At 51.9% G+C, this 70,325-nt stretch overlaps 1 protein-coding gene and 1 long non-coding RNA gene across 2 annotated transcripts; one reads left to right on the forward strand and one right to left on the reverse strand.

Moving 5' to 3' along the window:
- Positions 1 to 21,110: 21,110 nt before the first annotated feature.
- LOC135362286 (uncharacterized) lies at positions 21,111 to 22,240 on the reverse strand. Its single transcript, XR_010406804.1, has 2 exons — positions 21,990 to 22,240; positions 21,111 to 21,248 (listed from the first exon to the last, which is right to left on the reverse strand). It is a non-coding gene; the product is annotated as an uncharacterized LOC135362286 (long non-coding RNA).
- Positions 22,241 to 22,476: 236 nt separating this feature from the next.
- Positions 22,477 to 46,162, forward strand: HDAC11 (histone deacetylase 11). The gene is made up of 10 exons (XM_045904257.3): positions 22,477 to 22,600; positions 23,568 to 23,716; positions 26,024 to 26,124; positions 37,824 to 37,940; positions 38,952 to 38,994; positions 40,731 to 40,807; positions 41,874 to 41,936; positions 42,980 to 43,076; positions 43,988 to 44,166; positions 44,303 to 46,162. Coding segments are annotated over exons 1-10 (1,044 nt in total). The 5' UTR covers positions 22,477 to 22,598; the 3' UTR covers positions 44,519 to 46,162.
- Positions 46,163 to 70,325: the final 24,163 nt, after the last annotated feature.

The raw sequence follows: 70,325 nt of genomic DNA on the forward strand, positions 1-70,325 counted from the left end.
GCTGCAGTCACACGGCAGCTCGGCTGGGCTGGCGGGTCTAGCATGGCCACGTGTCCATGCCTGACAGCTGACCAGCTATTGGCTTGGGCGACGGGACTAACTGGGCCACAGGTCTCTCATCCTCCAGCGGGCTAGCCTGGGCTTGTTCACATAGTAGTTGGGTTTCAATGAGCAGAGACGCGGGTCGGGCCTCTTTTGGCCTAGGCTGGCAACTGGCAGCAGCATCCTAACCACCAAAGGCAGGCATAAACCAGCACAGACGCCACCTCTTGAGGGGAGGGTGTGCCCCATCACACTGCAAAAGGCAAAGAGCCACCAAGCACCCCTATCCTTCCTGTTTTGATTTGTATTCCCTGACAGCTAACAGTGTTGAGCATCTGTTGGCCATTTGTACATCTTCTTTGGAAAAATGTCTGTTCAGGTTCTTTGCTCCTGTTTTCACCCTGTCCCTGATCACTCTGCGTGAAGTGCCCCCGCTTCACTCAGTTTTCACATTATCCTATTTCATCTTTTCCAGGGCAGTGATGGTTTACTTACTTACTTACTTGCTTAGTGTCTTTTGTGTGTTTCTCTCATATAGAGAGTTCTATATATAGAACAGATATTCCTGGGGGGCAGGAAGCAGTCTGGGTTTTGTTGTTGTTGCCCATTTCTGTAACTCCAGTAGCTACAAGATGCTCACAAAGTATTTGTGGAATGAAGGAATTTGACCCTCAAAGCCCTGCGAGATAGGGATCATCAGCTTCATTTCAGAGATGAGAAAATTGAGGCTCAGAGAGGTCAAGTAACTTACTGGAATCACATAGCAGGTAAATGAAGACTCTGGGGCTGAAAGGCAGAACATGTGCTACAGTGTGTCACAGCTAGTGTGGTGGAGAAATCTCAAGTTGATTTTTTGTGGCCAGGAGATACATTACCAATGAACCAGTCTCACAAATTCAGATGAGCATGAAGAGTGTGATTCACTTGGAGCAAGAGCAGGGTGAGCATTGCATAGTAACATGCCCTGACTCCGAGAGACCTGTGTGGCTCCTTCTTGTTTCCCCCTCCTGCGCTGTGTTATACCCAGTAAGTCACTTTCCCTCTCTGGGCCTCAGTTCCTCTACCTGTACAACGAGGAGCCAAGAGAAGGAGGGGACAGTGTCTGGTCTGTTTTGGAAGCCCCATTTTCCTTTGCTTTAACCAGTTACCTGCTTCCTCCTTATCTGTGAGTGAGCAATACCTGAGGGGCAAACCACTTCCTGTCTGGAAGCTCACCTCCCTGACTCCAGGGCAAGGCTGCATTCCATGGCTCCCTGGGCCTCACAAAGTAGGAGCAAGATGTGCCCTGATGATCTTGGACAAACTCTACCCTAAAGGGGACTGGTGCCTCACTACTCACTTTTGTAAAGTCTAAAGGAGAGAGTTAGCGGTTTGATTACCCTGACTAGGGGCAGCACAAGAAACTGGTCTTGTGGGGTGTGTGGGGGGAGGTCTGCCCTTGCTGGGACTAGTAAGGCAAAGTGTGCTTCCCACGGACCAGACGCAGATCCCCGGGAAGAGGTGAGACCATGAGCTGTTGTTAGAAACCATCCCCCCCAACCCACCCAAGAGTTCCTGCTGAGGGAGGGCAACCTCAGTAGGAAGGCCTGGAGGGGCATGTGATTATCAGACAGGGCATAGTCTGGAATTTTTAAATCCAGAAAGTGACCCAAAACTATGAGATCTGTCTAAAGGATGGGGAGACACAAGTCCCCAGAGCTGGTTGGAAAAGGGCATTTGTGAGAAAGAATAAAGCTGATTCCTGCTTCTATCCCACCTACTGGGCCCCACAATGTGTTCACAATGTGTGTCAGTCAACCCTGACATTCTTCTGCCAACCCACCTTAGAGGCGCACTGGATTAGAGGCTTTTGGGTTGCAAAGACCAAATACCGACTCTGGCTGACTTAATCCCAAAGGAGATCCCCGAGGTCTGGGAGCCTGGAGGAACAGGCTTGCAAAATGGGCCAGAACCCCGGGTACATGTGGTAGGGGATGGGGCAGTGGGATCTTTAGCAGAGGTCCTGCTGCAGGAGTGGGCCACCCTGCCTGTCCCCATGCTGGGACAGTCAGTATAGCCTCCAGCTGTCCGTAATCGCCGCTTCCTGCTGAAGGATCCAATCCTGGGTGACAGCACTGGGTTAGCCAAACCTAATTCCATGCCCTTCTATGCTCCCCTGGCTGGGCTGGTGGGAAACGGAGGGGCATGTAATGGATGCTGTAGCTCCAGAGCTTCCTCCACCACCTGCTCCCCAATCCTGGCATCCCTTGAGGGTTTTTTGTTTTTTGTTTTTTTTTTGGCAACTGTATGGCAGCTATTTCTCACAACACCCAATGCTGCTTCCTTCAGTCCCTGATGCCCTCCCGGGCGTTGCTCCCCAAGGCACTCCCGAATAAACCTGCACACAAATAGAGATTATTTCCCTGGAAACCCAACCTGCAACAGAGAATGTGGCTCTTCATCTTCATCAGGGGGTGGCTCCATGTACTCTCATCAAAAATCCACTCCCAGGGGTGGTGGGGAGGGCCCTTCATTCTCCAAGATCCTTCTACTCTTCCTGCCTTGGTTGCAGCATCCAGGTATTTCAGCCCCGCTGGCTGGTACCCAGCTAAACACATTTCCCAGAATCGCTTGCAGCTGTGGCCATGTGATTAAGTTCTGGGCAATAATGTGTAAGCAGAGTCATGTGAGCCACTCCTGGCCAATAGTATACCAGTAGTCTGTGAGGCACTTCTGGGCTGTGCGTTTTTCTGTTTCCACAGTGGGGAGGGAAGGCACGCTGAGGGAAGCGGGAGCACCTATTTTAGACCCAAAGAGCCATGCATAGAGGATGGTGGAGCAACAGTTAGAGCCTGGATTATCCCTGAGCTGGGTTACCTCTTCTGGACCCCCACCCCTACCCCCATAGAGATTTTTATGAGAGAGGGAAATAAAATTCTAGCTAGTTTAAGCTTACTGCTACTTCTGGAGTCTCTGTTATAGAGGCCAATTTTTTAATACTAATCAATACAGAGGATTCAGCAAAAGGAAGATTGGGTATTGAAGGGTCAGTAAATAAAAGGGAGTGTTCTGATACCCGAAACAACACAGACACAGCCTTTTGAGGAAGTCACCTCTCTGCCAGCCCCCAATCTCGAGTCTCCCTCATCCTGCACGAAGTTCCAACACAACCAAGTCTTCCTGGGAAACTGAACCGTGATTAAAGGGAATTCAGATGTACTGACAAAGTGATCAACTTGACAGTCCTGGATGGATGCTGAGGCTGGGGGGGGGGGGGGGGGGCGGGGAATTGGAATTAATTACCTTAGATGCGTGCCTGGCCTAGTTTACTGTTTCCATTTCAAGTGGGAGGTAATTAAGCCATATCCCAACAATCAAACACATGATTTTGCAGTCACAGCTGTAGACCTAGGAGCAAACAAGAAAAGGAAAAGAGAAACCTCACGTAGGGACTATGACTAAGAGGGGGGGATATCATTGCAAAGACAATTTAACAACAAAATTAAGGGTAATTTGTGCTTAATACAGCAGTTTGGGAGTACAAATGAGGTTCACCTCTAATTTTTCACATTAAAACAGACTTGAGTCTGCATATACTAGGTAAGTTGTTTCTCTTCCTGAATTGTTGGCAAACTTTGAGGAATCACTCAGTCTAGCAATTCAAAGGAACTTCCCCCTCTAGACCACCCTCAAAGGAACTCTTGAAAAGAGAGCTGGACCAAGCCTGTAGCAGGGCCGTTTTTAGCTGGGATTATTTCTGCCCCTGCCACAGGGTGTTTCCGTTGAACATTGGTTTGGTGCAACCTGATGCCGCGCTGATGTTCTCACTGGTCAGGATCCTTGAACTGGCCACAGCACTGTCCCGCACTGTTCAAGGCTGTGGCGTATACTCTCGTGGTCAGCCATTATCCTCAAATCATGCTCACCATGCCAGGGTTTCTAGTTTTGGTGCAATACAGGGCTTCCCTCCACCCACACAAAACAGACCTGGCATTGAGCATGAGTCACTACTCCCCATGGTGATTTCTTCCTGTTCATTCTTGCAAGGGGTCTTTAGTCAGAACACCCCACTCTGCCAGACAGGTTTACTATAGTGGACTCTCTAAAGAGAATGGGCTAGGATCTTGACTACTATGTGCCCAAGAGGTAATTTGGCCCTAGTGCAAAATTTCCCAACTTTTCCCCAGCCACGAGCTTTGATGAGCTAGTGGGTCCCATTATAATCTCCTCCCAAGGCAATTGGTACCCTCCACACTTGCTTTTTAGGTAAGCTAACTTAGGGAGTTAGGTAAACTAAGAGGAGTCACTTCATTCTTCCGAAAATAAGTTGGACTAGGAAGTGAAGTACAACTTCTAAAAAGCAATTTCTCTTACTTCAAAACAAAACCAAAACTCTAAGATCATCAGCAACACCAAGTTAATGACCAGCTATCATCATGGCAGCCCATCACAACTTACAAATGATGTCTGTGTGTTCCCTCCTTGTCCCTGACCACCATGTGCAGCCTTATCTTTACAGAACCATTCAGGAATCTGGGCCAGGAGAGAGAGACTCACCAAGGCAGAAAACGAGCTTTCCCCAGACTTTGCAGGGCGGGCTGGTGTTCTGCCGTAACACCTAAACCAGCAACTCAGGCAATGAAGCTATAGATGGGACTTGCCAGTGGGTCCTCCCTTTGCCTGGTGTTCACCACCACGACTGAGGACTTTGGACTAGCCCCCAGTGCCCTAGATCCAATGGTGAGGTGGAGGAGGCGGCTGGAGGACATAAAGGAACTTTGCTTTATGTGACGGTTAGGTTCTAAAGCCTGCACATAAGACTCAAAATGCATTGTAGTCAATTTACCCTTGAAAATTCTTGAAATTAACAGAATTTGGGGCCCTCAGAAGTTCCAATCTAATCCTTACATTTTTTTTCTTTTCATTGTGGCCATGGCCTTATTTTCCTTGGGACAGTGAAGGCTGAGGCCTAATTTGAATGGGTGGGGACTAGGGAAGTGGTAAGGAGTTAATAAGAGCTCTCTCTTTCTCTCATGTTTGATTTATTGCAAGTAAAAGTGCACATGGTGTAACTCAAGCATGTAAATGGTAATGTATGGTGGGCTATAGTAGTCATGGAGGGCTTGTGTTAATTTCACAATAACTAGATGAGGTACATAGTATTCTTTCCCATGCACCCTTTGTGGATGTGGGAACTAAAGCTCAGAGAGGGCCCATATGTAGCCTCCAGTCTCGAAAATGGCCACTTGGTGTCTCTTCCTTAGCCCTTTTGCCCTCTGAACCCAGGGCAAGCTCAGCATAGGCTCAGACTGGGGCTCTGATACTCGAGCTATCACAGAATGCTCTTTGCTCCAGGTTCAGAGCAGGGGCTCTTGGAGGCTCTCAAGCTGGGATAAGTGCCAGTTAGGGGGATAGAAATCAGGGACATATCTCTGAGGGGGTGGCAATGTGCTGTGTTTCTGTAGATACTCAACAAATGAAAGATGGGGATGAACAGGGCAGAAAGGCACACCAGGCAGAAGGACTAGGAAGAGGAAAAGCGTAGAGGCTGGGAAGCAGAGCCTGTTTCCTGGGCGTTAGAGTGTGGCTGAAGTCAAATGGGCGGGGAAATGTTCCGGCTAGAGAGCTAGGAGGGGGCCAAATGAGGGTTCGCCTGAGTGCCACCATGAGGGGTGAGCTTGGGGGAGCGGGCATGGGATACAGCTCACATTCCTGAAGTCCTGCTCAGGTTGCCCAGAGTGTGACTGTTGGACTCCAACACTGACGAGAATTGCCTATCTTGAGGTTTGCCTGTTTAAGGCATCAGGGGGAGCAGGCACTCAATGTGTAGGAATTGTGTGTGAATCCGTCAGAAACGGCGGGCTGAGGCACTGGAGGCTTTTGTCTTCATTTGAAACCTGTCTGCATGTCTTAGCAGACTGGAGCAACGCATCCATCAGTGGCAGGTGACAGAAAATCTAGCTCAGACCAGCACAAAGGGAGTTTACAGACTGGGAGAACTGACTTCAGGCATGGCTCGAACAATCTGGGGTCTTGTCTCCCTGGCTCTGCACTTGGCTTTCTGATGAGTTGGTCTCATTCTCAGCTAGACTTCACAATTGGCAGCAAAGCGATCACCAGCAGCTCCCGATGTACGTTCCTTATCCATTGACTTAGCAGCCTCCATGAAGAAGCTGCCTTTTCCAAGAGCTCCAGCAACAGTCCCAGGAAGGACAGTGCTGTGGCCAGTTCAAGGATGCCTGAATGGCTCCAGCTCAAGTCACACACCTGTGCCTGCCCAATCAGGGGCTGTGTGGGAATTAAATGCCCACCCCTGGAGAACCTCATGGACTGAGGGAGAGACTGGGGGGGGGGGGTTGTTCCCCAAAGAGAAGAGATGGGGTCTTTTTAACCTATTTGGGCTGCTTCCTTACCCCTCATTTTATTGTATTGTGGTAAAATACACATATCATAAAAGTTGCCATTTAACCATTTTTAGGTATACACTTCATGGCATTCCTTACCTTCACATTATTGTGCAGCCATCCCCACCATCCACCTCCAGAATTTTTCACCTTCTCATTCTGAAACTCTGTCCCCATTAAACACTGACTCCCCATTCCCCCTTTCCAAGCCCCTGGTAGCCACCATCCTACTTTCTGTCTCTGCACATTTGACTCCTCTAGGGACCTCATATAAGTGCAATTGTACAATATTTGTCCTTTGTGTCTGGCTTATTTCACTTGGTACAAAGTCTGCAAGTTTCATCATTGTTGTAACAGGTGTCGGAATTTCCTTCCCTGTTAATACCGATGGATACAGGGCACCTGGGTGGCTCAGTTGGTTAAACAGCCGACTCGATTTTGGCTTGGGTCATGATCTCAGGGTCCCGGGATCTGGCTCTCCGCTCAGCAAGGAGTCTGCTTGAGATTCTCTCTCCCTGTCTCTCTGTCCCTCCTCCTGCTCGAGTGCTCTCTCTCTAAAATAAATAAATAAAATCCTTAAAAAAAGAAAGACTGAATAATACTTCATTGTATGGATATATCACATTTTGTTTATCAGTTCATCTGTCAACGGACATTTGGGTTATTTCCACCTTTTGGCCATTGTGCATAATGGTATGAACATGAGTGTACAGTCATCTCTTCAAGACCCTACTTTCAACTGTTTTGGGTACATAGCCACGGGTGGAATTGCTGGATCATATAGTAGTTTTGTATTTAATTTTTTGAGGAACTGCCCTACTGTTTTCCATAGAGGCTGCACCATTTTACATTCCCACCAGCAGTGCATGAGGTTCCAAGTTCACCACATTCTCACCGACACCTGTCATTTTCTGGCTTGCTGTTGTTGTTTTAATTATAGCCCTCCTAATGGGTGTGAGGTGGTATTTCACTGTAGTTTGATTTGTATTTCCCAAATGATTAGTGGTGTTGACCATCTTTTCATGTGTTTAGTGACCATCTGTATATCTTCCATGGAGAAATAGCTATTCAAATCCTTTCCCCATTTTGAATTTGTTTTTTGAGTTGTAGGAGTTCCTTATATATTCTGGAAACAAATCCGTTATCAATATATGATTTGCAAATATTTTCTCCCATACTCTGAGTGGCTGGGATAGGTTCTTTTAACAAGAGGCTTTGCTGGGCAGGCAATTCCACGGACATCCACCCCACCAGTCGAGGCTTCTAGAAAGTGGGAGTCAAATGTAGCTAGCAGAGGCATATCCAAAGCCCAAAGACAAGATGGGAAAGATTCCATCCAAACTGATACATGCGATCACCCTGGATTAGTCAGGTCCCCTCCCAAGTGGGAATCTGAAAGCCCAGCTTGTCCAAAGCAGCACTCCAGCTCTTTCTGGAATCAAGCCCAGGCATGATGACTCTTTCCCAGCACTTCACATATTTTTTTCCCTAAAGCATCTAATTCCTTATCAGTTCTTGGCAGGCCGAATTGAGATTCCACATGAAATTTCACTTTATGGAAGAATTCTGAAAAAGAGGCAGTCTCGGGCATGTTGTTTCTTACACAAATGTCTTCCCAATTGCACTGCATCACTATTTCTCATATTTGGTGGCGTGTGTCACATCCAGTAGGTTCTTTTTTTTTTTTTAAAGATTTATTTATTTATTTATTTATTTGAGAGAGAGAGACTGAGAGAGAGAGAGCATGAAAGGGGGGAGGGTTGGAGGGAGAAGCAGACTCCCTGCCGAGCAGGGAGCCCGATGCGGGACTCGATCCAGGGACTCCAGGATCATGACCTGAGCCGAAGGCAGTCGCTTAACCAACTGAGCCACCCAGGCGCCCACATCCAGTAGGTTCTTAATAAATGTTCGACTTTGTAGTACATTTTGCAGCCTATAAGGGGATTCTAATGATGTCTTCATTTGTGCTCACATAGTCTTGAGAGAAAACCAATCAGGGATTAATGCATCCATTTTATCATTTAGGAAACTGAGGCTCAGAGAGGGGAAGTGACTTATCCAGGATCACAAAGGCAGATCGGGGATTCACACCCGGGTCTGCCTTACCCTCAACCTCTGCTCTGAGTGCTGCCTCTGGCTGCTTCTGTAGATAGAGCAGAATGGAATAGAACTGTCCATTTGGGGTAGAGTTGTCAGACAAAATATAAGATGCCCGGTTAAATTTGAATTTCAGTAAAACAACAACAAGACTTTAGGATAAGTATGTCCCATATCACACGAATATACTTACACTAAAAAATTATTTGTTTACTGAAATTCAAATGTAAGTGAGCATTTTGTTTTTATTTGCTACACCTGGTAACCTTAATGTGGAGGAGACTTTTAGTAGTCACTGAGGCTCAGAGAGGGACTGAGATTTACCCAAGATCACACAGGAAGCTAGTGGTAAACCTTGCATTGAGTCCAATCTGCCTGTTCCCCAGTCTTGAGCCTCGCAGGGAGGTTGGGAAGTGTTGGGAAGTCCCTGGAGCAGGGGGTGCTGGTGAGAACAGCTGTGCTCTCTCCAAAGGCAAAGGCAGCTTGCAAGCCCCGTCCCCTCCCCAGGCGTTCTGCTGGGCAAAACCATGAAGCAAATCCCTGTGTGGAGGACATGAGAAGAGCGAGGTCACACCAATTTAGAGATGATGATGTTGATTGAGATTTCCAAACAGGGAGCACAGCCTGCTCAGGAAGCAGCTAATTAAGCAGGAGACTCCAATTAAGAAGCAATTTGAGTGTTTGCGGCAAACCCCAGCAGCAGCCCAGCGTAGCAGAGAGAAGCCCAGGCACGGCTTCTCACCTCCTGCGTGATTAGCTCACTGTGAAATCTCAGACGAGTTATTTAACCTCTCTGGGCTTCTGTTTCCTGGGCTATGAAATGAGGGGATGATGCTGGTTGATAATGTAAGGACCCTGCTGGCCCCCAAACTGGCAATTCCGAGGGAGGAGGCGGCTTCTGTCCTTCCAACACTGCACAGTAGCACTCTATAGTCTTTTACCGCCCTCTCTCCATTCCACCCAAGGCCAATTCTTTTCTCATCTCTTGTGGATTTGAATGCTAGTCTCTAAACTCAGGTGGGTGAGAATTGTACTTTTCTTTATTTTTCGTATCCAAACTTAATTTTTCCTTCCAGATCTCATTCCTCTAGGGTGGTATTCAAGCATTCCCCTCTTCCTATTCCCATGATGTACCTACATTCCAGGAGGATTAAATGCGATGTTGAGTATGTGTTGGGGGCAGGTCAGCAGCCTCCACTGAGATATTGTCTTGGTACCTTCTGGGCCTCAGGAATGGTCCTTGCTGGTTGCTATGGAGATCACATTCCCATCTGCCAAGGATGCAGCTTGTGGTAGATCGATTGTAATAAGGGCCCCAATTTTTCTTGCTTCCTGATATTCACATCCTTTGGTAGAGCCATCCCACGCTGGCCATAGGCTTCACCGCATGTCTTGCTTTGGCAAATGGAATAGAGGGAGACTTAGTACAAGCAGAAGCTTGACAAAGCCCTTGATCACTGTGGCTTTGTCTCTTGGAATCCTGCCACTGCCATGAGGACATACCCGGGCTAGCTGGTTGGAAGGATGTAAGAGATACTTCATGAGTTCATAGCAGACTAACTCAGAAGGTTGAGTCATCCCAGCCAAGGCATCCTAGCTGACCCCAACCAAGATCAGCAAAGCTCAAACCAAATTAGCAGAACCACCAAAGTGATCCATAGGCTCACAAGAGATAATGAATATTTGTTGTTTTAAGCTTTTAAGTTTTGGGGTGATTGTAATGCCACAATAGCTATTGGATGCATGGCTTTCCCCTACACTTCTATGCCTGCACCCAGGAAATGAGCCCTTTTTCCCCAGACCCACTGGGATTGTTGGCATTTTATATCATGTATAGGAGCAGTTCTCTTATCTGTTAAGGACCTTATAATCCAAAGCACAGGTGGTCCCATCCTGTAGTGGTAGGCAAGGTCCTCTTGTGAGGTTCTGGGGAGTTTAAATAGGTTCAGTATTTATAGAATGTAATTTTATCAAGTATACCAAGAACCTTTAAATTGTCCACACCTTTGGTTCAATTTAGCTAAAGAAGTAATCTGAAATTTAGGGGGGGAACCCTATACACAAACATATTTTAATTATAGTGTTATACTAGCAAAAAAACCCCATCTAAATGTCCAACAATATATTACATTCAGGTGATGATATATTATGGATAGCCATTCAAAACCATGTTTACAAGGAATTCATAAACAACATGGAGAAATCGTGTGCTATGTTGTTAGCTAAAAAAGCAGATTATAAAATTATATAGGATACAGTATCACATATTCAAGAAACATGGGGAATGGTAATAGCGTTGAAATTTAAGGAGTAGGATTATGGATGATTTTTATTTTATTTCTATATGTTTCTGGATTTTCCATATTTTGAACAATGAACACATACCATTTTTATGATCTGAAAAAAAAATTATTTTTCTCCATCAGTGTAGGTATCAGCCTAGGTATAGCCAGGAAAACACAAACCACCCAGAGGGAATTTGTTCCTCAGGTGATGGAGGAGTTGGAAGCCAAATAGATGACAGTGAGGTATCCCATCGGTGAGCCCAGAAGGAAGCCAGTATCATTCCTCTGGATAATGAGAGGCATCAGTGTTCTGGGTTACCCAGGAGCTGGGATTGCCTGGCAGGAGCTAGAATCATGGGAGGAGCCTTCCTGATAGGAGCTAGGGCCACAAAAAGTCCAGGGAATGTCGGTGGGGGATGAGAAGGGAGAAGCCACAGAGGAGAACCATCTCCCACATTGCCCGAGATGTCCCAGGGCGTGGAGAAAAGGAGAAATACTCTGGCTTCTTTTTTCTTCCTACCTTCAGTGTTCTTCCACAGCTGACCATTGGCTACATGGGACCCCAGAGGGCAAGAGAAGGGTAAAAATGGATGTGAGCACACATGGGAAGCTGACCAACACGGTATAAGTGGCTTTTATGATGTCAGTGTTTATTTATAAATGGGTTCCACGTAGTTTTGGTTAAGATACACATTTCTATATCTCCCCAGGGGCATCATGGAACGTATTTCCCTTAACTGCAAAGGATCCCACTCATTGGCTTAACTGTTTCCCTATTGTTTGGTATTTGGGCATGTTCCAGTTTTGTGGCTTCTACAGAAAGCAGCACCTTTATATACAATGGTTTAAAATTTCATTTATATTCTTTCTTTCAGTTCAGTTCTTCCAGGATGGATCATTGTATGTGTCACATGATCACATCAGCAATTTAAAAAATAATCATAGAGGAAAACTTCAGGGTAGTGGCACGAGTTCTACAACTAGAATCGTACTCGTGATGTGAAGATACCACTAAGCTTCACTCTTCTCATCTGCAAAAAGAGCATCCCTCCTGTCCTGCCTGCCCAGTAGCCTTTGGGAAGATCGAGGTAACGTGTGCTGCCTGAGTGATGCACACCTGTGTGTGTGAGCTGCTGGCGACATTGTTGATGATGATGGGGATGATGAAGATTTGGCAGTTGTTGGGGCGCCTGGGTGGCTCAGTCGTTAAGCGTCTGCCTTCGGCTCAGGTCATGGTCCCAGGGTCCTGGGATCGAGCCCCACATCGGGCTCCCTGCTCCATGAGAAGCCTGCTTCTCCCTCTCCCACTCCCCCTGCTTGTGTTCCCTCTCTCGCTCTCTCTCTCTCTGTCAAATAAATAAATAAAATCTTTACCAAAAAAAAAAAAAAAGATTTGGCAGTTGTTGAATGAATGTTCCTAAGATGAGGACCAATGGGCATCATCACTGGTACTGGGGAAGGGCCATTTCCCACCAAAGATTTCCCAGCCCTGTGACCCAATGTGCGAACCTCAATTTTCCTGAGGCCCACATACTTCATGGCCATGCAGAGCATGTTTTAATGACAAAAACTCAGACACTAAAATGATGAAAGACCTAGGTGTAAGACCTAAAACCATAAAACTCCTAGAATAAAAGATAGGGAGAATTCTTCATGACACTGGATTTGGCAATGATTTTTTGGATATGACACCAAAAGCACCAGCAGCATAAGCAAAAATAGATAAACGGGACCACAGCAAACTTAAAAACTTCTGCACATCAAAGGACACAATCAACAGAGTAAAAAGGCAGCCTACAGAATGGGAAAAAATATTTTCAAATTGTATAGCCGATAAGGGGCTAATATCCAGAATATATAAAGAACTCCTACAACTCAACAACAACCAATTAAAAAAATGGGCAAAGGACATGATTGACATTTCTCCAGACATATACAGATGGCCAACAAGCACATGACAAGATGCTTAACATCACTCATCATTAGAGAAATGTAAATCGAAACCACAATGAGATACCACTTTGTGTCCATTAGGATGGCCACTATCAAAAACACACAAACTGGCAAATAACAAGTGTTAGCGAGGATGTAGAGAAATTAGAACAATTGTGCACTCTTTTGGGGAATGTAAAATGCTGCAGCCCTTATGGAACTTCCTCAAAATATTAAGCATAGAATTACCATATGACCCAGCAAATTTCACTTCTGGGTATATATCCAAAAGAACTGAAAGCAGGATGTAAAAGAGGTATTTTCTTTTTTTTTTTTTTTAATATTTTATTTATTTATTTGAAAGAGAGAGAATGAGAGAGAGAGAGAGAGAGCACATGAGAGGGGGGAGGGTCAGAGGGAGAAGCAGACTCCCCGCCAAGCAGGGAGCCTGATGCGGGACTCCAGGATCATGACCTGAGCCGAAGGCAGTCGCTTAACCAACTGAGCCACCCAGGCGCCCCAAAAGAGGTATTTTCATAACAGCATTATTTGCAATACCCAAGAGGTGAGCACAACCCAAATGTCCATCAGTGGAAGAATGAATAAAGAAAATAGGGCATATACATAGAATGGAATATTATTGGACTTTTAAAAAGAAGGAAATCCTGGGGTGCCTGGGTGGCTCAGTCGGTTGGGCGGCTGCCTTCGGCTGGGGTCATGATCCCAGAGTCCCAGGATTGAGCCCCCCATCATGCTCCCTGCTCGGTGGGGAGCCGGCTTCTCCCTCTGCTCCTCACCTTCCTCACTCTCTCTCACTCGCTCTCTCGCACTCTCTCAAATAAATAAATAAATCTTTAAAAAAAAAGGAAATCCTATCACATGTTACAACATGGATGAGCCTTGAAGACATTATGCTCAGTGAAGTAAGCCAGTCACTAAAGGACAAATCCCATATTATTCCATTTCCGTCAGTGATCAAATTCATACACACAGAAAGTAGAATGGTGGTTTATCAGGGATATGGGGAGAGGGGGGATGGGAAGTTGTTTTTTGATGGGTAGAGAGTTTTGGATTTGTAAGATAAAAAGTTCTGGAGTTCTGTTGTATGACAATGTGAATATATTTAACACCACTGAACTGTAAACTTCAAAATAGTAATGATTAATTTTGTTATTTTTTTAACCACAATTAAAAGAAAAACTGAGCTGCTGGTGGCCAAACCTTGTTAAATTTTAGAATGCTTCCCCTCCCCTCCTCTGTTGCCAAGTCATTCCTACGTTTTTATTGAATTTGCCATGTCAAGGCATGGACACAGATGGGTTATTTCACCAAGTCTTTGGTGTAGGTTATATCAGTTAAGAATGCTTTTCAGGCAGAAATAACAAAAAGTCCACTTCTTGATGGCTTAAAGACAAGGGTTTATTTTCTTCCTGCTACTAGAGATAAGCAGTTGCTGGCAATGAGTCAGCTCTTCTTATCTTTGAATGCCACTTAATCCTCAGTAATCCTGCAGACTTCAGCGTAGGCCTCCTTGGCCAGAACTGTGTGCAGTAGAGCCTGGGGAAAGGAAGGGGTCACCTAGGCAAGGCTCATTGCTGCCCTGAACAAAGCTCCCCGGGGTGTTGTCAGCAAGGGGCAAGAGAAGGGAATGTTGAGTAGACCACTGCGAGGTCTGCCTCATAGGACCAGAGATATCATATAGGCTAGAGATGACATTTGACCCCACTCACATATTTATTGTCAGTCCCTCCCAATAGTGGTTTAGGTCTTGGAAGGCAGATTCTTATCTGTCTTGTCCACTCTTGTGTCCCCCAGTGCCTGGCATGTAGTAGATGCTCAATAAATATTTGTTGGCTGAAAATAAGATCAGTGTGGCCTAAATTTGAATAACAGGCTTTCTCTCTCTCTCTTTTTTTTTTTTGGAAATGACAAAATGATGATAAAGTTCATCTGGAAAAATATGTATGTGAAAAATAGCCAAGATCATTCTGAAAAAGAAGAGTAATGATGGGGTGAGCTATGTTAAACCAGGGTTTGGGAGAAAATAAGAAATAGCTGGAGAAGTCAGTGGAGTGCTGTAGAGTGGTAGTTCCTGGGCCTGGCTCCACATTAGGACCCCCTAAAGTGCTTCTTAAAAAAAGCAGATGAATAAAACAAAGCAATACTTGGGCCCTACTTCCCTAGAGATTCTGATCCGATGGTTGGGATCTGGATATTGGTGTTTTCTTAAAAGCCTCCCGATGATTCCAGTGTGCAAGGAGGATTGAGAACCACAGTGCTGGAGGGTCCCGAAGCAGGTTCGAAGACATTAGAACATGAAAGTTATGGTAAAGTGGTAAGAGGTGAATTTATGGTAAAGAAATTTCAAATGGGTGGTGTCAAGACAGGTTCTTCAATTAAAGATGTTGAGATGATTACTTGACCATCTAGAAAGAACACTGGATCTTTATTCCTGGCACCAGAATAAGCCCCACAAGGATCCAAGTTTCAAACGTTACAAAACAAGAGGGAGGAAGAGCGAAAACCATGAAGTTATGGATAACTTTATAATTGTGGCGGGAGAGCTGGTTATAAGCTTAAAAAGAAAAGGTTAGTAACTTTGAAAACAAAAAAATTTGATGTCTGAATGTCATAAAATACCATAAATGAAGTCAAAAGACAAGTGACAAACTGGAAAAAATGTTTACAACACGCATGCCAGACAATGGACTACATTTTCCTAACAAATCAATAGTATGATTCTGACACCAGTTCTAATTCTGTTCATCAATTACAGCATGTGGGTGTTTTCCCCACACCACTTAGCAATTCTGAGACACCAGCTGCGGGTCCTACAATTCAACTCAATTCTGACACTCTTTACCCAGAGAGAGCCTCAGATCCCACAGATGAAAGGCTCAGTCCCACAAGACTGCCCCTTCTTCAAATGCCAATTCCAAGTCCAGGCTGTCATCTGTCTTCTGATAGACTGGCTAGAAATCAGAGGTTCCCATGACCCCTCCTTGTGTTTGATTGATTTGCTAGAGCAGCTCACAGAACTCAGGAAAAGTTTCCTTACTAGGTTACTCGGTTATTCTAAGAGGACATAACTCAGGAACAACCAGATGGAAGAGATGCACGGGGCAAGGGATGGGGAAGGGGTGAGGAGCTTCCATATCCTCCTCCCCAGGTGCCACTCTCCCCAGATTTCCATGTGTTCACGTGCCCAGAAACCCTACAAACCTCATCCTTTTGGGCTTTTATGGAGGCTTCATTATCTAGGCATGACTGATTAAATCTGTCCATCGGTGACTGAACACAATCTCTGGCCCCTTTTTCCTCCTTAGAGGTCAGGGGTGGGCCTAAAAGTTCCAACCCTCTAATCACCTGGATCCCTTGGCAACCAGCTCCCACTCATAGGTGCTTTCCCAAAGCACCCTCATTAACATAACAAAAGACATCTTTTATGGTTCTCATTGCTTAGAAATTCCAAGGGTTTCAGGAGCTTGGTGCCAGGAAAGGGATGAAGACCAAATATATATTTTGTATTATAAATCACAACATCACAAATAGAAAACGTTCAAACAACCTAACAGTAAAATAGGCGATGGATTTGAACAGGCAACTCTTGGAAGATGTTCAACCTCACTTGAAATGAAAAGAAACTCCTGTTAAAACAGCAGAGTCCTAGGTATGTGTCCAAGAGAAGTGAAATCGTACACGCTCACAGAAACGTGTACACTCATGTTCACAGCAGCATTATTCCCAAGAGCTAAAAACTGGAAATGACCCCAGTGTCCATCCTCTGATGACGAATGGATAAACAAAATGGGGTCTATCCCAATGGTAGAATATTCTGCCATAAAAAGGAATGAAGTGCTCACAGAGGCTACAACATGGAAAACCCTTGCAAACATTATGCTAAGTGAAGTCAGTCAGACACAGAAGACCATATAGGATATGATTTCATTTTTATGAAATGTATAGGTAAAGCTATTGACACAGAGAGTGGATTGGTGGTTGCTAGGGGCTGGGGGAGGGAGGAAATGGGACAGTGACTATTAATGGGGTTTCTTTCTGGAATGATGAAAATGCTCTCAAATTGATTATGCTGATAGTTGCTTAACCCTAAATACACTAAAAACTATTCAAGTGTACACTTTCAGTGGGTGAATTGTAGAGCATGGGAATATTTCAATAAAGCTGTTGAAAAACACTGAGATAGGACTTTTCACTCCTCCGTTTGACAAAATTAGTAACCGTGTAGGTGGACAGAACTTTCATATATTGTTGATACACGTGTAAATCGATGCCATCCTTTTGAAGAGCATTTTGGCAATTTCTACCAGCATTAAAAATGCATATATCCTTTGACCACATGCTTCCATGTTAACTGGCCCTACGGAGATATTTATAGTGCATCCAGGTACACCAAGGAGCTGCTGGGGCATTGTAGGAACAAAGAAACTAGAAATTGATATACATCAACAGAGAACACACTCAGACAATGCAAAGAAGCATGGCCATTAAAAAGAAGGCAGTAGCTTAGGCCCTGTTGATGCGGAAAGATCTGCAGAGATGTGTTTTAGGTGGGAAACTGGCAAGGCATGAAAACAGTGGGCAGAGTGATTCTCTTTTTATCAGTCAAAGCCAGTCTACCAAAGTATTCAGGAAAGAAATGCAAAGCATGCTCATGTCCAGGGAGAGGGACTGAGATAGAAAAGGAGGTTTTAGTTTTCATTTTGTAATCTTTTGGGACTGTTTGAATTTTCTAAATGTGGGCCTGCATTAACTTTATTTTTGAAACGCCACCGGGCCGGGATTATCTGTGTGGCCGTATTTTGAGTCATTTTCATTTTCTTTATGCTTTACTGTGTTGAAAATCTTTTATAATCTTCGGCATTCCAGAAATGTGTGTGATGGGTGTGTGTGTGTGTGTGTGTGTGTGTGTGTGTGTGTGTGTGAGACACACTGCTGTTCCCCCAAGAGGACCCGCACAGAGCTCACGACCTCCCTCTCCAGGCCTCGGGTTCCCATCTTCAGGGAAAGGCAGTAGGACAGGCTGGGGAGGCATGGCGGGGAGGGGGCACTTCACTGAGCATTGGCCAAGCCTCTCTCCAGAGACAGCTCCCACCTCCTCTTCATCCTGCCCCTGTGGCATGAAGCCAGCTCACAGTGGGTGGGGAGGCTCAGGTGAGGAGGCAGGGACAGAGAATAGAGTCCACTCCTCTGAAACAGCAAAGTGCACGCAGGGGAATGGGTCCAACAGGATGCTCAGTTGATGTGGAAGGAGCGGGGCCAGAGCCTAAATTCTAAATGAGGGCAGCAGGGGCCTCTGAAGGCTGGTGTCCAGAAGGCCCAGCCCGAGAGCCACCGAGGCCTAGAGCCGCACTTGCAAGTGTAGGCATGTGCCTGCGTGTCTGGGAGGGACGGGTTCCGGGGTCTGTGCTCCTATATGCGTTAGTGGGCTTACCCATCTGCGTTTCATGCATGTGGCAGAAGCAGCCTTACTGAGCAGCTCCAGGGCCCTTGCTTACACAGGCCCCCTCCAAGGCTCTGTCTCTAATTTGTATTTAGAGTTTTGGTCTTCCTTTTTTGAAAACCAGTTCCCCTCCCGCACTGTATAAACATCGGGCCCAACAAAATGTGGATCTGCCCTGGCATATTTATATCGTACTGTCCCATGTTTATCATGACTATGTCTCTGTCTCCTTTCCTTTGTCCCCCCTCCTTCCTGCTTTCCCTCTCTCCTTTCTTCCTTCAATATTTGTGTTCTAGGAACTTGCTCTTTTGGGACAGAAGGACAGCGATAAAGGAGCCCATCCATTCCAGAGAGGTTCAGGGGTCCGTGGGAGCATATTGTGGGCCATCTTCCTTCCTCCTGGGACCATCAGGAAAATGGAGAGTGGAAGAATGGAAGAAATAGCAGGGTGGCCAGACGTGGACGGGGCGTGGTGGAAGGCACTGTGAGTCCATGTCTTTCTGTGATCAACTGTGTCTGGACCTGTGTGTGCATTTGTGTGTGATGCCATGGGTGTGCGCCTATGGCTGTGGGCGGTGTATCCCTCCATGTGTGCAGCTGAGGGAGAACCTGGGTGCCTGCGTGCTGTTTGTTGTTGGCCTCACGTGCCTTCGAGGGACAGAATCCAGGCGGCACTACGGGCTAATGAGTTTTCACGGCTATGGAACTCCCTCAGGGCCAGTCCTCCCTGGCAGAGCAAACCACTCTTAGAAGCCCAGAGATGGGAGTAATGACTTTGTCCTTCCCCGGGGTGTCCAAACATCCCTGCCGGTCTCGAGTGGCCCCGCCAACCTGACCTGGCTGAGCCCGAGGCCAGGGGCTCTAACAGATGCAATGATTTTTCAACCTTTGGGCATCACCTGGTCACCTGGTTGGACCAGCTCCTTGACTTGTGGTTTGAATGGCAGGCACAGGTGGCCAAGCCTGAGTATCAGGTTTCCATGGTGACAGTCCCTATAAAGTGCTCAAGATCAACAAGATGCATGGGGGCAGTACTGGCAAGAAGGGCACTTTTTAAGCCCAGCCCATTTCTGTTTCAGAGTTGGCTCAGAGAGGGCTGGAGAAATCTTTAAGGTCACCTAGAACACCTGTGGTTATTCTCTGTCTAGCCTCCACCTCCCGGATCTGTTAGCTGCGGTTTTCACCTGCTCTCTGTCCCCCCAACAATGCTGATCCCCGTGGATGCCATCACGTGAGCGTCCTTGGTCTTTGGCTCCCAGTTGGGTTCGGCCAATGGGAGGCACTGATGGGCATCAGAGGGTGGGAGGAGAGAAAAGTTGGGGTATTTCCCCAACCTACTCCCAGTTTTGGCAGTGACTGTGTCTCTCTAGCCACAGCTTTTCTCAGGGGACCCCCCCACCCATCACTGAGGCTCTTGCTGCTTCCAGGAAACCACTCCTCTCTAGTCACTTCATGTAGGGGGTAAGCAGCCCAGGTACTGCACCATCCCATTGATTTCCTTACAATACCGCCCCGGCCCCCACCACACACCTGGGGTAAACCACCCCTTTGCTAAACTCTTTTCATTAAACCCTATTGAATGGGTCCTCTCTTTCCTGTTGGGACCCTGACTGATACACAGTTTCCCATTGTGGTAGGAATAAAACATATACTACCTTCTCCTGCTCCATGTGGCCTCCAGTCTTTGCACTTGCTGTTTCCTCTGCTCATTTAAGAATCACCTCTTCATCAATAAAACAAAAAAATAACAAAACACATTGCATATGTTTAGCACGCTTGGCACTCTTACCAGTTTAAAAAAACACTAACCAGTATCATTTTTATTGTTGCCAGGTACTGGAATGCAAATAGAGGTGCTGACTTGTTAAAGGGCCTGGTTTTAATACTGTTGTCAATTTAATATGAACTAATATTGAAATACTGGATCTGTGCCATTTATTATTCATCTTTGGTGCATTTCTGCAGTTAATGTAGTCATTGTATGCCTGTATTTTTAAAAAGGAGTGTTAATGTTTTGAGGGTTTCTCATTCATTTGAAGATGAAACATATCCTAAGATTGCACAAAAGGGGGAAATCATAAGTATATAATGTTCAATAAATCAGTGTCTTGTTATATCACAATGACATTTTAAAATAAGATTTACAGGGGGCACCTGGTGGCTCAGTCGTTAAGCGTCTGCCTTCGGCTCAGGTCATGATCCCAGGGTCCTGGGATCGAGCCCCACATCGGGCTCCCTCCTCAGTGGGGGGCCTGCTTCTCCCTCTCCCACTTCCCCTGCTGTGTTCCCTCTCTCGCTGTGTCTCTCTCTGTCAATAAATAAAATCTTTAAACAAAAGATTTACAGGATTGAAAAGTGGAAAACAACAATCTCTTCCAAGGTGCCTTCATGACCACTGTCTAAATCAGGGGGCACCATCACTTTCACAATACTTATATTTTGCAATTTATGATTGCTTCCTACTTTGAGATTTGTGTCTCTCACTTCACTGTGAGCTTGACCAAGTCTCTCAGATCTTGGCTGCTGGGTTCACTCTTGTGTCCCAGTGCAGTGTCTTGGTGAGTGGACATGCTAGGATGCTTTAACAGAGGCCTCCAAACAGTATGAATAACCTAGTTTATTTCTCCCACAGGTGATGGTGGGGGTCAGCGGCCCAGGCTGGCACAGTGGTTTGAAGGTGTTCCCAAGCCCCTGGGGCTCCTCAGACCACCTCGCTCCTCAGCCACACAGGGGACAACTTAAAAAACCCTCTTACCCAGAGCAATCCTACTGTCTTTGGTTGTGGCTTCCCCAGTCCAGCCTGCCCAAGAACCTTGTTCTCCCAACAACAGGCTTATCTTCGTGGCTTTCCAAACCACAGAGCAAGTTCCCTGAGATGAACTTCTCACAATGAAACAGGGTTACTGCACACACGTTCTTGCCTGTTTTATTAAATATTACTTTTTTCCTTCTGTGGCTTTCCACATCCTTGACCTTTGGGCGAGTTATTTCACCATTCTGTGCCTCAGTTTCTTCATCTGTAAAATGGGGATAACCATTGTTCACCTCCTAGGGTTGTTACAAGGATTAAATGATCATAAAGCTCTTAGAATTGAACCCAACAGACAGGAGGTGCTCTTTAAATAATAATCAGCATTACTAACTCTTTTGAAGATCTTAACCTCCCCATGAAGTAGGTGAGAAGGCATCACCTCATTTTCAGATGCATAAATGACGGACTAAAGAGCTAAAGCAACTTGCCCAAGGCCATGGTGCTGACAGGTTGGCCTAGTCTAGGTTTAATCCAGATCTGCACCTCAGCTCACCTCATGAAAAAACTGGGGTGATGACAGCAACCCCTCCTAGGATTTGGTTGCGAGAATCCAATGCCATCATGCAATCAAGTGACAGGCACTTGGAGGGCACTGTTCAAACGTCTGTGCCCTTCCCCTTCACGGTGGCCCACTCTGTCACGCGCACGGGCGCTCTCACGGAGCCACCAGGGATCCCAGCTACCCTGCTCCTGGCAGCCCTCGGGGTCAGCTGCTTGTTTGGCTGCAGGGGACAGCTGGGCCAACAGAGGGGCCCATTGTCTCTGTATTCTGGGGCTCTATTGTTGGAGCTTAGTCCCCGGGTCCAGCCCCAAGGCACTCCCAGCTGTCGCTAGGGCGTGTCTTGATCGGGGTGGGAGGGACAGGGAGCAAGCACGGATACCCGGCTGTACCCCTAAGATTGGATCTCCAGCGCGGCTCACTGACGAGGAAACTGAGGCTCAGAGAGCCCAAATGACGTGTGGGGAGTTTGTCTCACCTTGGGGTCGCCAAAGATGGGGCGGGGAGGGCACGCGTGTGGCCTCAAGTCGGAGAGGTCATGGATTTCTTTAGGTCACAGATTGCAGGGCCAGAGCACCCCCATCCCATTTTACTCGTGGAAACGGAGGCCCCAGAGCGGGGACGCTTGCCCAAGGTCACACAGCGCGTCTGCCGCAGAGTCCGCCGGGAACCCAGGCATCCCTAAGTCCCAGCCTTGGGCGAGAGCAGGAGCGCGGGTCGACTGGGGGCGGGGCGATTCCGCACGTTCCAAACCTCTGTGGCGCGCCTTGATAAAAACTCGCGCGGCCCTCCCCTTAGGGGGCGTGGCTTTCCGAGCCAGGGGATTCCACTGGGCATTTGTCTGCGGAAGGCGGGACTTCGTGCTTGATGGCAGTTGGAGGCGTGGCCTCCTAACCGCGGGCGCGCTCACTGCGGGACTTCATCCCTCTGTGACGCAGGCGCGGGCGCGGGCGGGGCGGAGTCGAGACTGCCGGAGCTCCGCCCCCAGCGGAGGAGGCCGAGGCCGGGGGCGTGTCCTGGGCGGGGCCGTGCCCCGCCCCGCCCGGTCGCGGAGCAGTGGCCAGCGCAGGGAGGGCCCGGCCCCGGGATGTGAGTGAGGCAGGGGTGGGGGCGCGGGGTGGGGCGCCAATCCAAGCCCCCGGGGTTCCCAGGGGTCCCCGTGGGCGGGAGCACTAGTGCGCGGGCTACCCGGCGGGCTCGTCAGGTGCGTGCCCAGGTACCGCGGGCAGGGGCCGCTCAGGCCGAGTGAGCCCAGGCCGGCCCCGCGCCACTTCTCTGCGGTCCGAGGTGCGGTCCACGGGGCTCCGACCTGGGCGAGGGCCGGCGACGTGCGCGGGTCTGACGTCTGTCTTATCCCGGGCTCCACCAGCTGTGCGGAGGCCCCTCACAGTGGCAGCCGCTGAAGCCAGGTTTCTGGTCCCGATGCGGCGGCGGCTGCAGAGGTGTAATGGGGTGGGGAGGGGGCTCAGCTGCGCGGCAAGGCTGAGGTGATCTCCATCCCTGGCTGCGGGTTGGGCCACAGCCTGCGTGAACCCCGACCTGCTGTTTCTGGGAACGGTCACCCCCACCCCCAGCTCTCAGGGATAGGGAGCTTTCTGTGCTCAGCTGTTTGGACGCATTATCTCAAGATAGCCACATATTTTACAGTTAAGGAAACATACAGCTGTTTAGCGTGATTGTTATAATGTGGAAGTGAGATGCTGAGGCCTTGCAGCCAGATGCACCTTGGTGAACATCGGGTGCTGCACAGATCTGCAGTGTGACCTTGGGCAGGCCTGGTTCCCTCTCCAAGCCTCTGTTGGGATGGTGGTGCCTACTTCCAGGGCTCCGGTGAGGTTTGGGTTGGATAGTGCAGGGAAAGGGCCAATGCTCAGTAAGGAGCTGCTTTCACGACTGTTGTTACTGATATTAAGTGGCCCTTTTCCTGCGGCTGAGGGAGCTAGTGGTACTGGGTCGGGATTGTGTGGTCAGTCCAAGTGGGGTGGTAGGGAGGAGGAGGCTGCTTTCCACACTGAGACTGCCCCTCCCTGTGTGTCTGTCCCTGGGCACACGGAAGGCCACACGCAACTCAACTGTACCAGCATGTGCCGGAGACACGCTGGCCCATCGTGTATTCACCACGCTACAACATAACCTTCATGGGCCTGGAGAAACTGCACCCCTTTGACGCGGGAAAATGGGGCAAAGTGATCAGCTTCCTAAAAGGTATGGAAGGCCCTATGAGACCCTACATCTCTTTCTTCCAACCCACCTCCCCGACCCCAGCCCCCGGCCCCTGCCTGTGTCTTCCCTGACACAAGCCACAGTCTCCTACCTCCAGGCTCAGCCCTCAGACTGCCTTCCACCATGCTGGCAAAGGGGCTTTGCAACACAGATTTCTGAGCATGCTATGTCCCTGTCTCAAACCTTCAGTGCTCCCCTTCGCTGTGGGCTTAAGTCCTGGCTCTGTCCATGGAGGCCAGTAGAAGGGGAGCTGATTAAGGATGGACACAGGGAAGCTGAAGTTTAGAGGAATCCAGTATCCGTCCCCCACAAACTCGGAGAGTCCAAGAGGTAGAGAGCCTTTGCTCCAACCCTACTGATTACAGGTGGAGGAAATTGGAGCCCAGAAAGGTTAGGGAATATGCTCAAAGTCACACAGCTACTAAGGGGCAGAGTGGGGTCTGGAACTCAGAGCTCTAGGCTCCCAGCTTTCACAGCTGTTCCGCTGAGAACGGTGGGCTCTGCAGTGTGGTTTCAACTTTGGCTTGTGATCCAGGGGTCTGGTTTAGGTGGGAAATTCAGGCATCACAGTAGGCTAGTGGGAGAATATTCTCCCTTTCCCCTGCATTAGGGGTTCTTTAATTGACAGAAGTAGGGAATATTACCTGGCATAGGATGAGGCATGGTGTATCTTTAAATCACACAATCCTGATGACGCCATGGAGAAAGTTTCACTATGGGGCTAGCCTGTCTTTAATACCGAAGCCCATCTCCCCTTTTAACAAATCTAGAGCAAGCCGCAGGCTCTGCATGTTGCAGAAAATAGAATCAAATTACAGATTAATAACAGTTTGTTTCTATCATATATGTTTTCTATTTTTGGTTAACTTCTATTTGTGGCAACCACTACTGATTTTCCATTTACAATTGTGACCAGAGTGAGTATTGAAAACTATTAAGTAGAAAAGAGTCCAAGCGGGGTGCCAGGACGGTGAGAAACCCAGCGAGGTGGGTGGGGCCAGCCTGCTGGTCACCTTACAGGTCTCTTGCCTTCTTGACTATGGTCCTTCATGCTCTGTTTCCAGCAGACCTGGCCTGAGTCACTCCCCCCCTTGCCCTTTCTTGGGATCCTGTGTTACCCAGCAGCTCAACATAGGGTTCCTTGTCTCCCTCATCTCTGAGCTGACAGTCTTCCTGAGTTCTCTCCTTTCTCCTCTGAGGATGTGGGTGGAAAGGAGGCAGGGACCACTTGGTGAGGGGCCTTGGGTGCTGCCAAGAAAAGAGCTGGCCCTTTGCCCGAAGGCAGTGGGGAGCCATGGAATGTTATTAGGGGGAAAGGGGAGAGTAGAGAGTGCCTTCTGTATGTGGAGCTGTATGTGGGAAATGTATGGGACTTATTGGCTTCTATGGGTTACACATTAACAGTTTTCCTTAGATTCTGACCTTGTCCCTTTGATTTCCCTAGAGCCCAGAGCAGGATGGTCCTATTCTCACTGTGCCCTAGAGCACTTCCTGCTCTTGGCTTCAGTGTCTTTTTTTTGCAAAACAGAGCAAATCTTGTCTGGTGGATGTGAGGGCTGATAAAATACTGCAGTGTTTCCCAAACATCAATTATTTGCAAACTGCTCTTGGGACCTTGCCATACCACCTGCTCCGTTATTTACTTCATATATATTTTTTTAACTGACTTAGCCTCTGCTTTAAAAAAAAACTTAAACTTGTTTTAAAAGGAAACATTATATCATCTAAATGGGAAAAGGCAGTTTCACTTGCCACAAATAGAAGGTCATGGTTAAAAAAATAAATGCAGGAAAACTTAATTCACTTCAGGCTGCTTACTGTTGCCTGGAAGTCTGCGAGCCTGCTACTTTTTGGGTTAAAAAAGGGAGATGAGCAAGGGTTTAGGCAGGCCTTAAAGAGAGGCCACACCGTACTGAGCCTCCCATGGTGTCACCAGAAGGTGCAGGGAGAACCCAGAAGAGCTTTTCTCACTTGAGTCAACATTATTGATCTGTGTGCCACCTGCCTCTGAAAGCCATCCCGTCACACCTGAGCTCACCTCTCGGCTGTCAGTGGTTTGGGAAACACAAGGATCACTGCGTGCCCAATGTCTGACGCCCTCGGGCCCTGGGGCCTGGCATTGTCCACCCTGGCCCAGGAGGCGACCTGTTCTCAGAAGCCAGCGGTTGCCCGCCTCCTACTGGGGCAGGGTTAGCAGAGGCTAAGTCTGCAGCCTACTGGAGGAGTGGTCTGGAGCTGGGTCTGCCTTTGGGTCATCAGGGAAGCAGGGTGCCCACTTTGTGGTTTCAGAAGAGAAGCTTCTATCAGATGGCATGCTGGTGGAGGCGCGGGAGGCTTCGGATGAGGACCTGCTGGTGGTGCACACAAGACGCTATCTCAACGAGCTGAAGGTACAGGGCCTGGGGCCTGGGAGGCTGCTGACCAGGAGGGGTGGCCAGAGCAGGGGCAGCTCAGCCTGAGGAAACACAGCCTAAAGGGGCTCCATTCCTGCCCCTCGTGCGGCTGGGGGGGGGGGCATGAGAGTCTGTGGTCCCCAACAGAAAGAGACAGGTGTCATAAAAAGGCAGATACCAGGGATAGGCTAGGCTGCTCCAGGGGCTAGTGAGCTCCCTGTCCCTGGGTGTATGGAAGCAGGGATGTCCATTTGGTGGGGCTTGAACCTTTCTAGGTGTTTTGGGCCTCTACCTTAGTGCCTTTCAATCTATGTTCTTTATTTTTATTTTTTTAAAAAGATTTTATTTATTCATTTGACAGAGAGGAAGAGAGAGAGAGAGGCAGGCAGAGGGAGAGGGAGAAGAAGACTCCCCACTGAGCAGGGAGCCCGATGCAGGACTCGATCCCAGGACTCCGGGATCATGACCCGAGCCAAAGGCAGACACTTAACTGACTAAGCCACCCAGGTGCCCCTCAATATGTGTTCTATGAACAAGCCTCAGAGACCCTTGCTGACATGCTGCGTGAGGGCCCCCCAGCCCCTTGTCCTAGCCAACCAAAGCTATCCCATTTAGGTCTATTTTTATATTTGGCTGAAGTTTAAGATTCTGTATTAAGAACTTCTACTGCTAAAGATGTGTTGAAAACTGTTGGGCCAAAACTAATTTGAAACTCCCCAGGGCCAAGCAAAGAATATAAACAAGTTGTCAGACAGATGTATGGGGGCCAACTGGGGAGCTTCTGCCCCTTCCCAAGTGGGTGGCTTGCTACTCAGCTCCACCATGGGCCCAGTGTGGCTAGGGACCTGCCTTTCAAAGAGCAGTTTGAAATTCAGATTAGTAAGTGGCAGTCCCTGGTTTCTTAAAGTGGCAACTCATTTCAAGATTTTCAATCCCACCTGCAGACCAAAGCAGGCCTATAGGCCACCTGCTTGTGACTTCTTTCTGGAAGAGCTCACAAACACTCATCTGTGCTTGAGGGTCCGAGACCCCTCTGTGGGGTGCTCCCCTAGAGAGGAAGCTAGGCTGGGGGGGTTGCATCAGAACCTGGTGCTGCCAGCCCACCCTGGTGGGGGCACGGTCATGGATGCCATAGGTTCTCTGCCAACAGTGTGGGAGCCCAGACCGCTGACCCCCAGCTCATCTTAGACTCAGCGCCATGGCAGATGCCAGAGGTCACCAAACCCTCCCCCACCCACTCACCTGTATAGGTGGAAAGCCTAGGCCCAGAAAGAGGCTGCACCTGCTCAAGGTCACCCAGGAAATCCAACAGCCCTCAGGGAGACCCCAGGCTGGACATCCAGTCAGTCTTCCCAGTTCCTGGTCACAGCTACCCGCCCTCCTCCCGACTCTGGCCCGAGCTGTGAGAATTCTAGATGGAGTTGTGGCATTGTCAGCTCATGAAAGATTACCAGGAAGAGGTTGAAACCTGGTTCCTGGGAGAGAGAGGTGTGTGAGGCCTTGGCAGGAAGCCCAGTCCTTGGCTGCCCTGGTTTCCTGGGGCAGACATGCGTGGTCACAGTCCACAGCCCAGGAGCTGGGCCAGGAAGACATGCCTGCCAGAGTCCAGAGGGTGAGGGTGGGGAGCAGGGACAGATGGCAGTGGGGCAGGGCAGGGAGAGACCAGAACAGAGGGAGGCCAGGGTGGATTGCATGTGAATGTGCCAGGATAAGGCTGGGGGTAGGGTGGAATAGGCTCCAGGACCCCACCTATTTGAGGAGCCTTCAGGAGAACCATGCAGGGCTCACTCTGTGCTTGGCCTTGGGCCCTCAAAAGCCTAAAGGCAGCTTACTGTGTGATAAATAATAATAATAAAAAGTGTTAACAGGTAGAGACCCAAGTAGAAAATTGAGGTCAAGGGCAGGAGGAGAATTCAGATATGCCAACTGAGAGGATTAACCAAGATGCTATGATTGAGCTCATGTATTTGGCTTGGAGCTCCCTGGCAGCAAGAGCAAAAGGAGAAACATGATGATTTCCATAGCACCTACTAAGGTGAAGTACTCAGTCATTCAACACATCTATATCAAATACTGACTGTGAACTGGGTACAAAATGAAAAATAAGCAAGTTTCCCTGCTCGCATGGATTTACATTTTGTTGTGGAAGACTGACAGTAAAGAAGTAACCACACGAGCATTTCACAAAGCACAAAGGGCTGTGAAGGAAAGAAAACAGAGGGTAGCTGAGTGAAGGGTGGAGGGTGGCTGGGTGGTCTGGGAGGGCCTCACAGAGGTGAGGTTTGAGCTGAGACAAAAGAATAAGGAGTAGGTGACACTCTTGTGGAGCTTTGAAGGGAGAATGTTCCAGAACCACATGCCAGGAGGGGGAGGGGACTTTGCCTCCTAAAGGGGAGAAGGGTGCTTGAGGTGGCATGATGTGGTCAGGGAGGCTAGCAGCACCAGCCACACTGGGTCTTGCAAGCTGTGGGAGGAGTTTGGATTTTGTACCAGGTACCATGGGAGAGTGTCATGGTGTGAGGTGCCCTTGATGAGCACGTGGGACCCATGCCCATTTCAGGCATTTTGACATTTAGGGGCTGTGGCTCAGGAACATCCCCCTTGCCCGCACTCATCCCCTGCTCTCTCCGCACCCCCCATCTGCAATGTTCCTTTTCTTTTCTCTCTCTGTTGCGGGCACCTGGAACAGTGCCCTGGAGAGTCCCTGCAGGTTTCCTTGGCTGTTGTGTGTGTGCTGTGAGACGTCACCCTCTCCCCTGGCCCGCCTCACTCTGTCCCCCACCCATGTTCCAGGGCTCATGCCTGCCCTGTCCTGGGGCGGCCTTTGATGCTTAATCATTCAAGCATTGACCGAGATGCAGTAGCCTGATGTTTGCCAGGTGATGTCTGTTCAGGGAAAGAAATTTTTATTGAGCACCTACTGTGTGCAAGGCCCAGAGTTGGCCCCATTGAGGGTGGTGGTTGGATTGGGCCAGTGCCAGGTTTGTGCCTTCTGCTAATCCCAGTGATAGTTTGCCTGCGGTGTGGGGTAGCGTGATGCCGATCTGATATCTTGACCTTGTGCAGTGCCTGGGATACGTTTATCCAGCAGGTATTTTTTTTTTTTAATCCAGTAAGTATTTAATGAACACTGTGCTGTGTTCCAGGGAAGACAGGCTAGAACAAAAGAGATGGAGTCCCTCTCCTTAGGGAGCTGGTATTTCGGTCGGCGGAGTCAGCCAATAGACGTGATAATCCAGTCAATGATAGGCTGTGTTACGAGGCACTCAGTGCGGTGGGCAAAAGTACAGGAGGAAAGGGGGTGGTGGGGACTGCGGTTTGAAATAGGGAGGTTAAGGAGGGGCTTACTGACATGTGATCATGGACTGAGGGTAGTGAGGGAGTTAGCTATGTGGGCATGTGGAGGGAGGGCATTCCAAGTAGAAGGATCAGCAAGTGCAAAGGCCCTGGGGCAGGAGTATCTCCAGTGTATTCTGAAACAGTATTTGCCACTGGATCGGAGGAAATGGGGGTGGGGAGGAGACTGGCAAGAGATGGGGTCAGAAGACGATCAGGGGCCAGACCACACAAGGCCCTTTGTACCGCTGTGGCCTTGCTCTGAGGGAGGTGGGAGCCAAGGAATGTTTTAGGCAGAGGGAGATGATCTGATCTAGGTTTTAGCAGGGTTGCTTGGCAGCTGTAATGAGATGAGGCTGTCAAGACAAAAGCAGGGAGATCAGTGAGGAAGGAGGTTGCTACAGTAATCTGGTGAGAGGCCCTGGGCTCTCAGACTAGGCTAGAAGCAGCAGCTATGGATTTTGGTAGGATTTGCAGTTTGTTATGAAGTTGAAACAATAGAATTTTCTGTTGTTCACATTGGGTATGAGGCATGCAAGAGAAAGCAAAGCCAAGGACGCCTGAGCCTCAGAAAGTCTGAGCGCCTCTTGGGCCTAGTCACTGACCTCACAGCACTCAGAGTAGCACTGGGGAGGGAGACAGACCTTTGGGCGGGGGGTGAAGTCTCAGAGAGTGTCTGGAGAAATGGCCCCCACACCCACCCCCTCTGCCTCTCATTTTTCTCTCTCTAATCTCTTCTTCCCTGAGGGGACTCTTGTCTCCTTTTTTTCTTATTTATGGTAAAATTCAGATAGCATAACCAGTAACCATTTTAAAGTGTAAAATTCAGTGGCATTTAGTACATTTGCAATGTGGCGCAAACATCACCTCTATTTAGTTCCAAAACATTTTCCTCACTCCAAAAGGAAACCCTGAACCCACGAAGCAGTTGCTCTCCATTCCGCCCTCTCCTCTGCCCCTGGTGACCAACCACCCGCCTGTGTTCTAACTCTATGGACTTGCCTTTTCTGTGTGTCTCCTATGCATGGAAACATACAGTATGTGACCTTTGGCTTGTGGCTTCTTTCACCAAGCCCAAGCGTGGAGTTTTCAAGAATCATCCATCCTGTGGCATGTACCTGCACTTTATTCCTTATTATGGCTGAATAATATTCCAGGGTGTGGATAGACAACATTTTATTTATTCATTCATCAGTTAATGGGCATTTAAGTTGCTTCTGGCTTTTAGCTTTTGTGTGTAGTGTTGCTATGAATGTGCATATATGAATATTTGTCTGAGTACCTGTTTTCAGTTATTTTGCTTATATATCTAGGCCTGGAATGGCTGGTCATAGGGTAATTCCGGTTAACTTTTTGAGGAAACACTAAAATGATTCCCATAGCAACTGCACATTTTATATATCCCTAACCACTGTGCAAAAGTTCCAATTTCTCTACATTCTCACCTACACTTGTTGTTTTCTGGTTTGTTTTTGTTTTTGATCATGGCTAACTTAGTGGTGTGAAATGGTATCTCATTGTGGTTGTAACTTGCATTTTCCCTAATGGTTAATAACACTGAGCATCTTTCCATCTGCTTATTGGCCATCTTTATATCCTCTTTGACGAGGTATCTGCTCAAGTCACTGGCCCTTGTTAAAAATTTGGGTTGTTTATCTTTTTGTTGTGGAGTTTTAAGAGTTCTTCGTAGGTTCTCAATATTATATGGTTTGCAAATAATATCTCTTCCCATTCTGTAGATCGTATTTTCTTTCTCTTGATACTGTCCTTGGATGCACAAAATTTTTAAATTTTGCTAGACTTCAGTTTGTCTATTTCATCTTTTGTTGCTTGTGCTTTTGGTGTCACATGTAAGACTCAATTGCCAAATCCAAGGTCATGAAGATTGACCCATATGTTTTCTTCTAAGAGTTTCAGTCTGTGTTTAGGTCTTCTGTCCATTTTGAGTTAATTCTTGTATATGGTGTGAGGTAAGGGCTCAACTTCGGTCTTTTGCATGTGGCTCTCCAGTTTTCCTAGCACCATTTATTAAAGATACTGTACTTTCCCCACTGACTAGTCTTTGTAACCTTGTAGAAAATCAACTGACAAGAGATGGATGGGTTTATTTCTGGACTCTCTATCCTATTCAGTTGATGCATATGTCTGTCCTATGCCATTGCCACATTGTTTTGATGACCGAAGATTTGTAGTAACTATTGAATTGGGAATTGCAAGTCCTCCAACTTTGTTCTTCAAGTTTTTTTTTTTAGGTCCCTTGAGATTCCCTATGAATTATAGGATCTGCAAAAAGGCCATTGGGATTTTTTTTTTTTAAGATTTTATTTATTTATTTATTAGAGAGCGAGCGAGAGAGAAACAGTATGAGAGAGGAGAGGGTCAGAGGGAGAAGCAGGCTCCCCGCTGAGCCAGGAGCCCGATGTGGGACTCGATCCCAGGACCCTGGGATCATGACCTGAGCCAAAGGCAGTCGCTTAACCAACTGAGCCACCCAGGCGCCCAGGCCATTGGGATTTTGATAGGGATTGTGTTGGATCTGTAGATGAGTTTAGAGAGTATTGCCATCTTTATAATATTAGGTCTTGCAACTCATGAACATGGATATTTTTTCATTTCTTTAGATCTTTAAGTTCTTTCAGCAGTGTTTTGTAGTTTTTAGGGTAACTGCACCTCCTTAAATTTAAAATTAAATTTATTCCCAAGTATTTTGTTATTTTCGATGCTATTGTAAATGGAATTACTTTTTAAAAAAATACTTTATTTATTTATTTGAGAGGGAGATTGAGCACAAGCAGGGGGAAGGGCAGAGGGACAAGCAGACTCCCTGCTGAGTGAGGAGCATGAAGTGGGGCTTGATCCCAGGACCACAGATCATGACCTGAGCTGAAGTCAGATCCTTAACCAACTGACCCATCCAGGCACCCCTAAATGGAATTACTTTTTAAATTTCATTTTTGGATTATTTATTGCTAAGGTATTGAAATACAACTGATTTTTGTGTGTTGATCTTGTATCCTGCCACTTGGCTGAATTCACTTCTTCAGTTTAATAGGTGTGTGTGTGTTGTCTTTAGGATCTTCTGTAGCTAACATCATGTCATCTGTGAATAGAGATAGTTTTACTTCTTGCTTTCCAATTTTTCTTTCCTAATTGCTCTGGCTGGAACTTCTAGTGTGAGGTTGAATAGAAGTGGCAAAAACAGGCATCCCTGCCTTGTTCCTGATCGTAGGTGGAAGGTTTTCCATTTTTTAGTACTGTGTATCTTGTTAGCTTTGAGATTGTGTGTGTGTGTGTGTGTATGTGCATGTGTGTATGATAAATGCCCTCTACCAGGTTGAGGGAGTTCTTTTCTATTCCTAGTTTGTTGATTGACTTTTCATGAAAGGGTGTTGGATTTTGGCAAAGGCTTCTTCTTCAACAACTGAACTGATCATGTGGATTTTTTCCCTCTTCTCCTTTTGCTCCCACTTTCACTGATGGAAAGTTCTGACCCAAACCAAGCAGTTGGGACTCCAAATGGGGTAGCAACCATCTCTTCCCCTGAGAGCAATTCTTGGTTTGGATTTCTGAGGGTAGAGGGTCCACCTGAGAAAATCAGGCAGCTAGAGAATAGAGTCTTGCAGAGCTGAGAGTATGGGGTGGGAGTGGGTCCCAGAGGTGTCGCCAACCTCAGGTATGTCCTGCTATCTGTGGGGTCCCCAAAAGGCTGGCTGGGCATGGAGGCCCTGATACCGGGCCAGGCTCCGAGATGGGGAAGCTTGCAGGCCATGCCTTTTGGTGGGCAATGGGCATTAGGCTGGGACAAACCTCCCTTGTTCTTGTCATTCATTCATTCATTCATTCATTCATTCATTCATTCATCACTTCAGGGGTCAAGTTCTCTAGAGCAGTGGTTCTGAAACTTGCTTAAGCATTGGAATCCACTGGAGGGCTTGTCATAACATGGATCACTGGGCCCACTCCCAGAGTTTCTGATTCAGGTCTGGGGAGGAGCCTGAGAATCTACATTTTTTTTTTAAAGATTTTATTTATTATTTATTTTAGAGAGAGAAAGTGTGCGCAAGCGGGGGGAGTGGCAGAGGGAGAGAGAGAATCTCAAGCAGACTCCCCGCTGAGCATGGAGTCTGACATGGGGCTCGATCTCATGACCCTGAGATCATGACCCGAGCTGAAATCTGGAGTCAAACACTTAACCCACTGAGCCACCCAGGCGCCCTGAGAATCTACATTCCTGACAAGTTCTTAAGTGCTGGTGCTGCTGGTTTAGGAACTACACTGGGAGACACACCCCCTAAAAGCCGAGCCTGCTGGGGATGGGGATGCAAGGGATTCCTGGAGGGCAAGCTTTGTTGTGAAACCTGTAAGAGAGGGTGGGACGAAGAGGATGGGGGAAGAAGCTGGGCACTCATGAGGGTTCAGCAGGAGCTTGGCCTCGCCTGACCCCAGGAGGGGCCCTACACTTGTGCTGGCTCAGGAACAGAGGGCTGGGCTGTTCTAGCCCCTTATGGGCCAGTCACTGTTTGGGGCTCTCTTGGGTGGCACAGGTGAGGTGGCCTCCTCCAGGGACTGTGCAGGTAGGGATCTGGGAGAGGATGGACAGCATGTGCTGTGAGCACCTACCATGTGCCAGGCGTCGCTCTCAGCATTGTCTGTATGGCAGGGATGAGCGTGGGCCTACCCTCCTAGCTCTGGCATCCTTCTGGAAGAGACTGATAACAACAGAGACATACTGTAATGTCAGGTAGAGATGGGTGCTGTGCGGAAAGATGAGGCAAGGGTGGGGGGTCAGAGGGAGGACCCAGGTGGGGGTACTTCAGATGGGAAGGCGAAGACAGGCCTGGTGGATGGGTCTAAGTCCTCATTTCAGGTCTGGTGGGGAAGACCTCCTGTTTCGTGGATGAGGAGACAGGAGGGAAGTAAAGGGCCGTGCCCAAATTCACCCAGCAGTGGCAGAACCCCGAGTTGGACCAGTTTGACTCTGAGGAGGATTGCTGAGCCCTGTCCCCACCCTACTGGCATCTAGCCCATCCCTCAATGCCCTTGCCTGGGACCAGACTCTCTGAGGGCCTGAGCTGCCAGCAGATCTGGGCGCTCTCATCTCAGCCTGCTGGGCCGCATGTCCCAGATAAAGTATCTGCCCTCCCTCTGTTGCCCTTCCCCACCCACCCCATCCTCCAGGGCCCAGCCACCAGCCTGCCCCGCCCCCTCGTTTGTTTTTCACCCTGGTCGCTGGTGGTTTTTCTAGAGCAGCACTGTCTAGTAGAACTTTCTGACATGCCAGAAATGTTCTAGAAGGGCTCTGTCCAGTAGCCACTAGCTACATGTGGCTATTAAGCACTTGAACTCTGGCGAGACTGAGAAACAAAATTCTAATTTTTTATTGAAGTATGGTTGATTTTTTTTAATTGAATTAACAAAATTCTCATTAAACATTTTTAAAATCAATTTAAAGGTATGCCCAAGTTAGCCACATGTGGCTGGTGGCCATTGGACTGAATGGCATGAGCCTAGATCCTCAGGAGGCGGCCCTGCTGCCCCGCACAGAAATCACTGTTGGGCCGGGAGAAGTCTAGTACCATCTCTCTAGGCCGGAAGTGGAGACACATTGGCAGACATTGCACCTTCTCCCAGGGGAACTGATCCCCTTGGCCAAATCCCAGACGTGCTTCTGGTGACTTTATGCCTGGCGCATGTAAAATTCACCCTCTGGCCTACGAGGTTCCCGGTGTGTCCCGGATGACTGCCGCTCTTCGAAGGTCTGTACGGGTTCTGTAAAAAGTCAAGCCAGCCGACGGAGGTTTGTGGCCAGAAAGTTTGGGAAACGGGGTGAAGCAAAGTTAAACAGGATTCTTCACTGCACAATTTAGAGCTTTTAACATGCCAGAGTGTGTTGTGAATTTCCAAGGGGTGGACAATAGAAGCAATGTTTCTTAAACTTACTCGACATGGAACCCTTTCCTGATGGGAGTGCTGAGCTGGACAGGTGCTGTGGAACGTAGTTTAAAAAATGCCCTTCTCATGGTTTAGTGTCCCTAGCGGACCCCTCAGGAGGCCAGGATAAGGTTTCGTTTTCTTTCCATCCTTATTCCCCGCTAGCTTGCTGAGGGAGAGAGAGGGAGGCAGGGACTTAACGTGTCCCCTCAGTGGCTCATTTGTTTTTATAATGTTTATTCATAGGAAACAGTGGCCCCGTGCCTCCCATGCATCAGGCCTGTGCCGGGCAGTGGGATTGGCACACTCAGCAGGCAGAGCCGGCCACCCTCCGCTCTCTGGGTCTGTCCCCCACCACACACACGCACACGCACACGCACACACACACGCACATACACACGTACATGGAGGGGTCTTGGAGCTTTCCAACCTTCCTGGTCTCAGCTCTAGCACCCCACCCTCTCCCAGGCCCTGAGGTGCCTCGATGTTGCAGCCAGAGGCTTGGGGCTTCAGGAAGGCTGGCTGGGCAGCTCTCCTTTCAGACCGCAAGTGGTCTGGGTTCCATGGGCCATGCTCACCAGCTCCTTCACTTGAGCGAGGCAGCAGAGCGAGCTTCCCCGGCCTTCAACTGTCCTCAGCCTTGGTGGCCTGGGAGGGGTGCCCATACAGCTGGTCAGTGCAGTTCAAGGCAGCCTGGGTGCCCAGCACACCTGGACTCTGACAAAACGTCTTCCCTGTTGGCCGGGGTGGCTGCAGTGGCCCGTAAGGTGGTTGACATGTGTCCTTTCCTGCCCTGACCTCGATGGCCACCCTCTGGCTAAGGGGCCTGCCAGGACCTTCCCAGGCATGTGCCCTTTCTGTCTCACCCCATCCTTGGCCTCTCCTTTTCCCTCTTTGCTGACTCCTCCCCATCACTGAACATGCTCAGGCATCTCCTGCCCTAAATCTCCTCTCCTGGTGGGAGAACCCAGTGGCCATGCTCCCTGTTCTCAACACCTCTCTTTGCTTATTCTTTCCTGAAACTTCTCTGCCTGGCTTCCTGAGCGCCATACCTCTGCCCACCCCCCAACCTGTCCCAGGACAGCCCTCGATTGACCGAGTGGACTATACTTCTGGGCCTGGCCCTTGCATCCTTGCATCCTTGCATCCTTGCATCCTTGCATCCTTGCATCCTTGGCCCCTCCGTCTGCCCATCCCCCTTGTGCTATCTGCTAACTGTTCCCCTCTCCCGGACCTCATTGTCTCTCGCTTCCTCCCTGGGGCAGCTGCTGCTTCTATTCAAGTTCCCCTAATTGGTCCTCCTGCTGCAGCCAGAACGGCTTGAGAAAGCATCATCTGATGACTCCCCGCTGCTCTGACGAGGCTGTCTGAGAACATTCTCTGGCAGCCTAGGCCCTACTCGACAGGCACAGCCCTGTCACAGCCGCACCCAACCTCTCAGGAGCCTGGACTCACTTTCCGTCTGCCAAGCAGTTGTCTTTTCACCTTTATCCTGACATCTGGGCAACTCCTGTTCATCTTCAGTCTCAGCTTCAAGGTCACTGCTTCCAGAAAGCCTCTCTGTTCCCACCTAGGCACAGACCATGTTCTCCTTTGAAGGCTTTGTCGCATATAAGCGCCTCCCCGCTAGGCTGCGCATCCCGTCAGAGAACAGGACTAGCCCCCACCTTGGAGCCTGCTGCCCAGCAGGCACTTAGTAAATCTTTACAGAGTGCCCTGGGCCCCTCTGAGGCTCTGCCTGGGGTCAGTGGAGAGCAGGGAGTGTGGATCCAGGTATATTCTCAGCCAGGCAGGAGATGGTTCAGGATCTGGGTGCATGGACGTTTGCCCAGGGGCCAGGGGAGGGTCATAGGGAAGGCTGTGTCCTGATCTTGGTGCAAATGCCTTTTGGGTACCCTTAGACCCTCCTGCCTCAGTAGCTGAGCTGAGGGCCTGATACCCCTTTTGAAGGTAGGTCTGATTCCCAGTGCGGGAAGAGGTCATGCTGGGCCAGGGGAGCAGGAGACCTGGGCTTCCTGTCCTGGCTCTGCCAGTGACTCACTGTGTGACCTTGGAAAGAAAGATCTTCCCAGGTCAGGGCCTCAGTGTCCCCCCTTTAGTGCAGTGGTTGGGCTGGGCCTGTGCCGGGTCTGCAGCTGGTCACTGGTAGTCCTCTGCAGCTCTTGTTCTGGGCACAAGAGGGCAGCCAAGGGCTTTGGAGCACCGAGGAATGTGGGCCAACCGCTTTAAGGAATCTGCTCTTTACTGAGCCCAGCGCTGGGGGGGCGGGGGAAGGGGGCTCTCATTTCTGACCAAAGGAACTGCGCTAGGCTGGAAGCTCACCCAGGGCACCTTGAAACTGGCATGACAAGGAATCTGATTTCCCAACTGCCGCCTCCGAGCTCTGGGCACGGCAGTGGGAGGCCAATGGCCTGCGTCTCTTTCCACAGTGGTCCTTTGCTGTTGCGACCATCACAGAGATCCCCCCTGTCATCTTCCTCCCCAACTTCCTTGTGCAGAGGAAGGTGCTGAAGCCCCTCCGGACCCAGACGGGAGGAACCATCATGGTAGGTGGGGAGGCAGGCGGAAGCAACTGCTGGGCTCCGGACCCCCGCGCCTCTGGGCTTTTGCTCACCCTGGGCTCTCCATCTGGAATACACTCCGCCCACTTTGTAGTTGAACAAAATCCTGAATGTTCCTCAAGGCACAGCAACAACGACTCTTTCTCCCGAAGGCTTTCCCACGTGCTCCAGGACATTGAATTCCTTGTTCCTCCCCGCCATTGACCTCCTATTAGAGTTACCGTATTTGCTGGTATATAAGATATATCTCCATTCCCCAGAGAGTATATCCTCAAACTATGGCTTCAGTGTACTCAATTCAAAATGGAAAACCAAACCCCCATGACTTCAGTGATGGGCGATGCTCCCCTCACCCTGCATCATGGGTGGGGCAGTAAAGAACACTTGCAGCAAAATTAGGTTGCGTATCCCATATGTAGTTGTCTTTAAAATTAGCCACAGGCTGCCGAGTTAATTGGAGGTAGAGGCATGTTGCAGTTTTAAATGTAGGATGAGCTAATCCAGAGCTGGATCAAGACCTAATGATCCCGATAGTTTTCTTTTTAGCTCTGCAAATTTGTACCTTGTTTTGTTTGTTTGTTTATTGGAATATGACTGCCCACCCCCAAACAATGATTTCCTACAGGATTTTGGTATTCAGTCTGCCATACTTCCATGGGCAAAAAACTGTCTATTTTCCCTTTGAAAGCCCCATTAAGATCATTGTCAGCTCACCTGTGATCATAACTACTTAACTCTGATTTCTTCCAGTTTCTTGGCAAAATTGCAAAGGGGCTTATGCACCGCACATCTCATATGCCAGCCAATCTGGTACTTGCTTCCAAGACTGAGTCTGAGTTTGCTGGAGGATGGGTGCCTCCTGAACCCTACCTCATAGGTCAGCCCTACCTCAGAGCTGGCTGGACGTGGTGTTTATGGAATGAATGAGTGAAGCTGTGAATGAGTGAGTGAGGGAATCGGTTGCCTGTGCCTCTCACCCTGTGCTTGTCTCCAAAGGCAGGGAAGCTGGCCATGGAGCGAGGCTGGGCCATCAATGTGGGTGAGTGCCCTGGCCAGCCTGGCCTGCTGGGTCCTGGGGGCTGGGAGGGCCAGGAGGAACCTGAGGGCAACCTGAAGAGTTGAGAGGCTCTGGTGCCTTATTAAGTGGGATGGGCGAGGGTATGCAGCCATCTGGTGTCTGGAAGGGACCAACCCGTGCCTCCATCTGGGGTGGGATCCTTATCTAAAGGAGTTCCCCAGTTGGCTCTCCAGCTCTGCCTTTGCATACTTCCAGTGACAAGGAGCTCACTCCCTCTGCAAAAGCCTTCACCATCCCCTGGGCAGCCCTGGGTGGGGCTAAAACCTGCAGCATTTCAGAGTCTTTCCTGAAAAACTCCATCAGCCTCCTGGGGCCCAGGACAGTCTACAGGGCCTTGGTCACGTGATGGATAGACAGGCCCGAGGTCAATACCACGGCCTTCTCAGGGACCTGAGGGCCAGCACTCTGCAGTCCCCTGGACTCTCCTGCAAGATTGGCTCATGGGAGGGCTGCACACATCTTCCTTGTCTCGTCCTCATCTGTCCCTCTTTGAGGTGCAGCACTTCACAGTTAGCAAAGCTCTTTATGGTCTGGCCTCTCATTTGAGCTGGGGACTGTTGTTGTCAGTCCCATTGTATCGATGAAGAAATAGGTGTGGGGAGAGGCCTGGTGGCTTGCTCAGAGTCCCAGAGCAGAGAACCCCTACCTTTGGCTGTGAGCTCTGCAAGGCTAGGGGCTGGGGCTCTTCCATCTTGGTATCGCCAGGTAGCCAGCATTAGGCCTGGCATAACCGTGATGTTATGCTATACTGCTAAGTGGATGATTGAAGGAGACATGCCCTGTGTGTCTACAGCAGGGTCCTCACAAAGACCCAGGGAGGCCCTTCCCACATGGAAGATGTTATGACCTGGTAGAGGTTAAGAGCCCTGGTCCTGATCCAGCCTGGATTTGAATCCTGGTTCTGCATGGCAGTCTGCTGTGTGATCCCAGGCAAGGTGCTGGTTTTCTGTGTGCCTTAGTTTCTTCATTTGTAAAATGGAGGTGATGGTAACAGTGTCCCCATTTGGGGCTGTAGGGAGGTTTCAGTGAGCTCTGTGCCCAGTTAGGAGTTCACGATTGGCTATTATCTCATTGTTAAGATCCATTGACAGCCTGTTGGCATGAAAAGAGGCCAGTCCTTTGTAGCGGTGGGCCCTGGATTCGACCTGCTGGGTGGGGCCCTGAAACTCAGGTCCTTGTAGGGGTTGCAGGGCAGTGGGCTCTCAGAGTGGGGGAGAGGTGGGAGCCAGACCCTGGTGTCCAGGGCCTCCCATTGCCACGGGTGGCCATGACCAGCAGAAGGTGCCCTTCCTGACCATTCCTTTCTACCACCTGCAGAATGTGGGTGGTCCTAGCATAAACGGGTCCCCCACAGCCTCACCACCCCTTTCTGGCATGGGAAGTCACATGGAGGCAGGCCTGGGCCCTATAGAGGCAAGGAACAACTTTTTGCCTTGGGAAAGATGAGCTCCTGGCCCCTGGGGGTTGTGATGGGCACTGGGGGCTGACTTGTCAGGACAGCGCGAGAGGTTTCTTGCTCCGGACAGGGATGGCGGTGATGGCAGAGCTGTCTCCTGACTCGGGGATGGCGACGTGCTCAGGTGCTCGGTTCACTTTGCCAACCTGGAGTTCCAGGAGCCTGTCCCTGGGAGCTGAGCAGGCACAGGGTGAGGGCCGGAGCCGGGGGGGGTGACCACACCGCGTCTGCCCTCCCACAGGTGGCGGCTTCCACCACTGCTCCAGTGACCGGGGCGGCGGCTTCTGCGCCTATGCGGACATCACACTGGCCATCAAGGTGCGCCGCGAGCACATGGGTCCTCGCTCCAGGAGCCCTCCCTGGAACACCCCCGCCACCCCCAATTGGGTGTTCTCCTCCACATTACAGAAAAGGGAACTGGATCCCAGGAGGGGAGGAAGCTGGCAGGTCGCACAGCCAGGCTGGGACTCCAACCCAGACCTGACACTTCCTCTTCTGCATTGTCTGTGCTGTGGGGGGGGGGGGGGGGGGACAGTGTGGCCTCAACAATGGTGGGGACTGGAGAGGGGCAGCCCATTTGTCCACAATATAGGGAGCGCATCGCTCTACCGGAGTGAGGAGGAGATGGGCATAATGATGGGGATGGCTGGTTCCGGCAGGCCCAGCCCTGCGCCAGCCTCCATTTGCCCTCCTCACCTCATTTACTCCTCCCCTGTACAGAGGAGGAGACCCCGGCCCAGAGAGGTGAGGGGCAGGGCGGGCACTGGCCTACACCTCTGCTGGGTTGCAGAGTTCCCTTTAAGCACCCTGTGCCTGGCCTGATTCTGGGTGTCAGGGTTGGGCTGGCATGGTCCCTGTTCTCACAGAGCACACAGACTAAATGGGGGCAGCGGGGCAAGCAGGTCAGCAGACCCTGCCATTCAGAGAGGGGGACACACGGGAGACCTTCCGAGAGGGTGAGGGAGGGGAAGGAAGGCTTCCCAGAGGAGGAGACATGAGAACTTGGCCTTGTAGGATAAGGCAGAGAATGCAGGATGAAGTTCCAGGCACAGCCTTGAGGGGAGGTTCCCTCTTTCAACCCCTATATATTCCCCTAGGAATCCTGGGCTGTCTCTGAGGGCTAGCCCGACTACCCTGCTCCTGACCTCCAGCCTGCCAGGGTACAGCACATGCTGCCTCCTCCAGGGAGCCTTCCCTGACCGTGCACACATGCTTCTCTCGAGCTGCACGGGCTTCTCCTGGGTGTGGGAATTCTTCTCCCGGTGGCCTGATTGCCCACAAGTGTGTCCAGCCTCCCACCTGACCCCTCCCCAACTAGGAATCCCCCAGGGGCTATGTCTTCTGGCCTGTGTGGGTCCTCACTGCCCCCTCCCTCCCCTGGCAGTTTCTGTTTGAGCGAGTGGAAGGCATCTCCAGAGCCACCATCGTTGATCTCGATGCCCATCAGGTGAGTACGCTGTGGGGGCTGTGGTCTCATGGCCCTGCCTCCCCAGGCCCCCATCAGCTCTGTCACACGGCCCCCCACTGTGGAGCTCCCTTCCCCCTGGGAACATTGCCAAGCGCCAGGCTGGGCCTCTGCCACCCCCACCCTGATCTGCTTCTCTCCTTGCTGCCCATCTTCTGCACCTTGGGCTGGAAGTGGAGGGTCTGTCTTTGTCCCTCTGCCCCGCTCAGCCCATCCTGGGCACTGGGTCCTCCTCATTGCTTCTGTCAAACCCAAGGGTGCTTCCTCCCTTCTGACTGCCCAACACACCAGGCTGAAGACTCTTCCTAAAGCCCAGTCTGGCCACGCCGCTCTCATGTTCTAAAGCCTGCTGTGGCTCCCCAGTGCTTCCTAGTCAGGTTGGGGTGCCACCCCCTGCAGATAGCTGAAAACTATTGTGGACCTGCCCCTCAGACAAATGCTCGCACGCATGATTTCAGGGTTGCTGGGGCCCGAGGCCACTACTTAAGAACTCACTGCCTGGGGGTGAAGCAGCAGAATGCAGGGCCTCCTCCTCAGGACTCCAAATATAGGGCTGGCTCCTCTGGTCAGACAGGGCGGGACATGCAGTGGGCTCTCGAGGACCCCTCCCACACCCCTGCTGTTGTGTCTTTGTGCTAGTGGGTGCCTTGCTTGGGGGGGGTTCCTGTGACACTGAACTCCGGTACCAAGTCACACCTGCACAACCCTTCCCAGTTTACCTTTCCCATTCCTGACCCCCGCTGATCCTGCCACAGACCAGAGAGGGTGGCAGGGCTAGAATTCCTTTTTCAGTCCGTGGAGAAGATACTCAGAGGGTTGGGCCTCACTCAAGGTCACACCAGAAGACCATGGGGCTGGGATTTGAGGTTGAATTCCAGCTCTGCCACTTAACAGCCAAGAGACCCTCTGCCTCCAAGGGCCAACTGAGCTGCCCAGGCACGTGGGCCATTTCCTGGGGTGTGTGCGGGGGTCCTGTCTTTGCTGAGGGTGCCCGTGTGCAAGCAGCTTTCATGTCCTCCCCACAGGGCAATGGGCATGAACGGGACTTCATGGGTGACAAGCGCGTGTACATCATGGACGTCTACAACCGCCACATCTACCCCGGGGACCGCTTTGCCAAGCGTAAGCTGCCCCCTCTTCCTCAGCCTTAAGTGCACTCATACTTGGATGGAGCTCTCTGTCCTGAGTGTTCCCTACATGCTGGGTTCTGCAGAAGTCACTTCAGTTATCCTCAGCATCCCTGGGAGGTGGGGATTGCTCCCATTTTATAGACATGCAAACTGAGAATTAACTCACTTGACCCATCCAAGATCACATAAACCTGTCCAATAAACAACACGTGTGGGTCCTTACATTAGGGAAATCACCAGAAGAAGAAAAATAGAACCCCTCCTGCGTATGCATTTGTCTGGTAGAAAACAGGGAATGACAAAAAAGAAACGAGAGGAAAAATAGGATAAAGAGAAAATTCAAAATAAGATGGCAGAAACCAAGTCAAATATAATGGTTGTTAAAATAAATGCAAGTGGCTTAAACTTACCAATCAAAAGGCAGAGACTCCCAGATGAATTTTGAAAACACAGCACCCTGGCCACTTTGCAAATAGGGGACATTTATGCAGTAAGGGGACATTTATGCCAATGGATCTACTGAGGGTAATTCAGTCCCAGGTGTGGCTCAGGGGCCCGGTTTCTGAATGGAGACTAGAAGGTGCTGGATTTGGGCCTGAGGGCACAGCAGGTGTCCACATTTCCAGGTGGAGGCTCAAGGAGGCAATGAGATCAGATGTCACCCACATGGGTCTCTAAATCCCTAGGGCAGAGTGTTTTAGCTGCAGTCCTTTCTCTCCCTTGGTCCCCCTTGCAGTTCTTGGTGCTCTTTAGCTTCATTTTGGGTGGAATGAGGCAGAGCAGTGCTGGCATCAGACTGTTTCCAGTCCTGCCTGGGGCACTGACAGGGACCCAGGCAACTTTGACCTTCCTGAGCCTATTTCCCTTCTTTGCACGTCGGGACTCTTCCTGTCTCCCCCACAGAGGCCATCAGGCGGAAGGTGGAGCTGGAGTGGGGCACGGAAGACGATGAGTACCTGGATAAAGTGGGGCGGAACCTCCAGAAGGCCCTCCAGGAGCACCCACCTGACGTGGTGGTGTACAACGCAGGGACCGACATCCTGGAAGGGGACCGCCTTGGGGGGCTGTCCATCAGCCCACAGGTGCGTCCAGCCCCTGGGGGGGGTGTGGGGTCCACGGGCAAGGCAGGCGGCACAGGTGCTTCTCCTGGTGTGGAGGAGGGGCCGGCCAGGACTTCCGAAGCTGCAAGGACCCCGGCCCTCCCCCATCCCTCTACAGGGCATCGTGAAGCGGGACGAACTGGTGTTTCGGATGGTCCGTGGCCGCCAGGTGCCCATCCTCATGGTGACCTCGGGAGGATACCAGAAGCGCACAGCCCGCATCATTGCTGACTCCATCCTTAATTTGTACAGCCTCGGGCTCATCGGGTCCGAGTGCCCCAGTGTCTCGGCACAGAACTCGGACACACCTCTGCTGCCGCCTGAGGTGTCCTGACCACGCCGCTGCCCTTCTGCTCTTCTGTGCGGCCCCCCGCCTGCCTTGGCCCCGCCCGCCCCTCACTGCTTCTCCTTTTCTAACCACAGGGGCGGCGGGGGGCGCAGCTGCCAGGAGGCGCTGAGGGGCAGGGGCCTGTCCCTGACTGGGCCGGCCTTGGGGGCAGCCCCTCCGCTCTCCCCATTGGGTGTCAGGGGGTCTCCAGGCCCCTCTGTGGGTGGGGGCGGAAGGCAGGGCCTGAGTCCCAGAAGACCTCACATGGGGTCACCGTCTGACCAGGCCCTGCAGAGGCAGGCAGTTTCGCAAGGAGGGAGGACGGCAGGTGAGGCTTTGGGGGCACAAGTCATGGGATTTGTTCCACCCTCTCCTCCTGATGTCAGGGAGGGCCCGAGGGGCCATGGGTGCCCATGTGGGTGGGGCTGAGAGCTGGGTGCTGCAGGTAAGCCTCTGCTGGGGTGGGCTCTGGATTCCCAGCCAGCAGGTAGGAGCCCTGGTCCTGGATGTGAGGGGTGGCAGGGAAGGGGTGCGAGTGGGTTTTCCCATCTGGTATTCCCCTTCAATAAAGCAAGGTCTGGACCTGCTTTCCTGAGGCTCCTCAGTGGCAATAAGGGGAGGGGAAGGCCTGAGGAGCCCCCAGTCCATGCTTCAGCCATGGTCTTGCCTGTTATGGAGAGTAGTAGGTTTTGGGGGAAGAATGCTTGGCTCAGTGATGGGCCTCAGCACTGGAGGCTTGAGGGGGCCGCCAACCCCAGTGGGGAGGGGACAGAGGAAGGTGAGGCCCAGAAGGGGACCTTGGGGATGGGGGCAGGTGGCCAAGCTGGGACCTGAGGCCCCAAGTAAGGACCGAGGTGCTGGTGGCCAGGCTGGAGTTCCTAGAGGGAGGGCAGAGGTAGGTTGTATGGGTAGGATCTAGGGTAGGGCCTTGAGTTAGGGGGACTGTAGCCTCCACTGGCCTCACCCAAAGTGCCCAGGCCCTGATTGTGCTTGGAGTCCAAGGTCCCAAGTGGGCCCTGACCTCTGGTCTTTGAAATGCCCCAGACCCTGACCTTGTCCTCAGCTCTAATCTGAAGGGGACTTCTGGGGTCCCCCAGGAGGCTGGGTGGGGGGGAGCATCCACCCCTCATTCCCTGGGTGTGTCTTAGACAGTGATCACAGGTGGGGGGGGTGGGGAGGGAAAGTGGGCCAGCTGAGGCATCCCTGTCCCCAATCAACCCCACCTGGAGGACTCATGTTCATTACCATATGGGGGTACTCTCACATTCTCCCTTGGTGCTCCCTCTGCTGGGGGGCGGGAGGAAGCGTTTCAGAATCATGAACTATCAAAAAGACTGACCTCCTGGACTAGACCTCGAGGCACTAACCACACCCTTGGACTCCCTCACCTGCCCCCCGCCCTTGCCATTGGTTTCTCTGCACCTGACTGAAGGTACCTAACATCCCCTCATTTCCACCTGGGGCCTGTGACCTCTGGGGGCAGGCAGTGGGCTTGCTTCATCACTGTTGAGCTTTTTGTTGAGAACCATAAAGGCTCTTCTTGATTGGACCGGCTGCTGTGTATTCTTGAGATGAAGCATCCTTACCTCCTAAGGATTAAAGGAAGTAAAGATTTAAAATTCACATAGCACGAGGCCTGACCTCAAGAGCTGCCCAATAAATGCTAGTATTTCATTTTGTTCTCAGAGTCCAATGAAGTAGGTCATTGTTCCCATTTTACAGATGAGACGACTGAGACTCAACAAGGCATTTGCCCCAGGCCATGCATGTGGTAGAGCCAGGTTTGAACCTAGCTCTGCCAGATACCTAAGTATATGTTCGCAGATGCCTCAGATTTGGCAAGAGTGAAGGAATGAGGTGGGGGTTGTTGCTCTCCAGACATAGGGGGGTCCAGGGTCTGGGAATGTGTCGGGAGGGGATGCAGGCGAGGCCGGGCTGTGCTGGCGGCTCTGCCCAGGGTGGGAGGGAGCTGGTGGGCCCCGGCAGGGCAGCAGGTGGGGTGGGGGTGGGGGTGGGGTCTTCCAGCCCTGGGCTGTGGTTGGAGCATGTGGATGGAGCACGGGGATGGGCTGGGCTGGGGCAGGGGGGTCCAGGCAGGTGGAGAGTAGAGCCTGTCCTCAGCCTGGTAGAGTGACCAGGGCATCCCCAGTGTTAGTGGCACAGCCTGGGTGGGAAGCAGGGTGGCCCCCAAGTGTTCATGCCAGGGACAAGGACGGCAGGTGAAGATATTGGGCAGGGGTGGGCAGGGGTCCAGTTCAGCCTTGTGCTGGGCGTAAGGAGGGGGATGAAGGCCGACAAGGGCCAGGCCCTGTTCCAGGCTCTCGGCAGGCAGGGATGAACGTCACAGCAGTCTGAGGTAAGAACTATTTTCATCTCCGTCCTATAGATGTAGACACAAGGCATACAGAGGGTTGGTTAGTTGCTTGAGGCCCACAGCTGGTGAGCAGAGGAACAGGATTTGAACCAAGGCTCCAGAATTATAAGCTCTTTCCTCATCTGTAGGATGGGGCCTTTGAGGGTCCTCACCTAAAGGCGGTTCCAGGAATAAATGCCGTAATACATGGAATGCATTTAGGGTGCCATGTGGCATCTTCTTAGCCCCCAGTAAATGTCAGTCATGATGATGACCATTCTCCTATAGGTCAGCTTAAGAATCAAGGACAGTTGAGGTGAAGCGTTCAGGATCTGTTCTTAAGATCTGTGTGGTTTGCTGTTTGCACCTAAGTTATAAAAGCCCAAGGAACATGCCGGGCTCTGTGAGGTGCTGAGGGTCTGGCACAGCAGCCCAGGGTGAGAGTGGGGACAGGCTGGGGACAGACACATGCTACGGGGAGAACTTGGGGAGCAGGCAAGCTTGGGAACACACTGCCCAGTGGGAGCCCACCGTGAGCAGCCCTGATGCCTGGCAGGTGTGAGATTTCTGCAGAAGACTCCATGCAGAGCCTCCTGGAGATCTGGAGCACGAACATCTGACGGGGGGCAGAGCAGCCCTTCCCACCCCGGTGCACAGGGGCGTGGGCAGACCTTGGAGCCTGAGCCCGCTGCATGGGAGCCCTGCTCTACCTGGGCCTCAGTGTGGGGCCTTGGGCCAGTGACTTAGCCTCTCTGAGCCTCCTTCCTCAGCTGTCCTGGTGAGTCACGGTCCTGAGCCCACAGGGCTGGAGCACATGTGTGTGGGGGTGACACTGGCGGCGCCTCAGAGCCTCAGAGCCACCCTCCCCGCTCCTCCCTGGAGACCCTGGTGCCATGCCTGGCTGGTGGGCCAGCTGAGGCCTGGGGAGAAGAGGTTTCATCTGCCCGAGCTACAGCTCTGTTCTCCACCGGGGCTAGCTGGGGGGAGCTCAGACAGGCATCGGAAACAGCAGTGCCCAGCTGCAGCTAACCACCCATGGGGATGCCCGAAGCTAGGCTAACAGAGCCGGTGGGGGAGTGGGGTGGGCAGAGGCAGAAATGAACGTACCAGCCTGCCGTCTTGGGTGTAAACAGAGGTGGGTGCTGGCACAGGGCCCTTCCACCCTAGCGGGACTCCCCAGCAGATTGGAAGGAGACTTAGGACCCTCCCTGGCTCCTCAGCCAAATGCTTGGGGTTTAAGGCCAGGACCTCCTCCAGGGAGACCCACTCTTGAGTTGGTTTTATTTTGCTCAGCCAACACTGGCAGGCGACACCCTGATCTGGGCTCAGGGCCAACATGGGGAGGCTCAGTGCCCTACCCTGGGAGTGATACTGTCCCGGGATTTTTTCTGAGGCTGCAGGGTACAGCGATTAATGCTTGGGCTCCCATCCCTCACCAGCCTGGCTGAGTCTCACCTCCTCCCTTGCTAGCCCGGTGACTTGTCCTTTCTATGCCTCAGCTCATGTATCTGCAAGGTGGGGGCCATAGTACCTACCTCTCGGTTGTCACGAGGATTGAACAAGTTTGTAAGTTGCTTAAAGCAGGGTCCAGCATGGAGTTGTTGATCTTAAAAAGAAATCCGTTATTTTACCAGCCCAAAAAAATGGGTTTATTTGGGAATGGCAGACAATTGCAATGTGGGACAAACAAGCTATGGCAAAACCCATAAGCTGGTCCTTAATAAAGGAGAGGAACATTATTTTATGGAGAAGGGGAGGAAATTGAGAGGGGTTGTTCTGAAGGAAAGCCCAGCTGGAGAAAAGCAAGAGTTGAGGGCGCCGACGGTTTCCCACAGGCTGAGTTGCTGGGGTAGTCAGTCTCTTGTAGGAGATGCAGTGTGCATCTTTTCCTATTGGGAGCTATAAATGACGATTCTTTCCTGTGGAGGGTTCTTCTGTTGGGGTCTGAATGACCGCTTCCTGTAATTGACGTCCAGTGGTGTGATGTGAGGGTTCCCCCTGCTGGCCTCCCGGTGCCATGCTAGTGAAGTTTTCCTTTATTAATTTTCAGAGTAAGCACTCAGTACACATTACCCATCATCATGATCACTTTTAAAAATGAGGAGACAGAGACTCAGAGAAGTGAAGATCACACAGTCAGGCAACGGAAAAGCCAGGGAATGGACCCAAGTCCATCTAACTGCAAAACCGGTGCCCTTTCCCCATAACTTTTGGGCAAAGGGTTGGAATGAGACGATCTTGGGGAGCATTGTGTCCTGCAGGCCACCCAGACCTCTCAGCCCCTCCCTGGCGCACACCCTGGCCAGCAATCCTGGGAGAGGCAGATGTCAGCACCCCAGTGTCCAGATGAGACCGGGAACCTGGAGGGGAAAAAGCAGCCTCCTTGGTCCATGGAGAGTGGTGGCAGGGCCAGGGAGCGGGCAGGGTGGCAGTAAGTGGGTAAGCAGCCATCTGCTCGAGCTGGGGCCTGGAAAGATGAACAGCGTCCGTGTCCTGCCCTTGAGATGCTCTTCAGCCGTAGGACGCACATTGGGCTTTCTGCAGCTTGAATTGTGCAAGCACAAAGTGAATTTTTAAAAATAAAACCAAGCAGGCAGCTGAGAAGTGCTTTATGAATTGGCATGTGTGTAGTCAGAGCTGAGGGTCCCTGGGACGAGCTGTCCCACCTGCTCATTGCGCAGATCGCACACGGAGGCCCAGCCTCGCGCCACTGCAGCTGGATGGGGCGCGCTGGGGTGGAGGAAAGGGAAGGCTGTCCTTCGCCGAGGGCCTGCTCAGATCCTGGCTCAGTGCGGGCAGTCACCACCATTGCTTTGTCTGTAGGAAGCATGAGGCCCACGGAGGGCTGTAAAGGAGCCTAACATCCCCGGTGAGCAAATGAACCAGAACCCAGCCTCCTGGATTCCTCCTGTCAGTCTTCTTATAGGGGGTGGCAGGAGGGAGGGACAGAGGGGCCATGTTGAGCACCGATAGAAAGTGCTTTCAGGAAGAGGACGTGGGGACGCCCTCCCACGACAAGCCACACAGCCTCCGTGCCCCTCTCTTTCCTCTCCCTGTTCATCCTCACAGTGGCCTCCCTGGGTGGGGACCTTGAACCTCATTTAAGGTCTAGGACACCAAAGCTCAGAGAGGCACAGAGCACTTGTCCAAGGCCACACCTGGCCAAGTGGCAGAGGATGGGCTCTGCCACCTCCCGGGTGTTTTTCTCTGCATTCCCTTGTCACTGTTAGGATTAAGACACTGTTGACGGGACAAGTAGGAACCATGAGCTCTGCCGAGGGGGTCTCTAGAGAAAGGACGCAGGCTGTGGAATTGGTAGCCTTGGGTTCGAACCTGCCTCTGCTACTGGCCTGCAGAGTGACCCGGGGCCAGTGGCATCCCTTCTCTGAGGCTCACTTCTCCCTCTCCAAGGACTGTGTGACATTATGGAAGTGGGGCTGGCACAGAGTCTCTGGGGCATTCGAGGACGGAATTAGGATCCAGAGAGTGAGTGTGGGAGGGACCCTCCTGAGTCACCGTCCAACCCCTTGTTGCACAGACAGGAAACTGGAGACCTGGGGACGCGGGGGCCTTGCTCCATGCCGGAGCTGGGCCCCTGGGAGGCAGTGTAACACGGTGGCTAGAGCTGGGATTAGCTTCCCAGCCGGGCCACTCCCTGGCCTGGCTGTGCGGGCTTTCCTTAGACAAATCACTGCCCCGAGCCTGAGTCTTTTCCCTCATAAGCTGTGTTGGCATAGGCAAGTGCTCAATTAATGTTAGCTAATAATACTATTCCGGTGGGAATGAGGCAGGATGGTCTCACAGCCAGACCTTTCCAAAGGCCACGATAATGGTGGCCAACACAGCGCAGTGCTTCTGGTTCACGGCTTAGCCCCAGCACCCGGCCGGCACATCCTCGCACAGCTGTGTTCGCAGATGAGGAAAGGGGCGCAGGGAGGGTCTGTCTCCCAGCTGGGGTGTGCTTCCCGGCTCACCCCAGAGCCTGGCGCTGAGCCACTTCATGTGCTCCACCTTTGGGTGCCCCGTGGGGCATGACCTCCCCCTTCTGGAAGGTGGGGGAGTGGAGGGTTTGCACAGCAGGGGCCTTCTGGCTAGGCTCTTCCTGGGACTTCACGCCCCTTTTCCGACTCTGCGTGTGCCGTGGCCTTGGAGCTCTGGCCAAGGTGTCACACGCAAGGAGGGAGGGGTTCCTGCTGGGCCAGAGGCCCACTGCCTTCTGGGACCCGGGAGCCAGTGCACGCAGCCTGCTGGTCGTCTCGGTAACCGATACCCAGGCGGCTAGACAAAGTTATGGTGTGTGGCTGGGAGGCTATTTTGTCTAATATGCAAAAAGGCCTTTGGAAATTCCTGGAGCCCATCTGGTCCTAGTTACGCCACAATATTGCTGTCTCTTCAACTCACAGACAAGGGAACACTTTTATTTCTCCTTTCGGAGCTCAGGAATGTGCCTTAAATGCAGCCTGCAGCCGCCCGTTTGGTTCCCAGAGTTCCTTGATGGTGTGTCAGACCCATCATTCCTTTAAATGCCCACCGCTCCTTCCCCTCGGCTCCCCCCACCCCAGACAACCCCTCCGAATCCTGAGGGTACCATGGGGAGGGCTGAGGCCTCAGAGGTGGGCCTGCCTGGCTTTGCGATGTGCCCCTGACGTCTGCGCCTTCTTGTCCGTGGAACCAGAGACAGGAACTCCGGAGACGTGAACAAGGGCCTGGCTTGTGCAAGGCACTTGGTAAGTGCAGGTTTTCCAATCAGCTCCATGAATTGGAGACAGTTCCTTGACCGAATACAGGTGCTGCTAGCCTCTGTAAAATGGGGTCTGTAACTCTAAGGGATGGCGATAAGCTTTCCTTTTCTGCCTGGCACCTCTCCACCCACTGAGGCTGCCCCAAGAACCAGAAGGCAAAACGAAGAGAGACTCTGCATCTACAGCAGCTTCGAGGAGTCCAGGCAGGGCTGCCCAGGCGCGTCTCCCTGAGCGGGACTGTGTGTGTGTTTCTTCCCCGGACTTCTGGTCCCCGTGGGTCCCCTGGGGCTCCTGCAGGCTGCAGCGTCCAGAGGCTGGGTGCGGCTGCTCTGTGCACTCTTGCTGACACATGGCCCTCCCACCCTGGGCTGGCTGACCACCGGCTGCTACTCTGGTTTGGGGCAGCCGGCATCCTCCTCCCTTGCTTGGGGAGCTCCCACTCCTCCATCCCAGGCTGTAACAGTCACAGTGCCCTGCCCCAAAGGTGGAATGTGATGAAAATTCAGATCCTCCTCATCCAGCCCCCTCCGTCCAGGCCAGGGCAGGGCTGTATTTCCCCGCCCTCTGAGGTTGGATGTAGCCCTGAACTTGCTTTATGAACTGTGAGCTCAGGGGCTCGTGTGTCTCCTGGGTGGAAGCTTTCTGAGCCAGCGGGTGAGTTTCATGACCCTTTGTCATGGCGATGGTGGGAGCATGTTTTGAGCCATAGCATCTCTTAGTCTGGGTCCCTGAAAGCCCAAGGTAAGTAGAGCCTCCACTCAAACAGGGGGTGGACGTTCGGTGTGAGTGAGAAATAAACCTTTGTTCTTTAAGGTTTTGGGTGGCTTGTTAGGAGCATTAACCTTGCCCACTCTGACTGATACATATCCCCTTTCCATGGTCACAGAGGTGGTTTAGTGATGCAATGATACTCAAACTGGACCAGAATCCTTACCTAGACTTTTTTATTTTGGGGGATGAGTGGGGAAGGGACCTTGTTTCTTGAGTTATAGAGCAGTCATATTTTGACCACAAAGATAGAGCCCATCTAAGGTATGAAGGTGCAAAACGGAGGCAGAAAAAGGTAAAATGCGGTGGAGAAAGAGAATTCTGCCACGAAGAGCTGTACGAGTTGTGCACTACACAATTCTACAGAGTGCTATTTACACAGTTGTCGCGATATATTTGTTTATTCACCAGGACAATTTCCCAGCAGATGGCAGTCAAGTGTCTCGAGGAAATGGAACCTTTCTCTACTTGGCACAAATGTACTATGCAGGCTAAAAGCCATGCTGTGTCGAGACCCCAGTCTCAGTCCTTGAGTCCCCAGAGCTTCCTGAACTTGAGTACTTGGTAGAGTTGATTCTCTTGATAAATTCCCTTTGCTGCTAAACTGTGCTCACAACAGAATCATTGACACTCTAGGCACCAACAAGAGGCATCAAGCTCATTTTCCACTTTTCAGAGCAGACCTTAAGTGCTCTTAGCAATAAGACTCCAACAACGAGAGGACACAGAGCAACCCTTAAAAGCAGGCTCACCGGCACCAACGACGCAGCAGGTGGAGGCCGTTCGTGTAGGTGCAGGTAACCCTTCCCCTCTCAATAAGCACCCGGATTCTTACTCTACCATGCTGCGGCCTGAAAATGGTTTGTAGTGGTAAATTTTTTTTCAGAGACACAGAGAAGACATTGTGTAGACTTCATCTCCTCTTAAATGGTTAAATTATAACTGTGTTGTTGCTTAAAAGGACAGACCAAAATTATCCAGAGAGTTCACATATGTGTGGCTTAAGCTAGATAAATAATGCATCATTGTAAAAGAAAGGATGGTGTCCAGTGAGGTCCAGGCCCCCTGCTATTCCCAGCGCAGGGGGAGGCTGCCCCTCCAGCCGGGGCCCTGATCCCACGCTGCCCTGCGCACGATAGCTCACTCCCACGACCCTAATGCCAGGAGTTTCCAGGACAGGTTTAGGGGAGGCGGTGGGCTCTGGCGTCAGATGATCTGGGGTGGGGTCCTGGCACTCGCTGCCTTTTCTAGCTGGATGACGCTAGATAAGTGCTCTTCCCTGTGGAGCCTCAGTTGCCACTTCTCGAAAATGGGAATGCTGACACCCACCCGAGGGGCTGCTGGGAGGGTCAGGTGGCATGGGAACCACCAGCGTGTAGTGGGTGCTCAGTGCACAGCGACGCGCCGGGTGGCTTTCTTGTCACGGCTCACCCCGTTGTCTGCGGCCCCTGCCAGACGGTGCAGGGGGCAGGGATCAGGTCTGCTCTCCCAGGGCCTGTGGGCACCCAGTAGGTGCTCCATAAACACTCTGTCATTGTTGCAGTTGTGAGGAAAATTGGCCGGTGCCTTTTGGGGCTGTGGTGGAAACAGGCCAGGAACTGTGTTCGACAGGCCAGGCTAGAGACCCGCTTGCTCATCCCACTTCTGGGAGCGGTGGGGCTCCAGTGTCCCCTCTGACTCCGTGGGGGCCCCATCCCACTCCTGCGTGAGTGCCCCTCTTCCCGACTCCTCTCCAGGCCCGTCTCAGGTCTCCCAGTGAGCCCTCGGCAGGACCTAGAGAAGGGAGCCTCCAGGCCTCGCCAGCAGCCCTGGGCCAACACAATCGTTTTTCCGTCCGGAGCTCCAGGGAGCTGCTGACAGCCAGGCTGGGGGGCTCGGGGTGAGGGGCCAGTGAGTGTAGGAGGAGCCAAATTCACTCTCTCCACCCACGGAGTAGCACTGGGGTAAACTGGACGGCACTTCCCTTTGACCTTGGGTGAATGACTTAGCCCTGGTCTCAGTTTCTTCATCTGTAAAATGGAGATCGTATCAGCACCTCTTTCTCAGCCGAGCAGTGAGGAATGAATAAGTGGGCTCATGCAAAGCACTCAGAACAAAGCCTGGCATGTAGCGAACGCTGCAGAAATGAGTTGCCATGATTATTATGATTATAAGTCATTCCTGCCAGACTTCTAGTCTGAACTCTGGCCCTCAGCTGCAATGACAAGGGTCTGTCTGTCATTTCCCATCTCCGAGCCTCAGTGCCCGTGTGTGCTGGAGGCTATGAGCCTGTGTGAGGTCCCCTGTCCGGGAACTGCACCAACCCCCTCCTCCCCCCGCCCTGCAGGGCATGGGTCACCTGATCTCTGGGAGGACCTGCCAACCCCATCAGCCCCAGAAACAGTAGACCTTGGGCCCTGGGCTATTGCCATGTCCGTCCCCCTTTGCATAGGAATGAATATGGAGGCCTGAGAGGGACAGGGCTAGCTGCTGAGCAGATGTCAGGTCCAGCGTAGCTGAGGTGTGGTCAGGCAGGTTCCCTTGGGCCCAGCTACGGGAACAAACCGTCCTAACTCGTCTGGCTGTCGTCCCTTGCAGACAGCAGTCATCAGCCCCAGCCTCACCCGCCCCTTGGCTCCCCTGGCTCCTTGGCCTGCGCAGTCCCTGCTGATGGAGGTCGTGCTAGGTGAGCAGGGGTAGGCCCTGCTGCTCCAAGGCCCTCCATCCCTCACCTCCACCTGAAGACCAGGGGCCGGAGCTCTTGTTCTCTGAGTGCCCTTCCTACCCAAGACCTTGGAGACAGAGGACAGGAGGCGTGGCATCACAAGGGGCCAACACTGGGCACCAGGAGTCACTCAGGACTTCACACCCCTGATGGCATGTGGGAGGCAGAGACGGAATGTACATATCCAGCAGTGGGGGCGTCTCCCCTACCACAGCCCCAGCCTTCCCACCTCCTCCACCGCCCCCCTGCCCTGACTCAGAGTGGGTCTGGGCTGAGGAGAGCCGTTCCTGAGCTGTGTCGATGGACCACATTCCCCAGAACGGGGCAGGGTTGCAGAGCAAGCCACAGGGGCCCCTGGGAAAGGGAGGGAGATTTATAACATTGGCTCGGGATGCCGGTCCTGGCCAGGCAGATCCTGGGGAGGCAGACCCTAGTCCATGTGGGGCCCCATCACGGTCTGCTGGAACCAGGAGGAGCAACAGGGCCCAGCCTTCTAGGCAGCAAGGGAAATTGAGACAGCAGCCCAGTTATAGGGCCTGATGAACATGATCCACCCAGGAGGTGGCTACTGTGTGGACACTCAGGCCCCACGGTCCTTGTGAATGCAGGGCTCAAGGCCATTGACTTCTAACCCTACCTGCTGATGGAAAGGAGACTTCTGCCCTCTCCATCCCTGGTCAGGTCAGGCCCAGACCCCAAACAGGGAAAGGCTGCCTTGAGGGGCATTTGAGATTGGGTCCCGGATTCGAATCCTACCTACCCCACTTCTTGGCTTTGTGACCTTGGGCAAGGCCCTTTTCCTCTCTGAGTTCCCATTTCCTCTTCTGCAGATAAGATAGTAATGCCCCCAAGATATGAAAATTGGCCACCGTGTATACCAGAGATCCAGTATGCAGTTGGGGCTCCGTGCCTCTGTCCTCCTCCACCTTCCCTTCTCAATCTAGGGGGTCTGAGGAAGCAGGCGTGGGTGATGTTTGCTCTGGCATGGGTTCCCAAGTCCCTGGCAACCTCTAGGCCAGGCCTCAGCTGCCTTTCCCAGACGATGCCAGCCCAGGGACAGATTCTCTGCCCATGGGAACTTGGGTCCATCCCAGGAGCATGGGCCAGATGGTGGGAAGGAGAAAGGGCAGGGTGGAGGCTTGGCCAGGGCTCTGCCAAGGTCTCCTGGTCACAGGTTGGAGAACAGACCCTGCCTGCAGAGTCCAGCGCCAGGGGCTGGCAGCCAGGGTCCAGCGCAAACAGTGGTGCTCCCCACCGAGAGCTGGAAATGGGAGCCTGGGGAAGCCTGCAGGCGGTGAACAAATATTTTCCCAAAGGATGCTTGGAACAAAGCTCATTCGGGGAGCTCCCTATGGTGGCTGGACCTGTGGAATGCTGGGTGGGAGGAGGGAGGCAGCATCTGCTGACAGTGAAGAGAGGGTGTCCAGCAGGGGTTGGCAGTCAGACCGCAGAGCCAGGGGGCTGGGACGGGGCATCCGGGCCTAGGGCCAAGGCTCCAGCGGCCCGAGCTCCCTCTCTGGGAGGGCTGGAAAAACTCAGCAGGCCCCAGTGCTACATCTCAGCATGCCTCTGCGCACGCTAGAAGAAAGTGTTCCCTCAGCAGACGCTGCCGGCATGCTCCGGCTTGGGGATCCCGGTATCACTAGACACAGCAGCCCTGGGCCGTCCTCAGGGCTGGTGCGACCCTTCCTGAGGCTGGCCCTGGAGTGGCAGCCTCCTCGGTGGGGGGTGGGGGAGGCTGGATCACAGTGCCCCTGAGGATTTGTGCCCCAAGTCCCTTCCTCCCTCACCAGTAACTTTAGGCCTGGCGGTGGGGGTCAGGTGAACTTTCTCTCTGAAACACCCTGGCCCCAGCCTGCTGGAGGTCCTGCCCTGGGGTCCCATAGCAGCAGGGTTAGACTGTTTACAGAAGCTTGTGGTGACTTAGGACAAGAGGGAAGCGTGCGTGGAGCGTCACCAGAGGGAGACCATGGAGCTCGCTGTGCAATGACCTGTAGCGACCCCGCTGTCCCAGATATCTGCGGGTTCAGGCTGAGGCTGCACCCCTCTTGCAAGCATCTTCACCCCATGCTCCCCAGCCTCCCTCCCTCCTTGTAGATTTCCCTGAGCACTGCAGAGACACCCCCTCCCCTCTTTTCTTCCCCCCCACCTCAGGCTGGGGAGGTCTCTGAGGGGCACCCCCTATCTTTGTAGCTTGAGCTTTGCAGAGATGTGGAGAGTCCCCTGCTCTTCTGGGCCTCTGTTTTCTCAACTCTGGCTCTTTCCAGGCTGTTCCTGGGACTTCTTATTAGATTGTGAGGCGGGCTGCAGGAACAGCTGAGTGGCCCACTGGCCAGGTGGGGACAGAGCTGTGTCCCTCCTCTGGGAGGCCCCTGCCTTCCAAGCATTCCTTCCCACCCATTAAAGAGCTTTGCAAAAATGCAAAATAGTGCTTCTATTCTCATTTGCTTTTTCATTTCAAAAAAGTAGCCGTTTTTCACGAAAATGTGTTGTTTCTTATTTTAAAGAATAAATATCTTAACAATTTTTCCATTTTAGTTTCTAATACAGTAAAGATTGATATTTATAACTCACATAAACTAAAATTCTTTGAATTTCTCAATGATATTTAAGAGTGTAAAGGATAGGGTTGCCAGATAAGTACGTCCTTCATGTATGTGAAGTACGTCCTATCTGATATTTGGGACATACTTATACAAAAGATTATTTGTTATTTATCTGAAATCCAAACTGAACTGGGCATTCTGTATTTTTATCTCTGTACCAAACCTGGCGACTCTATTAAAAGATCCTGAGAATGAAATATTTGAGGACCCCTGGTATAATATACCACTAAGTGTTATACCGGGTCATAATTCCGAGATTGAGGGAGAGCACTAGTTCGGTGTGCCTGGGGACACAGTGACATTGGGTGAGCCGTGGAGGGGAGAGAGCTCAGACAGAAAGGCTCTGTGAGTACCAGGGCCTGGGGCCTGGACCAGGGTTGGGGTGCTGGAGTCACAGCAAAGGAGGGAGGGGGACATGGTCTCCTGTCACCTTCAGATCTGTCCTGGAAGGTAGAACATTTCTAGATCCAAGAAGTGGGGCTCAGGGCAGCTCAGGAACTAGCCCAGATTGGTGCAGTTCGTGTGTGGCCATCAGGAGCAAACCCCCTCGGGCGTGACACCAAAGCCCACGCTTGGCCTTTCTAGCATCTTCCCCAGCTGCAGGACAAGGGCAGGCCAGCACAGGGCCTGCTTGGTGGTAGAGGCAGGGCAGGAAACCTCCCTCCTCCCGGGCTTTGGGGAGGCTGTGATTGGGGCCAGGGTTGCGGGGCCTTGGAACAAAGGCCGTTTGTGAGCGGGGGTGGGGGGGGGGTGGTGCAGATCTCAGGCTGGCCCTGTCTGCAAGTGGGAAGAGGGTCATCAGTCTGGCAGCGCAGGCAGGGGTTAATCCAGGCTGCATGCTGAGCGTGGAATTCCTGCTGGAGTGGGGGCTTGGCTCTGGATAGCATCTCCGCATCTCCGTGGTGGTGTGTTCATGGCCAGCAGGCCCTGGGGGAGTGAGAGAGGGGCTCTGAGGAGTATCTTTCTGGGACCACGGGGGGCAGAGCTGGAAACGTTCTCATCCTCAGACACTTACTTCCCCCTGGGGCCAACAATGCCACTCAGATCAGGGGGCCGGTGGTTGCCCGGGACAGAGTCAGGGGAGGATCCAGTTGATACGATGCCTACCAGGTGGGCTGAGAGAAAGGACCAAGGCTCCAGCCACAGACCTGCCTCGGTGGTCAGAGCGCTAGGTGGGGCCGCAGGGGAAACCCTCCCTCGCAGCTGATGACATGCCAGGGCCATGATGGACCAAGGGCAGGAGATGGGACCAGTTTCTCCTGGGGACAGCCCACAGGGGGTGTATCGGCTGTGCATGATTTAAATCCGTCGTAAACCCCACCAAAAGGCAGTCTGCTTTTTATTAGCACCAGGCTCTGGAAATTCTAAAAAAGGATCAATGATAAAAATACTCCTCCCTGTTGTGAACAATTGCCGTAGATACTGTTAAGTTTTAATAATACAGATGCATGCTTCAAATTAGCATGTTTTGCTGATGTACAAACGCCCACTACGTGGTCACCCAGACACGGGGGGCTCAACGATAAGCATGTTCGGAGGGTGAGTTTGTGATGGTTTGCAAGCCTTCGGGCAATTTAAAATGCAGTTAGCATCTCTGACCGCCTGTAGAACCACCTACTCTCGTGTTGGGAAGTGGATTTGAAATAATCAATAATTGCATAGTGATTATAAAGATGGAAGGAATAGAACTTGACCTACTTCGGTTCTTTCTGCGGGACCACATGGAGTTTTCATGTAGGCTTAAAATTTAATCCAGTGAAAAATATGCAAACTCTGAGTGAAATGCTTTTTGCTTGGAAAGTGCACATTTTTGTTCATTCATAAAATATTACATTTTGTGATTACTACTGGAAATAAGTTTGTCATGGAGAGACAGGGCTCTTGAACACCGATCCTGTCTGAGTGTCCGACACGCTAGGTCAGCCGCTGGGTCAAAGCAACCACAGTAAGAGCTGAATTGGGTCTGAGAAATGAAATCCTGCAGAAGGTGACTTTAAACCCCAGGTCAGAGGAGGAGGTGAGGCTGGGCTGGGGAGGGCTGTCCTGAAGGCACAGCTGAAGTAGGAGTAGGTAAGAGGTCCCAAGCTGAGGCTGTGGATGGCCAGGTTCCAGATGGTGCCCAGATAGAGCTGGGGCAGGTGTGACTGGGACGAGTTTACCAGAAACTACTATACTCCCACTTTCTACACATCATATCTCCATTAATATGACCCTTGGGCGCTTCTGCTTGGTGGACAGCCCTACCACTCTGGGGCTAGCAAATGATGACTGTTCTGCCAAGCCCTAACTCCTTCATTCTTTCTCTGCACTAAATTCTGCTAAGGGCAGAACAGGATGGAAGAGGGGGCCTAAGGGCAGTGAGCAAGCCCCGACTGAATGCCACCCTCCCCTCTGCTACCCTCTGCGGACGGGACTCCTCTGGGGCTTCCTACCCTGCTCTTCTTCAACCCTTTCCCTCTAGTTTCTTCTTGGATGGCTTCACCGTCCTGTCCCCAAGGCTCTGTCTCCATCCTCTCCATTTTCCCACCAAGATCTGGAAATTTCTCTCAATCCTACATGTTCCTTTACCCTCTCTCTCTTAGAAACCCCAAACCTGATTCTGGTCCAGAGCACTCCCCGGAGCTCCAACCCTGCTCCTGGACAGAGCCCTGATGGACAGTTATACTCAGCACGTCCATCCTAGGCTCACTGTTGCTCCCCTCTCTTCTCCTCCTGGATGTCCCCAGTCACCATGCTCAGCCAGTTCTGCCTCTGTCATGGCTGTCCAGTGTCTCACCTCTCCAGCCTCCAGCCCCCGCCCCTGCCCTGGGCCTGGCCACTATTATCATTCCTGCCTGCTCCATGCACTCTACCCACTGGCCCCCATTCCTCACCCTAAGCACCACTTCCAACACAATCCTATTGGCCTCACTGGCGATTTACTGAGTTCTTGCTGCATACTCATCTCTGGGCTGGACTCCATGAAGAATCCACAGGGCAAATAAAAACCCCATCCCCTCCCTGAGGGTCTCACCAACAGTCGAGTAAGGAGAGCCAGCCCAGCCCACCCTCTCTCCACCCATCCCTCCTCCTTCCTTCCCTCCTTCTGTCCCTCCAGCCACCTCTCCCTTGCTCCATCCCCCTTCCCATGCCTTTACCTCCCTCCATCCACCTCCCTCCATCTTTCTACCTATTCTGCTCTCCATCCTCCCTTCCATCCTTCCATCTCTCCTTCCATCTACCCCTCTAGTCACTTTTTTATTCATTTTGCCCCATTTTGTGCCAGGCCCAAAGCTGGTCATGGGGGCTCACACATGACTCAGGTGTGGTCTCAGGGAGAAGGGACAGTAAGAAAACATGGTGGTCAGAGCTTTGAGAAAGGACACACGGGGCCAGGGGACCGATGTCTGAGCTGGGTTCTGGAGGCTGAGTAGGAGTTTACCAGGGAAAAAGGTGAGGGAACGGCATCAAAGCAGAGGAAACAGTATTTGCAAAGGCAAAAGGTATGAATGGTGTGGTGTGCCCCATCTGCACAGTCTAGCCAAAGAGACAGATGTGTAGGGGATGAGGCAGAGGGGTAAGGGGGTTGCTGAGCCAGCTCATGGGGGCCTTGAAGGCCAACCTGATGCAGTCAGACTCCATCCTCAAGGCTGCGGCTGAGTCCAATTTCTAGGCAGGGAAATTCTGCGGGCAGGTGCATGTTTCCAGAAGAGCCTTCTTATGGTCAGTGTCTGGGCAGATCAGAGGGGTGCCAGGCAGGGGCAAGACAAAGTGAGGGTGGGCACAGGTTCCAGGTAACCTGGGGAGAGACGGTAGAGCAGGAGAATGGGGACACAAGCAAAAGGGCCACACTCATCCTGTCTGCGAAGGACTAGTTGTAGGGCTGGGCAGATAGATGGTAGTGGGGACCCAGGAGCGAAGGGGGATGAGGGTGGGGTGCACAGGTTAGTCACCGTGTCTCTCTCCGAGCATCCAGTCACCACGTACACAGTTAAGTTTTCATTCAGTGTCTGTGATGCAGCCCGGGTTCAAGTCCTGGCTCAGCCACTTAACCTCTGCCTTACTTTCCTCAGCTGTAAAGTGGGAAGACAGCTCCCCAGCCAAGGGCTCACCAGCTCACCAGGTGTTTAGGGGCCCCAGGGAGGGAGGGAAGGGCTTTGGAGAACCATGCAGACCCTGAGGGCACAGGCCCTGGCTAAGGGGGCAACTGCTCAGCTCCAGCTATGGGAGCCCAGACCAGACCAGACCCTCTGACTTTCCAAGAGAAGCCAGAAATACAGATCTTGCAATGTCCTGCTTTTCAAAATATCCTCTCAGACAGCAAAAAATGTATCTGTGGCCCAAATCTGGGTTGTTGTGAAGATTAGCTGGGTCACGCCTATGAGTGCCTCTTCTCTCCCTCTTCTGCCCTCCCTCCGTCCTTCCTCTTCTCGAACACAAGCCTCAGCTCTTCTGTGCTACGTCTCCTCCCCCCGTCCCAGCATCTGAGCTGGGTGCTGGGGGGCCCAGAATACTAGGGGTGGAGGCAGTGTGTCTTTGTGCAGAAAGGAGCAAAAATGTATAGACCCCAAACAATCGAAAGCAGGGTCTCAAATGGATCTTCATACACTCATTTTCATGGCGCCATTATTCACAACAGCTAAACGGTGGAAGCGACTCGAGTGTCCATCGACAGATGAGCGAATCAACAAAGCAGACATACAATAGAATGTTCTTCTGCCTTTAAAAAGAAGGAAATTGTGAACCATGCTACAACATGGATGGACCTTGGGGACATCATGCTCAGTACAAGTAATCAATCGCAAAAGGACAAATCCTGAGTGATTCCATTTATATGAGGTTCCCTAGAGTTGTCAAATTTGTAGAGACAGAAAGCAAGCCGGTAGCTGCCAGGGGCTGGGGGGAGGAGGGAACGGGGTGTTAGTGTTTCATGGGGACAGAGTTTCAGTTTAGGAAGATGAAAAAGTCTGGAGACGGATGGTGGGGACGGTCGTACAACAGTGTGAATGTACTTGGCACTCAACTGCATGCTCAAACATGGGTAATATGGTCAATTCTGTGTTATGGGTATTTTACTGCAATTATTTTAAAGAAGTGGCAGTGATATTTATGTGGGGGAGGGCAAGGCAGCCCAGGTAGGCTGGCGTGGTGTCGCTGGGGCCCTTCCTGTCTGTTCCCAAACCTCTGGGGCATCTCTCTCTGCAGCAAGATGAGGGCTCTGCACAGCCAACGAGCACATTTAGTCCCACTGGGACAGGGACCCGGTGCCATCCTGCGACCGCCGCACATGGTCCTGGGCCTGGCATGGGAGGTGCTGAGGGATGCTTGTTGCCTGGAGGCGTGAATTGGTATCAAAATGAGGCAGACACGTTCAGCTCAGGCTCATCTGTTTCCACCTTCAATTTTCTGCAGAAATTGAACTTCTGTATCATATATCGAAATTGATGTGTATATGTATGCTCTATCAGATTAAGGAAGCTCCTTTCCACTCCTAGTTTTTGAGATGTCGATTTTATGAAATACTTTTTTTTCCTGTACCTATTGAGACGATCATATATGATTTTTCTCCTTTCACTTACTTACGTGATGAACGAAATGACTTGCTCTTTCAGAGTTAAGCCAAACTCGTGGTGCGGGATAAATCATACTTGCATGCAATGCGTTATCTTTCTAGAGATGGCTAGATTTGGTTTATTTAGGTTTGTTCAGGATTTTTGCCTCTGTGTCTCTGGATGAGACTGGCCTGTGCTTTACCTTTCTCATCCTTGGGGGAAATCTATTTCGCAGTACACCCCTGCCCCGGGGCCATGCTCACCAGCTCAGGCCTTGAAGTTGGACAGGACCCCGAGACTGAGTGCCCTGGGTGGGGCCCAGGGAGGGCATGAGCCCATCTGTGCAGCCTCGAGGGCTCTGGAGGTGGGACTTTTGTGATGTGTGAGGTTGGTGGCCACCGGCAAAGTCACTGAGGGGGTAGAGAGACACACACCCACCCCTCCTAGTCTGCCCAGTGGGCCGGGGTCTGGGGTGGTGGATGGGGACAGGGTTTGGGGGAAGAGCCTAGAGAGCTCAGACAGGAAAAGTCAAGTTCAGGCCACTGTGGACTTAAAATCTCCTCCCCTCCCCATCTCTTCCCTCCAGATCTGGATGAGGCCTGTGGCCCTGGACAGGGTGGGGAGGGTGTGGTCTGTCTTCCCTGCTCTCCCCGCCCTCTTTTGCAATCCAGCCCAGGGAGGCGGGAGGTTGAAGGGAGGACAGCCAGCCTCTCTGAGTCCATCCCTGTTGCCTCTCGGGCTGCATTTGCGGACCCTCAATGCCAGCAGCATCCTTCGTGTGGTTTCCTTCCCCACTAGCACGTTCCTGGGCATATGTGATCCTTCCTGAAGCACAAGGGGAGCCTTCTCAGGGGGAGCCCCATCCGCAAAGAGCCCCTGGCCCCAGTTGGATTCCTTCCCACCTGCTCATTTCCTGCCCCCAGCAGGGTGCCCTGCTGCTGTGCTACCCCCATAGCCAGGCATCCCCTTAGGGCAAGGAACTGGCAAGGCCGTCCACACCTGGCCCCCTATCGTGGTGACCATCAGTGGGCCCTGGCACGCAGTCCCCATGGCTGCCCCCTGCCCTGCCCCATCTCACCCATTCTCTTCTCCCCTGCACACACAGCCCAGGCCTCAGGGCTCCTGGTCCACTGTAAGACATGACATCCAAACTGAGCGTGAGGTGCCCATCTCCCCTCCTTGCAGATCCATTCAATCCCTTAGCGATTTGGCTTTTGAAGGGGCTTTACTTTGTTTTTTGGGGAGAAGTGAAGCTTGGCTCTTGCCCCATGAGCAACAGTCCACCCCCCTCCTCCTGGTGGTCCATATATGCAGACTGATGGGGTGGGGCACAAGGGTTGCTGGGGTGATGGCTGGAGCTGCAGGCTGAATCTGTCCCCCACTGGCTTCTGGCTTTCTTTGAAAGGTGGGCTTTGGGGTCTTCTTTGTTTTCAGCTCTGGGTCCTGGTCACTAGTTCCTGCTAAAGCAAAAGTCTCAGCACCCAGGGCTACTGACGGGCTCAGATAAGCGGGTGACTTGCCCACGGTCACATGGGGTGTTCTCATCAGATCTGGGACTGACTTCCCTCCTCTGGGTTCCCAGACAGGGACAATGCCTCCATCATTCCCTCTTGTCCTGACATTTAGGGATACAAAAGATGACCCGGGGCAAGGATTTGAGTACAAGTGGTTTATTTGCGAGATGCTTCCAGGAAACAGAGTGACCATGTGAGGCAGGGGAAGGAAAAGGAAGAAAGCCCACAAAGGGTATGTTCATGAAAGAGTCACCGTTGGTGGCAATTGGGGCTCAAGCCAACAGGGGACTCTGTCGGGACTGTGCCGGGCACACCTCAGAATTGCCCGGCACAGGCCGAGGAAGCTGGGCTGTCCTGCCCCTTATTGGTTGAGGCTGCTGCTGGAGGCATTCACAGCATGGTGACTCGGGGCTGTCCTGAAGGCCCAGGTGCCCTCCTGCCAACAGAAGCCACCCGCGTGTGCAGCGTGACCGCGGAGGCTTCAGTGACCTCCTGCAGGGGCTGACAGGTGACGGGCAGGGCACGGCTATGCCTGCCACGGGACCGCTCTCTAGTCATCCTTTTAGAGTCTTAATAAAAACAGAACCAGACCGGGGGTGGGGACATCATAGCTTTTACCACAGAGCTCTGTCTTTTATTAACTCCTTATGCCTCGATCCTAAGTGTGTGCACGTTGGATTTTCACAAATCAAACATAGTCATGAAGCTGGCGCTCAGATCAAGAAGCAGAAACCAGCCGGCCGCCTGAAAATCGCCTCGGTGCCCCGCTTCTGGTCACTACCACCCTGAGGGGACCTGCTCCTAACTTCTAACAGCAAGAGATTAGTTTTGCCTGTTTAATTTTTTTTGTTTTTTAAAAAGATTTTATTTATTTATTCATGAGAGACAGAGAGAGAGAGAGGCAGAGGGAGAAGCAGGCTCCCCACTGAGCAGGGAGCCCGATGCGGGGCTCAATCCCAGGACCCCGGGATCATGACCTGAGCCGAAGGCAGACGCTTAACCGACTGAGCCACCCAGGCGCCCTAGTTTTGCCTGTTTTAGAACTTCCTAAAAAAGGGACTCCTACGTGTGTAATCTTTTGTGCCCGACTTGCGTTCAGAGCTGTGTTGGTGAGCTCCATCCACGTTGTTGTGTGTGGCCAGAGATGGTTTGTTTGCACTGCTGTGCGGGACTCAGCTGTGTGAACGCACCTTGGCGAGTGTACCCATCCCAGTGCTGCCGGACACCCCAGTGGTTTCCAGTGGGAATTACGAACAGTGCTGCTAGGAACTGTCCTGTCTGGATGTCTGGAGGACACATGCTCTCCTCCTCTTGAGGCAAAACTCAAGAGTGGAATTTCTGGGTCATGGTACATGCTTGTGCTCTGCTTTCGTCAATCCCACCAAATAGTTTCCTAAAATGATGGGACCATGTGAAACTCCCACCAGCAGCGGACAAGAATTCCAGTTGCTTCACTTCCTTGCCCACACTTGATCTTCCTATTGTTTTCCTTCTAGACTCCAGTGGGCGAGTGGCCACGGCTTTTTCACACTCTCTGTGGGGGGCCATCCCCCCTCCAGCCCTCACCCACATTTCAAAGATGAGAAAACTAGAGGCTCAGAGAGGGGCGTCCCTCGCCCCACATCACACAGCTCGCGGGTGGCAGGCTGGGAACTTGAGTCAGAGTTCTCTGCAGGAGGCCTTCTGCTGGCTGGCACGCAGGCTGGGTGGAGGGAGCCGGGGGTGGAGACTCAGCAGATTTCCAGATGTGAAGTGTGAGCGGGTTGGGGCCTCCTCCTCCCCTGAAGCTGTCCCACAGGCCGGGGATGACATCCTGTCCCTGTCCGTTCTCTGACTTGTTGAGGGGAAGCCGCACTGCGCTGTGTGTTCTTGCAGGAAGACGCCCCGCCGGCCCACCTTGACTGCCCACCAGGAGAGGCAGAGGGCTGACAAGCGTGTGGAGAGTGCGCTGTGGTGTCCCTCAGGGCAGTGAGCGGTGCAGTCAGGCTGCCCACGTGTGCTCCAGTCTCTGCCTGTCCTGGCGCAGCCCAGGGCTCGTGACCGTGACCTCCAAGCCTCCCGAGTTCCTCATGTGTTCAAAGGGCCTGGTGGCGATGCCTGCCTGGAGGGTTGCCGTGAGCCTTGCATGAGATGAGAAAGGGGCACGCTTCCATGGCTCCCTCGGCCCCCAGGGGAGACTCCGATGAGTGCAGCGAGCAGGGAGGGGGGCGGTGGGAGGGGAGCTCTCCTCAGAGCCTGTGGCATCCGGCACTCTGGGCAGGGCCTGAAGTTGAGAGGGGCGCTGGGATGCTGCCGGCACGCCCACCCCCTCCTCCCACGTGTTGGCATGTGGTTTTGTTCAGCTGGAGCCAAGCTGTTGGGGGGGAGTTTCCGTGAAAGAGCCTGGAAACAAGGCCCCTTTGTCTGGCCTGGGGTCTGCCAGCTCCCTGGGCCTGAAATTGTAGGTCAGGCCTCAGGCTGGCCATCCAGGGGCACTATCTGTGATGGGAAGAAGGCCGGGGCTCCCCTCTTTTAGATGGGAAAACTGAGACAGAGAAGATAAGAGACTTGTCTAGGAAGCTCAGTCTGTCAACTAGAAGCCAGGTCCCCTCCTCCACCCTAACCTTGGATCCTGGTGGTCCCTGGGTCCCCTCCAGGGTCTGTGTTGGTGCAGCCACTTCTCTTCAAGTCCCATGCTGCCCCTGACATCCCTCCCTCCTTCTCCCTCTTCTAGAGTTTTAGAGAGCTGGCTGACGGCTGCCACATTCCCAGTTACCAGGAATGTGAGCCTGCAAAAGTCGCTATCTTGGCCCTCAGGGAGTTTGTTGTCCAGTTTACAGCACAGGAGTGCTGACCCTGAGACAGAGTGAGCAGGCACTGTGGCCCTACAGTCTGGGTGGGGGTGGGGAGAAACCAGGAGGGCTCCCAGGAGGAGGTGATGTTTTAGCTGAGACTTGAAGGCTGAGAAAGAAGCAGCCGGGCAAGGAAAGGGGGGTCAGTGGGGAGAGGCAGGGGCTTTCTGGCAGGGCCCCAGCAGGAGCAGGAGCAGAAGCTGCAAGGTTGCAGAGGCAGAGTTCAGGCAAGCAAGTGGAAGAGGGGAGGGGAGAATGTGAGAAGACAGTGTCAGGAAACACCTCCTATCAAGAATGGAGACGCAGATGGGAGCCAAACCACTGTAGGGCCTCGCTGGCCAGGCTGCTGGGCGTGAGCTTTACTCCGAGGCCCGCTGGGAGTCACAGAAGGGCTTAAAGGCGGGGAGTCACATGGCCAGACTGTGCTTTAGAAATCAGTGATTTCCAAGAAGAAAGCAATGTTTTCAGGGGCAAAAGCCGTAAGCAGAACTTTCATAAAAGAGGAGAGGCAGACGGCCGAAAAGCGTAGGTCAAGATGCCCATCCCGGTTAGTGACAAGGGGCACGGAAATTCAAACCGCCCGGAGATACCATTTCACACCTACTGTGGGGCAAACATCAACAAACGTTTTCGGGGAGGTGCAGAGTCAGCTGCAGCCGGTAGGACGGCTACAAACACCGAAACAAGGGTTTGGCACGAGCCGGGGGACTTGAACATGTGCACACCCTATGACTCAGCACTCCCTCTCCCGGCCGCTGGGCCTGGAGGACTAAAACAGATGCCACGGGAAGACGGGTGCAAGGAGAGTTAGAGCAGTACTCTTTGCCATAGGAAAGAAAACCCAGAAAAACAACCTGAATGGCCGTAGACAAGACGGTCCCCGGTGTGAGGCAGCCTGTGGGGTACTATACGGCGCTCCAGAGAAATGAAGGCCAGCTGCAGCACCGTCGGGGCGCTCTCATCCGCCCGGCTAGGAACATTGACAGTTGGTCCGCTGACATCCAGTTCAAAAACAGCCCAAACTCAGTAACGATTTGGGGATGCATAAACTGGGGAGACCTTGCAGCCGGGGAGGGGCGCAGGAGAGGATTTCTAGGTCTGGTGGTCCCTGTCTTTCAGAGTCCCCAGTTTCTGGTATTTTCACATAACCCGAATCAGACTCTGGGCTCTTATCGCATTCTCTCCTGCTGGCTTTGCATTTTTGCAATGGGTGTACCCTGCTTGTTTTATTATTAGTCACCAGCCGCAGGCGACGACTTTCCTATCAGACCCACATTGCTTCCACGGTGGCGCTGCGCCTGGCCTCTGGTACCCAGCCTAGTGTGAGTCGATGATGTGTGAGATCCAGGCCTCTCTGGGCTCTCATTGGTTGGACTGCCCGGGGGCTCCCTTGGCCGAGAGCCAACCACTGACAAGCTTGATGAAGTCCCCTTGTGACTGTTGGGGCTTTCACAGAGAACATGTTTTAAAAATATGTGCTATTATCTGACAGCGTCTGAATCGAATGTAGACAAATCAACGTTAAGTCCAAGGCTGCAAATTCACTCACCCTGTCGGGGCCATTCATGGATTCCTCTCCAGCATCTGGCAACAGCCCTCCGTTTCCATTTAGAAGTTCATCCTACCCCCTCAGGCTTTTAGGGGAGAGCACAGGACCTGGGCTGAGCCAATCAGCATAGCCCATTCCTCTGCCTGCAGTGATTGGTACAGGCCTGGGCACCTGACTTAAGCCCCTCCAATCTGAGAGAACTTTAAGATGAAAGGACTTTAAGGGTTGTAGGCTGGAGCTCCTGGGATGTTTGGTCACCAGAAGAGTGCTTTTGGTGGAAAATGGAGGAGAGGGGAGGAGAGGTGAGGGACAAGGCGAGAGAAACTTGTTCCTGGAGACATTTGAACACCTGGATCCAGCTATGCTTGAAGTCCATACCTCTACTCTTTTACGGAATTTGCTATCTCTCTTTTCTGGTGTAAGCCTGTTTGAGTCAATGTACTGTGATTTGCAGCAGAAAGTCCAGACCAGCACCCCTCTCCAGCTAATCTGTGGCACCTCCTGAGCCAGAAGCTGGGGAGTCATCCCTGCCCCTTCCTTTCCTGGCTCCCAACATCACATACTCTCCCAGGCCCCTCCCCAGTTGCAAGGCCTCACCAAGTTCATATATCCTCAAATTGTTATTGAGTCCGGGCTGTTTTTGAACCTGATGTAAACAGACATACTGTGAAAGTTCCTATTTGCGTTGGTGAGATACCCACATGAGCACATAGTCTCTCCTCTCGGTATCTCCCCCATCCTACCACTTCCCCGTGCCTCCACGCCCATCTGAACCCCATCATCTCCCACCTGGACTCTACCACCTGCCTCCTCGGGGGCTCCCTTTAAAATCCTCCAGTGGCTCCACTTGCTCTCAGAATACACACCAAACTCTTCTAGCAGCCCACAACCTGCCGCATCCTCCCCCACAGCCCTTCCTTCAAAGGGCCCCTCAGCTTCCACATCACCCCCCCCGCCGCCAGGAGCACATTCCTTGAGCACTTACTATGTGCCTGGCCCTGCCAAAGTCCTGCCAGCCTATGAACTCATGTAACCCTCATGAAAATTGATGGCACCATTGTCCCCATTTATGGAGAAAGAAATGAGGCCCAGAGAGGTTCGAGCCTCCCCCAGTCATCATGCAGCTAGGACCCCCTAGGACCCCCAGCCTCTGTGGGCTAACCACCACCCCAACACCGCCTCCCCAGCACTGCCTCCTCAGGGTGCTTCTTGCTG

Source organism: Mirounga angustirostris, unplaced genomic scaffold (genome assembly GCF_029215605.1).
Source record: "Mirounga angustirostris isolate CCGP_5_RB_7025 unplaced genomic scaffold, mMirAng1.0.hap1 SCAF_1, whole genome shotgun sequence".
Classification (NCBI taxonomy): domain Eukaryota; kingdom Metazoa; phylum Chordata; class Mammalia; order Carnivora; family Phocidae; genus Mirounga; species Mirounga angustirostris.

Excerpts from the sequence above, each read along its gene's own strand:
- HDAC11 (XM_045904257.3), top strand. Across the intron at positions 38,995-40,730 it reads AGGCTGGGCCATCAATGTGG|GTGGCGGCTTCCACCACTGC; the intron begins GTGAGTGCCCTG and ends GCCCTCCCACAG. Across the intron at positions 44,167-44,302 it reads GGCTGTCCATCAGCCCACAG|GGCATCGTGAAGCGGGACGA; the intron begins GTGCGTCCAGCC and ends ATCCCTCTACAG.